The 72,089-nt window shown below is 47.9% G+C and overlaps 1 protein-coding gene, 1 long non-coding RNA gene and 1 pseudogene across 2 annotated transcripts; 1 reads left to right on the top strand and 2 right to left on the bottom strand.

Moving 5' to 3' along the window:
* Nucleotides 1-9,019, bottom strand: part of LOC149329757 (uncharacterized) — a 9,277-nt pseudogene extending 258 nt beyond the window's left edge.
* A 10,198-nt stretch (nt 9,020-19,217) lies between these two features.
* Nucleotides 19,218-46,191, top strand: LOC149329756 (uncharacterized). The gene is made up of 3 exons (XR_016285462.1): nt 19,218-19,468; nt 44,799-44,865; nt 46,038-46,191. It is a non-coding gene; the product is annotated as an uncharacterized LOC149329756 (long non-coding RNA).
* Nucleotides 46,192-55,189: 8,998 nt separating this feature from the next.
* On the bottom strand, nt 55,190-68,906 carry LOC149329755 (TNF receptor-associated factor 6-like). The gene is made up of 2 exons (XM_089559608.1): nt 68,577-68,906; nt 55,190-56,324 (listed from the first exon to the last, which is right to left on the bottom strand). Exons 1-2 carry the CDS (start codon nt 68,859-68,861, stop codon nt 55,212-55,214), a joined length of 1,398 nt encoding a protein of 465 aa, XP_089415734.1. The 5' UTR covers nt 68,862-68,906; the 3' UTR covers nt 55,190-55,211.
* Between the last annotated feature and the right edge of the window lie 3,183 nt (nt 68,907-72,089).

Below are 72,089 nucleotides of genomic sequence, written 5' to 3'. Positions count from 1 at the left end.
AACTCGCAATGTGAAGGCGGCTCCGACGGCCTCGTCAAACTCCGCGTCCCCCAACGAACCATGGAAGGCGTCAGAATTATTGGCGTAGCAGCTCTGCGCGGCTGCGTAGTAGCTGGCAGTGTCGTTCGACCAAGGCGATACACCTCGCATCCCGAGCAGTAGCGACATCACCTTTTGGGAGATGTGTAAAACCAAACATCGCGAGGTTAACGTAGCTGCCTGCAGATACGCCCGGGAAAACGACCGGAGGCACGCGGAACATATGCGGGACGACTACGGTGTTTGTCGTCGCATCTGCAAGCAGCAGTACCTCTACGGTCTACAGGTACTCATCATCATCAGCCATCATGGAGTCCTCATTAACGTCATCCGGGGCCTTCGTTCTTCTCAGCACTGTGGCCTTGTTTTATATCCAGTCGTTGCCGCTCATTTACAAACTCTGTTGGAACCGGCTGTTCTCCCGGTCTTCTTTGGAAAGGGTGCCATTGCTGAATGTCGTTATGCGCATCTCTTTTGCTTTGGTCAGCGCTGCGATTCGATCTTTCATGTTCATCCATTTCGAATATCTGACACCGGCTTCCTCAATCATCAGCTTCAAGGTAGAGAAGTAGCCACTGATTGCGTCGGCAGTGTCCGGTGAGACAGAAACTACTTTGGACAGAGCCGGAAGCCAGAGGCGTTTGAATGTGGTCATGGTGTCCTGGTGGCAAATCTACTGCACGACCTCTTCCTCCAGCTGCTTCGACTGGGTGCTGAGCATGAAGTCGAGCATAAGGAAATCGGCTGCCAGCAGTGCAAGAGTATACACGGTCCTCACTAGCGTTGTCTGGCGCAGAAGGACGGACTTGATGTCGCTGCGTGTAGCTTTGAAATCTCTCGCGAGGATGTGCGTGTGAGGGGGCAGCTGCACTTTCTCCTGGGCGTTCGCCCCTTGAATCCACTTGCCAGGCGGGAACTCTGTGCATTCGGCTGCAGATGTAGGCGCCTGTGAGGATCTGTGTGAAGATTGCAGGTCTTATTTTTAAATAAACACAAAAGTATAAACAATAAACGAGGCGGCTTTTAACGGAAAGGAAACCAATTACAATATGAGCGAGAAGAAAGGAAAGGAACAAGAGAACAACGCAACAATACACGGGAAAAACACACGGGGGAACAGAACAAAGTGCTTATGATAAATGCAGGACAAAGAGTCAAAGAGGAAAGTTCACACTACTTGTCTTATTTGAGCAACGAGCGGCGAGGACTGGCTGCGTGTCGGGTAGTCAAGGAGTCTCTTGGCGTTCCAAACGCCGATGCAAGGCTACCGCAGCGTCAGCGTTCGTGGGCTCCCGGCACGGTTTCCAGGTCTGGTATCCCGGAAAAGTCACGTAGGCGCCCGAAGCGGCCTATGTAGAGCAGCTGACGGATGGACGGAGAAGAGTAGCGCCTGGGCCTGGTGGTTGAGGCTCTCGACGATGGATGTCCAGGTCTGGTGGCCCGGACGTCTGCGGCTAAGGCCCAAGCCCGGAACTCGGGGAGCCAGCAGAACTCGTCCACGTCCGTCGCCCACCGCGCTCTTCTCTTCTCTGCCACGTAATCCTGTTCGACTTGCCCCGCGTTCCCCTCCGCACGCGCTCCTCGTGCTTTTTCTTCTTTTCCTCACGAACGCCGCTGGGTGGCGCTATCTCCTTACAGAAGGCCCCCTCTTCGGAAGTTTTTTCCAAGGGAAAGAACTCAACTTCAGGAGAGCGACACCAGACGCGTTCGACGATCGCAACACAGAACACCGCACCACAGCGCGCACACTACACACCACACACAATACGACGGTCGTCAATGTTCGAAGCGTTCACAGACCTTCGCACACACAGCACAGAGAGCACATGGAAAGTCAACGTAAAGCGTCCATAGAGGGCGAAGAAGCACGGAAAGCATAAAAAATAGATAGCCGACACTCAAACACAAACATGAACAAACAAAAACAATTCCAACAATAGGTATGGGCTACATTCTTCCGTATTCCATTGTTCACATCAAATCACATCACCGTCGCGAGAACTTTTTCGGCTAGTACTTCCGTTTTCCTTTGTGAAACCGTTTTCTCCAAACCGACCTCGGTTTCCACCATGATTTTACATGTTCCCGTCCTACGATGTTATACACTCTGTTCTCCCTTGCCTTCGACACAGTCTGCTGACACATATCACACGATCTGACATAACTCTTAATGTCAGCCTGTACACCGGGCCAGTAAAACTCACTGAGCACCCTAGCTATTGTTTGCCGTATTCCATGATGGCCGGATAATGCACTCTTATGTGCCAACTTAAGAACTTGCGTGCGTAAGCCCTTCGGTACCACCGCTTGCTCAACGACTTGGCCGGGACACACTTGGTATGTCCGGAAGAGAACACCGTCATCAGTATCAAAGGAGTGGGCAGTCTGTCCTTTGCCATGAAATATTTGCCCCAACTTCCTGCGACACACCTCTAAGGTCGGGTCTTCTTCCTGTTTGAGGCGAAACTCCGGCCGTGACAAGTGGAGTGTGTTCAGAGTGGGGCTTTTACTACTCTCTGAAACCTTTGCTGTCACCATAAGGGAAGGAACATCGACCGCACCCGTCATGGCAAGGGAAACTGCCTGATCAGTGAGAACTGGCGGGTCAACCGGGAATGGAGGTTTAGCCCCGGGGACATTGCCTATTATAATGTCGTACAAGGGTGTAGACAAGCAGCGCGCGATGGCCTTACCCGAGAAGTATGGAGAAGAAATCACCACCTCCGCTTCCGGAACTTCTACACGAGTCCCATTGGCCAAGAATAATGTAGCCTTTTTCCCTGTTAGTGCTGCTGGCGGTACAAGGGACTCACGCACAACAATGCCGGTGCTGCCCGTATCCCGTAAAACCGAACCAGGCTGGCCGAACACCTCGCCGTGCCCCACTGGCATAGCAACTTCCACCGGGTTGGAAGGACAGATCATCTCCCCCAACTGGCCCTCTACGCGCGTTACCTCTGCAGGGTTATCGGGATGTGAGTATCGAGGTGTCATGCAACAGGAGGACTCCTCACGGTCTCCTGGCCTCTTAGCTTTGCACGACTGGGCATCATGTCCTACCTCGCGGCACCAGGTGCAATACAATTGCTTCGGCTTCGTCCGACAATCCGACGCCTTGTGCCCAGTCTTGTCACAAAGAAAACACCGAAGGCGAGACTGTGGACCTGAAACCTCGTCCTTGGCTTTATTCACCGTATGCTCCCCCTGTTCTTTGAAGAACAACAAGTTATTTTGCCGCTGTGCTTCAAGAAAATGATCGGCAGCCTCCGCCAACTTGGCAACTGTCTTGCCCTCCCGCTCACGTAAGAAAAGGGCTAAACGAGAATGACAGTTGTTCAGAAATTGTTCGCTCACAACCATCTCGCGAACCACCTCAAAAGTGCGGCCTTCACCCCGCATCTCGACCCAACGGTCAAAGAAGCTAAACAACCTGGCAGCATATTGCGAGGCCGTTTCTCCATCCTGGGGCTTGCTCTGGCGAAACTTCTCTCGGTAACCTTCCGCGGTGAACCTAAACCTCTGAAGCAAGGCAAGCTTCGCTTTGTCATAATCCACGGAATCCTCAGGCGAGAGCCGACCGAAGACCCTAAGTGCTTCGCCGCCAAGGCACAAGCTCAACGCCGTTGCCCACTTTTCTTTTGGCCAACCCTGCCCCGTGGCCACATGCTCAAACCTCTTTAAGTAGGCATCGAGGTCATCCCGCGCTTCATTGAACTGTGGTATGAGGCTGTGCGGGTTAATGGAGCTGGTCGATGAGACGCTACGCTCTCCACGGTCACTCGGAAGATTTGCGCCACCCTCCATGAGCCTTATTTGTAGCTGCAAGTTCCGCGCCTCTAACTCCAAGCGTTCCTTCGCAGCCTCTCGCTCAGCCTCTACATTCCGTGCCTCTAATTCCAATTTCTGCTTCGTAGCTTCTCGCTCTAACTCCAATTTCTGCTTCGCAGCTTCACGCTCAGCGGCTCTCTCTTCCCGTGCCTTACGAAGCTAGTCCTCCACCCACGCTCGTAACTCCGCGCCGCACAAGCCCATGCGCTCGCCTAAAGCAACCAAATCTGAAGCGCTCATATTGTTCCTAAATTAACACAACAGGCAAATAAATAAAAACCGACCTCGTCCTGTCGTGGACGCCAAATTTGTGAGGATCTGTGTGAAGATTTCAGGTCTTATTTTTAAATAAACACAAAAGTATAAACAATAAACGAGGCGGCTTTTAACGGAAAGGAAACCAATTACAATATGAGCGAGAAGAAAGGAAAGGAACAAGAGAACAACGCAACAATACACGGGAAAAACACACGGGGGAACAGAACAAAGTGCTTATGATAAATGCAGGACAAAGAGTCAAAGAGGAAAGTTCACACTACTTGTCTTATTTGAGCAACGAGCGGCGAGGACTGGCTGCGTGTCGGGTAGTCAAGGAGTCTCTTGGCGTTCCAAACGCCGATGCAAGGCTACCGCAGCGTCAGCGTTCGTGGGCTCCCGGCACGGTTTCCAGGTCTGGTATCCCGGAAAAGTCACGTAGGCGCCCGAAGCGGCCTATGTAGAGCAGCTGACGGATGGACGGAGAAGAGTAGCGCCTGGGCCTGGTGGTTGAGGCTCTCGACGATGGATGTCCAGGTCTGGTGGCCCGGACGTCTGCGGCTAAGGCCCAAGCCCGGAACTCGGGGAGCCAGCAGAACTCGTCCACGTCCGTCGCCCACCGCGCTCTTCTCTTCTCTGCCACGTAATCCTGTTCGACTTGCCCCGCGTTCCCCTCCGCACGCGCTCCTCGTGCTTTTTCTTCTTTTCCTCACGAACGCCGCTGGGTGGCGCTATCTCCTTACAGCGCCAAAGGGGAGCGCTGCGTGCGCCGCAGCGTCTCGTTGAGCCCGATACCGTCACCAAGGGAGCGGCATTGTGCTGCGACGGCGTCGCTGATGCTTTCGTTTCCGATATCTTTAAGCACGGAGGTAAGGTAACTGTTACCTTGGTCGCCTTTATCCGTTTTAGGCAATCGCTGTTGAAAGGATCTCCATCTGTCTATTGCTAGGTGTGTCTTGTTGTCTTGAATTCCGGCGGTTACTATGAAAAGAGCGTTTAGCCGTTGCAGAAAGGAAAGCTGTACCAGCTTGAGGAATGTCTCTTCTGAAGACATCTTGAGCCATGATTCTAGCTTTGTGCCCGCCACCTGCGGAAAAATGGCATTTGAGTTTCAAGATTTCGTAAGATATTTCCTGCACATAATAAAAACAGCATTAGCCTGATTCCATGTCATTTCGAAAAAATATAAACACCAAAACTGCTTATTAAAGTCGGTTTGAATATGTGGCCTCAGAGCCGGCCTGAAATCAAGCTTTTTGCTGCTCCTCCTCTTACTCGATGTGCGGCCATCTTATTTTGCCGAGGTAGCGCGATCTAATTGCTGGAGAGTAATAAGGAGGCGCCCTTTGGGCCCACACATACAAGTACGTTCTCCCTGTATAGAATTTCTTCATGCTAGAGCCTCCAGCGTCCTTGAATCAGGGAACATTGGATTAAGTGCGCCGCACTTGTAACTATAGTGGGAGTGGGCGTGTCTTCTTGCATGAGGCTGAAAATGCCGCTATTTCACCAGTTAGAGGAAAAACGCCCCTTTCAAAGAAACTGGCGGTGCGCAAACAGGAAAGTTTATTTGAGATTTCGCATCTCGCGCATAGTGCAGAGATAATCTCCATTTTAGTGTGTCATACCGGGAAGGTGTGATGATTTTGAAAATCCGAAATAGTTAAAATACGCTCGTTACTAATTTCTTACTTCATAATCAAAAAATTTAAGAATGTATTAGTGATGGAGTACCTCAACGTTTAAGAGCCGCAGTATTCAGTGCGCCTTACATCTCAATGCTCAGGTGCATTTATACAAGGCACACTGAAGCAGAGTATTTCCTGAGAGAATTCGTAGGCTGCTGTAACTTTTTACGTTGCCGCTTGAAATCTTCTTTGGAAAATAATTGAACAGAGAAGAAATACTCTCTCGTGGCGTATTAGAACTAGATATAGTAGATTAGATATAGGCAAGCTATATTGCCCAGAGGTGATGAGAAAAAAGAGGCGCTGTCTGCACCGTAAGTGACCGGCAATACTGCTGACGCCTGAACAATCGGTAAGAGCAGCAGAAATGGTAGAGGAGCGAGGAAGAAAGGAGATTATGCATCTGACTGTTTTGAGCAGAGATGATCAGTCCGGAAGCTGCCTGGAACTCACTTTTTGCCTGTTTGTAAAATCTGCCCACAAAACCCCACCCTCCAGTGCACGATTTCAACCCTGCATGCAGTATGGCCTTCTCTTACCTCTAAGACCTTGTCGACTATTTCGCGGATGGTCCTTGACACGCCCAGATAAGTGACGCAGTTGTTGTAGTACCGGAACCCAGAGTCGGCGGGCTCCGCCAGCGCCTGCCTCGCCACCATCTCCCGGTGCCCCCTGTCGGTGTAGTTGAGCAGTACCTCCGCCATAAACGACGAGGCGAGAGGATCTGGGAGCGAGGCGCTCCCGATCCATCGGCCACAGACGTGCCGTAGAACTCGTGGCATGGCTTCACGCTTTTTTCCACGATGGAGTCCATGTAGTCCACCACCTGGATACCAGGGCCGAAACAACACGTCAAGGAAACCGCGCGTAATTCTCCTCGTGCACGACTGTGCACAAAGCACAATCTGCAAAATCTAGTACACGCAGCACTGGGTGTCTGCCCACGGCTCTGTTTAAGACTGAGCGGAAGGGGCACTTCTATAATCCCCCTGCAGAAAAAGTGTGTGAAGTACACCGACAACAAAGAAGGCTCATGGGAGTATTTCACAAAGATAGAACACCGGCCATCGTCACTGAATGAAAAATGTGTGTTTTGCTCTCTAATACTACGGTTTGAATAGTATGCAACGAAAATGGAAGCATAACCGACGACGCCGTCTTGCTTATAGCGCGACCACAAGACATGTTAGGTGCTTTGTTGAACAACCTGCGTTATGACTGGCAGGAGCAATGGAAAGTAGTCGTCGCCCCTACTGACCATAATTTTCACTGGCTGGGGGCCATTCCCAGAGATTTGTTTGATTATTATTAAATTTTTCTCGTAAATGCTTCTTTCAGTGCACCCGTAGCATTATCATCAGCCTTCGTTATGTCCACTCAACAGTTTTCTCAGAAAACTTGGCCTTTTAGGGTGCATTCAGCGCGAATACTTATTTTATTGTCAAATTCTCCCAGGTCTCTTCACATAGAAAAGGCAGGAAAAAAAGAGCCCTTTCCTGAGTGAAAGGATCGAGGTTGGCCTGCGCCAAGGACAGTGCTTTTCACAGCCCACAGAAATATGCGGGTGCATACCAAAAATAAGTGGGACCATAAGGGAAACATTTACCATTTTCAGACACAACCCACATCTTTTTGGGCGTTTAGATAATAAGTCTGCCAAGCTAGCTCGAGAAAACACCTAAAAGAAGCCTCTCATCGATTCATAGAAAGGGCGCGTACTTTAGTTTTCGGATAGCGTTCAAGGGCCCCTGTACGCTTTGAGAAGTGTGACATCTACGCGTGTTTTACCGTGTAAAGGGAAATGTTTTTCATTACTTCATAACAAAGCCGTGATTTTCTTAAAAAAATCATGTATCTATGATCTTTCCTGCGGTGACAGTTTAAATATTGAAGACCAACCCCCGCAACTGGGGTTTGTATACTCGGAATCTAAGATATAGTTTTATAATGATTTGATGCTAGAGACTGACTTGGACAACGCTAAATAGCAATAACTGAACGAATAAATTAGAACTCCCTGTTTAGTTTGCTTACTGGCCGGAAACTTATTATGGTACAGCTTCTCGGAAGCCTTCGGCGGAAGTAGGGCAGTTCACATTGAAAAACTTGTCTCAGCCGAGTCGTCTGAAGTATGGGTCCACTGCCCCGTTCTTTTTTTTTTCAGGTAAAGCGCGTGCCTGGACAACAATTATGAGTGCCTTTAGCGACATGCCTGTCGTTTTCTTTTTCGCTCTTTTTTTTTCAGAGAAACATCACCGCCAAGCCGAAAAGTATCGTCAGAACTGCGGTACCCGTGAAATCGCGCGGGCTCAGTAAAAATTAGTGTCTGAAGGAGAAGCATGAGCACGGCCATAAAAACTGTCAAACAGTTCGCCCCTACGCGGAGGAAGGCGGTATTATAAACCACCGCGAAATCTTTACAGCAGTCTCTTTGACAGCAATTCTTGTGAATTTAGGTGGCTGGCTCCCAATCCATTGTAGATTTCACTGTTATCCGCGAGCTAACCGTACATGAGTTACCGTTTACGGCCTAAAGCGCCGATGCAGTTCAAAATCAAGCGCTCATTTCCTTTTATTGCAACGTTACTTAGCTTGGCTATTGATGAGCTGTCGGAATGTTTACCGGTAAAATTTCGGGAAACGTTTTTTTCTGTGCTCTGGTTTACTCTATTAGCAACACCAGGAAAAACAAGCACAATGAAAGGAGCTAGTTGCAATCACTGTTTTTCAAAGCCTCCATAAGTGCGACTGAATGACTGACATCTTGCGTTCTGACTCCTGAGGCACTGCAAGACTTTCGATATGAACAAAGACACGCGACGAACGTGCAGAATCGGTCAAGCTCCGCGGCTCAGAAAGTACATGCCTCTCAGCGGCAAAAAGGCGCCGACGCGGGATAGAGAGACACGACAGCGTCGGCCTGTTTCTTGGACTAGGAACTATGACTTCAAGAAGCGAATGCCAAAGAGTAACACTGCGCTTGTTGAAGGCCTCTGGCATAAGCTGATGCAACTATGCTTCCCGCTGAACAATGTAATGCACGAGTTCTAATGAATCTGGTGTCTTCACGCGAACACTACTGTAAATGGAACCGCGAACGTTGTCAAGTATGCTTCCCGCTCAACAATGTAATGCACGAGTTCTAATGAATCTGGTGTCTTCACGCGAACACCATTGTAAATGGAACCGCGACTCCTTACCTCGCGACAGGCTGGCTTGTCGCAAGTCTTTTTCTTCGTGGACGAAGTTCTGGCCAGCACAACACCAAAATTGATGGCTCCGGTGATTAGGACGAACGCCGTCATTATGGTCTCCGGACTTGTGTGACGGGAGGAATGAGCTGCAGGTGGCACAGGGCCTGAAAATGAGGTAATGGCTTTTGTAAAGGACGTGGGGCTAGAATCGAAAGAGGTACATATAGGATATGAGGGAGGATGTACTGGAGGGCTTCGGAATAAATACAATAACTGGGGCTCTCTATGTGTGCCGACAATGCATAGTACAATGGTGGTTTTGTATTCCATCGTCTTCCAAATGCGGTCGCTGCAGACAGGATACGATCACCCGAACTGAGATCAGCAGCTGGACGCTAATGGCAATGAGTCAGCACAGCGGGATGACGAGGCAACATTTGTGGGACACTTATAAGCTGTGCTGCGGTTTATTGCACTTACGGTCACGATCAAATTTTTCGGAAATTGATCTCTTGGAAAGAAGGATTTTTTATCTCTGCCTCACGACACTCTCATGGGGAATTATCACTAGAAGAGGGAGCATGCACTTTCCTTCACATCTAGACACATATCAGGCGATTGCATTACATGACTGCACCTGTGAATAATTTTTTTTCTCGTAAACTCGCTTTCTGTATTCTTTCACTTCTGACAGCCCATACAATGACGACTGCTCTGGACACTAATTAGTGAATTTCGCTGCGAAATGGTGTTGTAGCGAGCGTGGGTCACGGAGCAAACTGTCAGGAGGCAGACTGTGCTGACAACAGCATGTCGCTAGTGCTTCTTCGGAGCTTCGAAGCGATTAATCAAGGCTGAATTGTGGGCCTTTTGGTATGACATGTCGAAGATGATTATTGATAGCCAAAACATGACGGGCACACAAGGAAGCATCTTGCAGGACAATACCTGTACTAATAAAATAAATTTTTAATGGGCACAGATCGCTGAAATAGCAGTCACGCATGCGCCCTGCCAGGACAGGTTATCTACGCCAAGTCATTGTGAAAATTAGTTTTTTTATATTAGTGCTAAAGAGGGGGAAACTGATACAAGCATCGAAATGTTTGGCTATTTGGAAGGCCTCAAAGGTTTCACGTGCCTTTCGCGTTTATCCATGGCCCAGAACAAAAACATCCGCAAAACTTGGGGAACATTTCGTACGGTATCTTCTAAAATGCAGTGCAGGATTGCGGCCACTACGGCGCCTATTTTTGTTCGGTGCTTGGTCAAGCGTTCATTCACACAGTCCATGGTCCACAATCAGTGAGCGATTTGTGTTCAATAAAACTTTCAGTTGTAAGTCCAGCACTAGTCCTGTGTTTTTCTCTCTTGTCTGCATGGCTCTTTTGGTTGGGAGAAATTCTCTTCGAACCACTTTCGATAGAGAGCAGTGCGACTAGATCTGAGATGGATTTTTTGGTTAGTCCCAGATGCTGAGAAAAGTTGAAAGTGTTATGAAGGGAAGAAATTCGCCGCAGGGGACCGGGAATCAAGGCCGGCGAATAACTTTACTCGAGCACAGAAAAGAAGGAGAAAACGGACAGTTGAAAACCTCTTGCTCAGCAACATAAACATGCAAAGTAGCAGTAACCAGTGTAAATGGACACAGCTTAAAGATCCGATTAAAAAAGAGTTAGTTTCTATGCTTTTGAAGAAACACAATTGGCAATTAGAAAAAATTACATTTGGGAAGCGTGAAACAGAAGTACTGGATAACGAACGCGCCGAGCAATGGAGGTACTTGTGAGATAAATTCCCAAATAGGCAACCGTATTTAAGGCTGTAAGGAATGTTCATGGACGCATTGCAGAGCTGCGAGGAAGAGCACGTGAACAGATAGATTATTCGCGGAAATGGATTGAATGAAATAACGAAGAGTTGGTAAGCTACATAAGTAAGTTCTTAGAAGCGCTAAAGAAAATTGACTGGCGACTACGATAGTCAGTAACGCGAAATTTAAGCGCGGCTCTCCGCAGGTCACCTGCCACCACTGGTAAGTGGCGTGTCCCACTGTAAGCCGCCCTCCCGGACCTTCCCGTGACAGCCACCTTCCGGTTGTGCATTCCTCCGCTCTCGCCAGATGGCTTGTGGTGACAGATGGCTTGGCGGTGGCATGTTATGCGGATGACGACGCCGATCACGACGTGGAAAGCAAGGACGGGTCCCGAAGAAATGAACGTTTAAGTTAGAAGCACATCAATCTGAAAGGGGATATGAATGGCTTCATTGAAAAGCTCTGTGGGTACTCTGACACTAACGGGGCATTGCTACTGGACTATGCGACCAACATAGCGACGTCCTAGTTAAGCGAGAAGAGAAATGTGACGTGAAACAACGCATGAATCTGAAAATCGACAATGCAGCATTGCCACCGAAGATGTTCATCAAACATTTACAGCAAATTAAAGTAGAGGGAAACCATAGGAACCAACACAAACTGATTTACCACTAATGGTGCAACGCAAGTCGGACAGTTTTTTGCGACCTGGTGACACAACCTTTTTGACCAAGTAGTAAGTGGCGGACATTGTAGAACGAGTCATAAAAAAATACCGAGAATCTCAATAAAATTGCTGGGCTTTCAGGAACTCATTGGCTTTATCAGCAAGTAAATAGGAAAGGTAAACAGATGAAATTGAACGGGGGAAAAACGCGAAGTTGGTGTAATGTTACATTGAAGAGGTAACTAAACTAAGAAGTCGGACGTCAAGGGACAACACAGTGACCGAAATGATCAGCTTGACAGGACGATTTCGACAGAAAGTGGTACATCTTCCGACAGCGCAGGCTGTATGCCCATGACCTCGTTGACGCGAACATCAGAGCGGCAAACGATAGTTGTATGAAGGAGGTAAGCAGAGAATTAGAAATGGCCGGAAGAGATTTGCGAACCATATAAATCGCTTTGATAGGAAGACAGCAAGCGCAGAACATTGTGTACAGGACAAAAAACAGCCTTCCAGTTCGGTTTCAGGTCGTGCAATACATCACTTGGGTAATTAGCGAGAAGGTTAAAGTAGCTACACTGGGATATTTTAAGCTAACAGATGTTGAAATTCTGATGCTGTCAGCCAAGAAGATTAACCCAAAGAACATTCCACTAAGGCGGGCCTCATATTCCGCTGTCATAAGCCAAACCAAAGTCAATCGATGAGTAGATCAGAGAACCTAGGACTTTGAAAAGGAATTAATAATAAGTATCAAAATAAGCGAATAAATGTTACTGAAATGATTGTTTAATCCTAACTTGTAGCAGTCATTTCAAGCGGACGAGCAGAAACTCTTATCACTCACCGATATGACCATCCGCTCTCTGCTTGGGCTGACCCGGTCGCTCAGGCTTCTGCCGCTGCTCTCAGAGCTCTGCGCCGTGTTGCTGCGCCTCTCCTTGCTGGTGCTCCTGCGGCGGCTGCTGCGGCTGACACAGCTCCTGTGCCTTCGGCGCCTTTCGTGATCGGCTCTCATCCTCATGCGCCAGCTGCGGCAGACTCTTCTGTTCGCTTTTCGTTTCCGTTTCTTTAGGTTCCTCATGACTTGCATGCGAGGCTGGAAACAAGGAAAAAAATTCAGGGGGGCACTTTGCTGACCTAAAGTGCGGTCAGGCAAAAGCCTTAAGCGCGATATTACTGCTTGTGTCAGTGATGTGTGGTTAAGAAGTTGAGCATCGCCTGTAAGAGTGGAACGTGAAAGCGTCTTGCAACGCTACCACGGAGTCCACATAACGACATCGCCCGTTCCGCTGTACGCCTTGGTTGTCGGTAAATTGGTTTTTGAGGTAAGGAAATGTATCTGTATCGCATATATCGGTGGACACCTGAGCCTCGCCGTAAGGGAAGGGAGGAAGATGGGAGTGAAAGAAAATACCGTATTGACTAGACGCCCTATTGTTCATTCCATACCATCGAGCTGGCATGGCGGATGAGCATTATTAAGTACAACTATACCCCACCCTCATTTTCTTCAGATAAGTACCGGTTGCTATGCACGTCTAATGCTAATTCTTTCTTCAGGGTTCGCTGCAATACATCACAAAAATAATCCCCTTCTCGACAGAGTAAAAAAAACGTGGTCTATTGTTTCGGACTTTCTGCAAATTAAACAATGAGATCCCCAGGGTAAAAATAATTTCTTTCCCTCTAAACTTTTTTCAGTCTCTAAGGTTCCGGTGCGGAGTTTAAAAAAGTTTTTGTTCCTGGCGGCACCTGCATTTTTTTAACCCTCTTTAAAACATCTCTGCCTGGGCCTCCAGTGTACAAAGCCCTGTACAAGGGCACTCGGAAACTATCGCACAAAGCACCGTTGAGTTTCTTCCGTTTCACAGTCGACATAAAATCATATAAAAATCGCGCGGAAAGGAATCTCACAATCGCTGCGATTTCCCGGTAAAAGCCACTGATCCTGAAGTAAACATCAGTAGTTGAGACTACGTGCTGCGGCAGCACGCACCGCAGCCCAACTTGGCATACGGTGCTCAAAAACGGGCCTCTTGTGTCTCGAAGAAACAAAAAAAAACGATGCTGAGAGGCCTCCACTGTTTGTGGCGCTCCAGAATGGCAGGCTAGCATTGTGACAAAGACGCAAGTCCTGCCCGAACGTACTTTCGGGAAAGCATGGACTGGTTTCTGGCCATCCAGAAAGCCGCGGCGGAGCCTCCCCATTGGCTCTCGAGACTAGAGCCGCTGGGCAATTTTCGTGAATTTTAATCTGACGAAGCCAGATTCATGCTGGCTGACTACGACAGTGTGGTGTGTATGTAGATAGCGTTTATTGCGTTTTGTTAATTGTTTGTTTTGTTTTGTGTTATGTGTGAAAGCCAGGTGGTAAAGAAAAAAAAAAGCTGGCATGGTGGAGTGGTTAGCGTGCTCTCGTCTCGCACTCCGCAGGCCCTGGTTCGAATCCCAAACTCGACCAATTTAATACTCGGTTTTATTTATTTGTTCTGGTCTGACTTGAAAAGCGTGACACCTCTGCTGGCAACCTTGTGCTGGCAACTTTCTTTCGACAATGATGAGGAATTAAAGGCTTTCGCCTCAATAAATAACCTGCACTAACTGATAGCATTTCTCCTCTCTCTGGGGTGTGGATATCCCTTGACACAAACAAGTGCAGGACGCTGGAACTATCCTGTCCCCTATGCTCGACACGGAACACTTCTAGTGAACTATAGTTGGCATGAAGGAAGAATCGGAATAGCGTGCCATCTGAAGTTAACACGTTTGTACACTTTCAAATATCATGTGTTATGGCAATAACTCAGAACTGTTTTAACTGCACTTAACGAGATCCACCTTTTTTTTTGGGCGCGCCACCACTGCTCTTCAGTAGTTGTATTACTATGCAACAATAGCAGTGTGTACACTTGAAAACAAACATATTTTTGAATAAATAATGCAGCAGTCTTCGCCGCGACTGCCCTCAACACTCTTTATTATGCTGGTTGCAAACCAATTTTGTACAGAGCACCTGCACATCCCGCCTTCCATGGAATGAATAGGAAGGTATGGGTCCGATGTTATCGACAGGGTTCGGGGATGACACTCAGGTCAATAGTCACTGAGGTTACAGTTGACAGCAGCAACCGTACAGCTTCTTGTTTTTTTGTGGAGTGTCTGCCACACCATTTTTCCCACATAATAAGGCCAACAAGCTGCAGCAAACAGTACTGTTCTCTTTCGGGTCCAAGATGGCTTTCTTGAGAAATGATATACACTAACTTTACCTACTGCTCTCAGTTACCCGGGAAACGAAGCAAGGGCCTTACCACGGCTCTTCTTCGACTTGTGTCGCTTCCCTGTGTATAAAAAAAAAGAAGCGCATATGAGTGGCCTTAAATTGAGAGCACCCGTTTTAGCAAAGGAGTAACTACACTGCAACAAAGTCCTGAATACAAAATAATGGGTAAACGAGGATAGGCTTACTATGCATGTCGTTTTGGTAAAGAAGATGACACATAAAATGGGCACTTGTCTTTACGCAAAGCTTGTCCGCCGTTCCGTGCTATGCGAAGTAGATTTAATATTTTCCAAAAAAGGTGTTGCGTGAAAAAAAAATGGCGTTCTTTTTCGGTTTGATTTGTAACAAGCGGTAAGCACTGAATTATTTGGCGGCTGTACTATACGTAGCATGCTTCTATCAAATAACAGTGATGCATTTACTCGGCTCAGCGCGTTAGTTGTCCATGGCTTTATTTCAGTGTTAGGCGCGAATGTGAAATGCACTCCATCGGCGGCATAACGTTGTGAATCTGCGGATAAATATATAAGGGTAAAAATGATCTTAAGTTTTGAGGTGATGAGTGTTAGGCAAGAAAAAAGAAATAATAAGCTTACTTTTGCTGTCGTCGACTGAAAAGACAAGGGTACATTGGATTAAAGCAAGTTGTTGCGATCAGGAGTTCGTCAAATGGAGTACCAATTAACATTGATTTTTTTCTTAGCTTATATGTCTTTATCTTGCTTATAAATGAGAATAAGGCCACTCCTGCCAACGCACAGGTTTTCTTCTTTTCGGTCCAAGCTTGGAAATGTACGCACACAACTGTACCTACACAAAACGCTTAGGTAGATATGTTCCTTCAAATTAAATAATGCATATTTAGTACAGAGCCAAGCAGAAGGAGGCTGCGTCTAGTCATTTCACATCGCGGAGAAGTCGTACAAAGTAAGGAAGCATTGGCAGATGAAGAGGGTACAGTTGTTTTGAACTTAAGTGCTCTATAAACGCGGTACACTGTATCAGTCTATGACAACTGAGGACAATCTTGTACTCGTCTTCCAGCATACTCAGTTTTAGATGCTAATAATAACCATAGCAAAAATTTCACTTTAGGAAATCATTACTTGGACACACCTGGCGTCCATATTTCACCTGGAGAGCAGCAGCGATTCTCCTACATGACCCTCGAGCTGGAAAACAAATAAAGTAGTGCCATTTCGATTCCTGTTCGTGTAACCTAACCAACCTTCTCAACTAACACCTGGCATGCATACTAATTCTTTCTAACTACTGCTATAACACAAGCTTCATCGGTTTAGAATAACATCCTCATCTTACCGCCCTTCCCTCGCTCATCAATAACATGGGCGCAGCAACCTTCCCTCAAGCGTACAAAGCGGTGGAATAAGCGATACCCCCGGCCCAAGTACACCTAAATAAATAATAAATGGGTTTTTGACAAAAAGGAAATGGCGCAGTATCTGTCTCACATATCTCGGTGGACACTTGAGCCGCGCCGTAAGAGAAATGAGGGTGGTGGGAGCGAAAGAAGCACGAGAGAAAGAGATGCTGCAGCGGAGGTCTGCGGAATAATTTCAACCACCTGGGGATCTTTAACGTGAACTGACATCGCACAGTACACGGGCCTCTAGAATCTCGCCTTCATCGAAATTCACCCGCCGCGGCCGGGATCGAACCCGCGTCTTTCGGGTCAGCAGCCGAGCACCGTAACCACTGAGCCACTGCGGTGGGGCGTACGGGGATATCATGGCGTTTAAGGCGAAAAGCACAACGAAGCGTCTCTTTTAGGATCGCTTTCGTTTCCTGTGGCTGAATCATGAGAAGTTCCGCTCAGTCTTGCCGAGGAGCAGCCGCTACGATTTCACTTCGCAATCGAACTATAAATATTACACACTTGCGAAATTTAGAAGCGCATATTCCAGCTTTCATTGCGCAAAAAGAATGGAGGCAAAAATAAAAATTAGCAGCTCGTATGAGTCAATCTACTCTGCTGCCAACCCGCAGCGGTGTTGTTCAGCTGCTAAGCACGAGGGCGCGGGATCGAATTCCTGCCACGGAGGCCGCATTTCAGTGTCCGAGGGACGCAAAAAAAAAAAAAACGCTCATGAGGCGCGCGATCACTGTGCGGAAAATAACTGCAGATGGATGAAACTAACCGCGAAGTCCTCTACTAGGGCTACTCTCTCTCTCTCATTCCCCCCTTTTACTACAATTCTTTCATACCAACTCGCCCAAATTACCGCATTCCCGAGCTTCATCGCTTCCATCACGGCGTGGTTTGGGTTTCCACCGCACATGACGCCGTTGCTGCGGCTTTCCTCACCTCATAGCCGACCCACCCCACCCACAACACCACTGCCAACTTATCAGAACCGAAAGTTAGATAATGAGCCAAGCAGCAGTCGCCTTTGTACGCCTTTGTGAACGTCACTATGTTCGTATACCGCCAAAAAAGCACGAAGTAGTCTGACAAGGATCGGGCCTCTTCTAACAGCTCAATAATAGGCTCTTCTGAATTTGGTGGCGTTGAAAGCCCAGAGCTCTCTGCTTGCCGCTATCCCAAGTTACCTTCAGTCTTTTCCTTATCAGAGACCCTCCCGTTATTGACGTTTTTTTTTCGTTTATTTATTTTATACTTACCTTTGACATTGTCGTAGCTCACCTTTATAGAACTTTATTTTACAGCGAGTTGCTTCCGTAGTGCAGGCGAGGCTCCCTCTTATAGTCATTATTTTTTGACGAGGCCACGTTTTTTATGTAGCATTTGCACTGTGTTCACGCGTTTTCATTCTTTTGGAACAGGCGAGCTTAAGCTCTAGTTAAGCACTGCTCGATGAACAAGGAATATGCGACAACATTTAGCGAGCTCTTAATATCGAGGCTTCACATACAGCTCCAGCTATCCGTAGAACGAAAAGCATGAGTAGGAAAAAAATAAAACGAGACAAAAAATGAAGAGGATGAAAGCCCTACTACGGATTCGCAGAAAAGTTGTCAGGTGAAAGCCATCTCGCATTTTCACGGAACGCAGCCAAAAAGTCTCAGATTGTAGCCCTTCTGCTGCACAAGGCGAAAAATTAGGCCCTTTTCCTCGCCCTGACTCTTTTGCGCAACGTGCCCGGCAGATGAGCCAGCCTTTATAAAAATGGACACAGATGAAGCTCTCCGCCTGTGTCTGCTTTATGTCATACTGTATTTTAATGTGTACCTATAGAACAGTCTAGAATGCTGCCGCAAATGTACCACAGCTCTTAAAGAATTTGTCCATGGGAAACGCGTCTCCAACATCCTGAGCTGGAGTTGTAACCAACAAGCGCTATACTTAACGTTATACACATTAGCTGCAGAGTAGAAGAAACCTGAGCTTGAGAAACTGAGAGCAGCATTATAATTTATCTTGAGTTGCAACCCGAAGAAGTGCTGGAAGTCGAGCATTCAAATTTTATTTTTATTTTCTAAGCTTGCAAAGCTGCTTACGAAGTCCGGACACACGAGCCGTGATGTAATACGCGGCTCATCTACGAACCGTTCTAAAGATGCATTGTCTTGGCACATTGTCAGCGAATGCGCATATTACGAGGTTAGAGCAGAGGGCTGCCCTAAGTGAGGGATCTCGCCGTGGTGATAGCAGTGCCCCCTCGCTACTTCACACTCCTTTTTCTCGCAGTTCACTCACGCTTTCTCACATCTCGGGCAGATCAGCGGTTCCCGCCTTGTGCGAAGGCTAAAGCGCGGGCAGTGTCGCGTACTGGGCTCACCCCACAACAAAGCCCGCGTGGTAGGCGGGCGCGGAATATGCAGACGTCCGAACTGGCCACGCGGGAGTGCGGCTGAGGGAATCAATCCTTGCCTCCCGGAAAGCTGCTTTGCTTGGCATGGCCCAAGGAGACGCCTCTCACATTAGCACTTCCCTGGGATTCTGACATCACGCGGCGAAACACGCGGCGAAACACGCGGCGAAACACGCCGCGCATCGGCGGCCCTAGGCGGCAAAGCAGTCGCTTCCTTAGCATGGCGCAAGGGGACGCCTCTCTCATTAGTGCTTCCGCGGGATCCTGACATCACGCGGCGGAAGACGCTGCGCGTCGGCGGCCATCGGCGGCGAAGCAGTCGTTTCCTTTGCATGGCGCAAGGAGACGCCTCTCTCATTAGTGCTTCCGCGGGATCCTGATATCTCGCGGCGGAAGACGCTGCGCGTCAGCGGCCATCGGCGGCGAAGCAGTCGTTTCCTTTGCATGGCGCAAGGAGACGCCTCTCTCATTAGTGCTTCCGCGCAGCGGAAGACGTCGTGCGTCGGCGGAAGGTGCCGCGCGTCAGCGGACCCTCGGTGGCAAAGGAGTTTTTTTACAGGAGTTGCGTGTGCAGTCACGGTGACGCGGTGGCATATAACCATCATCGACGCCCTGTCGTTCACCATTCTACGACCGTCGCTCGAAAGTCGCAGTTGCCACACCACCAATAGCCATGGCCAGCGAACACGAACCTGTGGCGAGGGGACTCGCCTGGACCGCACTGCTTGTCTTCTGCATGTGCTTCGCCGTGGGACTGTGCCTACCGCCTAATATTTCCAGCAGGGCATACAGTCCCTCACTAGAGCACATAAGGATGGTTCTGCGGGAGGCGTCCTGCAGTCTTCCGCAGCCCAGGACCATCTGCGTGCAAGACATCTATCCAAACGACCGAAAAGTGAGTGCCCTCCCGGACTAGTTCGCCTTGCGAGCCTGTCACTGCTTCATTTATTGCCAGTCGACTTCGCACACCGAAGAGGGTGAGGTGAAAGTTTATTGTTCGAATTTTATTCGCCGCATAGCTGCAGAAGAGGGCGTTTCATATATATTTCCGATATAAGCATAGGATGCGCAGAAATCGATACCACAGCAGCAGGGATTCAAATGCTGCAGAGTGGCCAGAAGTGACCGCATGCGCCGCCGCGTTCCTTTGCACATACATCCCTTCAGTGTACTCCGAGGGACACAAACACGTACGGTGGTCCTTGCGATTGGTGAATGGGCGTCACCAAGGCGCAACGTGAGTGGTTGAAAGGGAGCCTGTCAGCTGCGATATAAGTGGAAACACGTCTAAACACCTTCTCCCGCTGCTCATTGTTTCAGACTTTTGTTTGCTTTTGTGTTTTTTTGGTTATTTATTTGACCTGGCACCCGACTAGTGGGGTGTGAGGTTGAACAGTGTTATAAGCCCATCTAGCACACAAGGATAAAAACACATTGCGCATTGGTCCAGGTGATTGCAAGACACCTTCCGTGGTGGTTGTGAAGCGAGTTATTTTCTCCCTCCGGGTAGCTTGGCCACTAGAACAATACAGAGCCACGGGAATTACAAGTGCCACCGGGGACAGAAATGCTCGAACACATGATGCAAAACAGCTACAGCAGCACGTTGCGCAGTCTGTTGTTTCTATTCGCCTGTTCGCACAATCTCCCCTCGCTGTAAGGTCTGATATACAGTTAACGCACCCTGTCATAGGAAGGAACCTTTCAGCGGAAATGTACTGCATTTTGTGGGGTGAAGGTCGCCATTGTCATTTTTTTATTTTATTTTAAAGAAAGCACTTTTAGCTAGCTCCCATGTCGGCGCCAAAACATGGTTGGCGCATGACGGCTGGCATTATCTGACGCCGGCGCTTCCTGGCGGAACATCAGTTGCTTTTAAATCGGGAAGCTTGATAAAAACACTGGGGATATAGCGAGGATTTTTATAATTGCCTATGGCAGGCACGTGTGCCCATGTGTGCAAGAAGCAGGCTTTGTACATATACACACAAGGGGCCCGCTAGTGTTATTGCGTAATATATGCATTATTGCGACGCGACCCACGTCAGGTGGCCTGTTCTTGGGAAGAAATGTCTGATATAAAATAAGCACAGGTGCGGTGGCTTCCTGGTCCCATTGAGTGGAAATGTGGTGTTAAAGAAGTATTCAGAAAACATTAATAATAAAAGCGCGTAAGGATATCGATCGGGGGGAAAATGTTTAATTTCCTTCCGCACATTTGCTTATTTTAACTTATTGCGGGACAAGACGTCGTGATCCTCCTCTCTGGCGGCAAATATTACGTTTGAATTTTACGTTAAAGTTGAAATAATTGACCGTACTTGCAGCTGTCAAACACCTCAAGTTTTTCCTTCTTCTTTTTTATGAGGGATTGTAACTGGTCGACAAGCAAAAGGGTCTGGATAGTAGAGAATAGCTATTTTGTCGATAAATACATGTATTGTGAACTTCCGCAGCTATGTAATATATCAATTCAGAGTTCTTCGCAGCAGCGAAAAAGTAGGAATTAGTCTCAATTGCTAACTAAGATTTCAAATACAAAATGAAAAGGAATGTGACGGGTTTTCGCAGCGCGGATGCTAGTTTTCCCCTACCTCTTGCCCAATTTCATTGTCAGCGCCTATTTCCAGAAGCGGTCGGAGATTTTGAGTGCACTAATGTGTACTCCACTGCGGTGCCATTAGCGGCAGAGACGCGGGGGCCGCGCCGTGGGTCTTCAAAACACGGTCGCCATTACAGCTGAAACGTGCACATGTCACTGCACGAGAGTGCATGGCTTGCCTAACCACCGCCTCCGTTTGTGTGTGTGTGTGTGTGTGTGTGTGCGCGTGCGTGCGTGCGTGCGTGTGTGTGTGCGTGCGTGCGTGCGTGCGTGCGTGCGCGTGTGCGTGTGCGTGTGCGTGTGTGTGTGTGTGTGTGTGTGTGTGTGTGTGTGTGTGTGTGTGTGTGTGTGTGTGTGTGTGCGCGCGTGCGTGCGTGCGTGCGTGCGTGCGTGCGTGCGTGTGCGTGTGCGTGTGCGTGTGCGTGTGCGTGTGTGTGTGTGTGTGTGTGTGTTTCCGCAGCACTACATGCCGCCCTGCACCGTGGTGCACCGGTGTGCCCCGGACACGGGCTGCTGCTTCGCCAGGAACGAGCACTGTCAGCCCAAGTCCATCGCAAAGGTGGAACGCTGGTTCCGTGTGTATGAGATGGACGACAGCGGGGAGGTCCACAGACGGGAGGAGCAGCTGGCCTTCGACAACCACACCGAGTGCGAGTGCCGAGAGAAGTACGAGTAATTTCGGTGATGCAGTGCGCCGCCTAGAGATGGACAAGCGACCCCGCTCTGCACGCAAACACGCACCGCACCGAGATGCCGTCACGCCTGCTCCTGTCTCCATTCTGGCCGGACAGGGCCGGCCACGTGATGGCTTCTTCAGCTCACTCGGTGCGTGTGCCGTCGCGCCCACCTGCTTGTTGCTTTTTGACTGCGCTTCGTCCGTCATTGTTGCACGTTAGTTATTGCAACCATAAGCCAATCTCTCAGAATTACTTCCTCATATAGAAGCCGACACGCTCCTAGTCAGATGATGCGTTTTTTTATTTGCAAATAAACATTCATATATTTGCAACACATGTCTCTTTGCGTTAAACTACGAACAGCGCTAACACAGGATGGAACGAGGACACAACACAGGCGCTGACTAGCAACTGCAGTTTATTTGAGAAATGCATATATATATATATATATGCACCACAACTCCGAAATCAAGATAAACAGATTCAACTTGTTGCGCAAAAAGATGGCGAAGAAAAAGGGCACGTGCTCATTTCGAAAGAAGGAAAACCGGCAATGAAACGACACCAAAAAATACGGGTGTGGGGGGGGGGGGGGGGAATGAACTGGTGAAAACAAACAAGGACAACTCCAATGGGGGTAAAGGCACATCAGGGAGGCGGTTGGAGGCCATCAGGACTGCTGCCCAAGAAAGGCGACTTCTTGTGACAGTAATGTGATAGACGGCGCACTGACGCAACTGCTTTGGTTTATTGGCGTTTAACGTCCCAAAGCGACCACGTCCCAATGTCGACCACCTAAGGTTCTTTAACATGCACTGACATCGCGCAGTACGCAGGCACTGACGCAACTGTGATATTGCTTATAGATGGCAAAAGCTTCCCATATTTCTCGAGCATGCTGGCTGAAATATTTTTTGATCATCCGGGTTTTGTCAAGCAGAGGAGAGCATTTGCATTTAGTGCGGTGAATGACTAAGTTCGACCCCGTAGTGGCCTGAGAGAGAGAAAATAAACTTCAATGATATAGAGTAATTACGCGAGCGGTTCACCTAGGTCCGGGAAACCATTGGCGAATGCGGCCCTCCAGGCATCCCCGATCAGCTGGTGCTGAAGGGGGAGCTCTGTGTGAGCCAGCTTCGCCTCCCACTGCTCATATGCTCGCGCAACCTGTCATTAGTACATCATCCTGTGTATCCTACATAGTACCTGCCACAGGAACGCGGAATTTCATTCACAACGTTTTAGAGCGTAGCTCTTTGGCGCCCGTTTCTGCATTTCGCGGCGTCGCCGTCGCTGTCACCGGTGGCCATTGTAACGAGCAGTGCACACACTTTAAACTGCGAAAGCTACGGAGCGGAAGCTTGGAAAGGAGAAAGTAAAAGCGCAACCTCCTTCCCTCCTTAGCAACCGGTGGGCCAGTTGGGGGCGCAGCTGTGCATAGCAACCATGACGTCACACAACAGCAGTAGAACGAGAGAGCGCGCCGGTGGTGGTGGCAGCTACACCGCCGCTCCTTCGTCAGACGTCTCGTTGCAGTCGAGTGAGTGCGACGCATGGCTCCGAAGCGCCCCCAGTGATTCCGCGCCAAGCGGTTCGGGGAAGCGGCAGTGGGTTGACCACAAGGCTCTCGCTAAGCACACTTCAGAATTTCAAAAGTGTCTTCAGTATTTTGTTGAGGAAAGGAATTGCGCAGTATCTGTACCCCACAGGTGCGAAATTAATAATATTAATTAATAATTAATAGGCTTGGAAAGCAGAGGGTAAAATTTGTAAATTGGTTTTTGAGGAAAGGAAATGCGCACTATCTGTCGTACACATCTAGGTGGACACTTGAACGAGAGGAAGGCGCAGAACTGCCATCTTGGAACAGTGGACACCTCAGTCGTGCTTTAAGCTAGGTGGCTGTAGTTACAGATGTGCGCTGCATGCTTTGGGACTGACAACCTTGTGCCAGAAACGCTGCCACCTGCCAGGCTGGCAGGGCGGGTGGGGACTCTAATTTAGATATAAAGACACGCGAGAATTTCTTAGCACTTATGCGGGAGAACATCCCGTTCCTTTCGCTCGTAACGGCTCCCACAGCTTTGACAAACTCGTGAAATACTTGCACAGACCTGGCTTTTACGAACCAGGCATTGGCGCAGAAAGTCATGCACATATCCATCTATTTCGCTGTCCACAAAGCTTCCTTCATGACAACAGTAGTGGAGTGTTTCTTGAAGAAGAAATATCTGTGAAAACAAGTTGTCTGTAATTGTACATACATACGTGGCTGTACGTACATACATGGCATACGCTTCGTTAAAGAAAACTGTCTTATCTGAATCGACATTTCGATTGGAGGACCGATCATTTTCAAGTACGAAAAAGATTGGTCCTCCGATCAAAATGTCGAGTAAAGTAAAAATGTATGTTGCCTTCAACGAAGCGCATACATATTCGACCGCCGCGGCCATAACCACTGAGCAACCGCGGCGGCCATGTGTGCGTGCGTGCGTGCGTGCGCACGCGGACCCTTGTTGAGGCAACCCTTGTTGCACCCTTGTTGTTGAGGCACCCTTGTTGAGGCAACGGAACGCGGTCTATTTTATTTTTCGTCTCACCATTGGGGCTCTTCCACGTCCATTTCCAGCTTTCTCGTTTGCGAAAAAAGGTACTTATGATCCACAAATTATTTCTCTGCTAATTCTACTAATAACTTCCCTCCTGCTATTCCCAGAGCCTACGCCATAGTCGCCTGCTGCCTGGTCTCCAGTCTTCTCTTTCCCTACCTTGGCACTGAAGTTTACTGTGTTTTTAATTTGTTCATTGCGATTCCACGTCCTCATAATAGCGTTCTACGATCTAGTCATAACAGCCAGATGCAGGCGCGTAGGACTGTACCACTCTTATTAAGCCTGATTACGATAGCTACCACCCTCGCGTTAACTCTATAGAATTCATCTATGTTGCCGGCTCTATCCTGATTGATGAGAAATCCCACACCTATAGCTCTTCTCTGTCCACTGATCTACGATAGCGCCCCCATTAACGCTGTATACGCTACATCTGTCCTCCCAACCTCGCTAAGCCCTATAGCATCTCACTTAATACCCTCTAGTTCATCTAGCAGCACTGCTATACTATTGCTTCATTGCATGAGATTCTAGCGTTAAGCGGCTAGAGGGAGCAGCGCGAAAAGAGGACCAGGACAGGCGCCGAACTACCAGGAGTTTATTGAAAGCGACGACCAAGTTTTAAATACAAGCAAGGAACCCCATGGCACCAGGAAACCAATATTAGCGCACAAAGCACAGAAATCTTCGTACAAAAATATAATTGATCAATAGGCTATCAAACATCTGGCACGTCAAGAGCCAGAATTCAACAGTCGCAGACCAGGTGTGTCGAAACCAAGAGTAGAAAAACATGAAACAGTGAAAAGTGGCACAAAAGTAAAAGCACGAGCCAGAGCAGTGTAAAAAACGAAACCCAAAGTCCAAAGTAAAATTTAACCGGAACGTAAACAGATCATAAAGTGAAAAGGTATAAAGCCAGAAATGCCGAAAACTGGAATAACTGTAGAATATAGCTTATGCCACCGCTCTTTAGTCCGCAACTATATCGTAAACAGAGTTGGTTCTTACCTAATTTGCTGAGAGTGGTGGCAGCAGAGGCATGCCATTGATTTATCAATCGCGTCGTGCTTTCCTTTCCTTTGTCTTTTTATATTTCTATAATTGTTGTTATTGCCTCTACTTTCGCGCTAGTGCACAAATTAGGGTGTGTATACATTGTTTTCGCCGCGTAAAATGGTAGTTCATGTCTGGCGCTTGCTCTGCACAAGTCGTTCTTTGTTTTACATCAACACTGAAAACATTCCTCTAAAGGAATGTATTTCAAAAAAAGCTGGTGTCTGACAATTGTGTCCTCATAAATACTCTCTTATAGTCGCAAGGTGTTCATCATGAGCACACTTGACAAATTGACGCAAACCACAAAACATGGGCGCCAGCTTCCAACATAGCACGTTTCGGGCTCTTCAATTGAGGCCTAGATATGTCCGCGTGCGCATACTCTCCGGTATTAAAAAGATACACCCGGAATTGCAAAAATGAAAAAAGAAATCGTTATCAAGACATATGAAATGCATGAGTACGGAGCATGGAGCATTACGAACCAAATGCGCATACTGTGAATGAGGTAAACATCGTCATCGTCATCGTCATTTAATGGCCCTTAAAGACCCCTGGCGGGTTATTACATAAAAGGGGGGGGGGGGGGGGGGGGGGCGAACATCGAAGCAAGTAATGACATTATTAGGTCAAAAAAAATACATATACAAAAAAATACAGTAAAACAGTGAAAAAAATAACAGTTAAAAAAAGTATACAGTGAAGAAAAAGTATACAGTGAAACAATCGTTGCTTGGGGAAGAGAAAAAAAGAAAAGCACGTTTATAAATCAGGCAGACAGGTGCAGTAGTAGATCAAACAATCATAACATAAAAATAAAACGCAAAGGTAACAGTTACCCACATTGGGATTTCAAGTGCAATGACAGCATTTCGCGGAATTTAAGAGCATCTCGTTCAGTGACAATTAATTCGGGTAGTGAATTCCATTCATTAATGGCAAGAGGCAGAAATGACTTGTTAAATGCGTTTGAGGAGCCATGAAGTCTTGCTCATGGAGTTGAAAAGACGGCGTGATGTTCGGAGGCGAGGGAGCAGAAGGGAGTGTCGAAGTGAGGGAAAACAATAGTACAATTTATGGAATAATGATAAACGGGCAATTATACGCATATGCGCGAGAGGCTCGATGTCGGCAGATAATGATGATTCTCAAAACATTTAATACCGGACAGGCCGCCACGGTGGCTCAGTGGTTATGGCGCTCGGCTGCTGACCCGAACAAAGCGGGTTCGATCCCGGTCGTGGCGGTCGAATTTCAATGGAGGCGATAATCTAGAGGCCCGTGTACTGCGCGAGGTCATGCACGTTAAACAAACCCAGGTGGTCCAAATTTCCGGAGTCCTTCAATACGGGAATCCCTTGTAGCCTGAGTCGCTTTGGGACGTTAAACCCCAATAAACCAAACCAGTAAATGCCAGACAAACTCACATAGCCTACATTTTGAGTTTTCTTGTGACTATCTTCGAGAGGTGACGGCATTGGTTTCTTCAGAAAGGGTACGGAAGCTGTAATCCTGATGTATGGTAATGCATCACTTTTCGCACATGAGAAAAAAAGGGATGACAAACCACTTAAGGATTGATAATTTTCATGCTTATGCGGAATGGATGGGAGACGATGGATGCTAAGCGTTATTGAATATTTAGCGAAAAAAACAATCGCGTACTCACTTTACCGCTGCCATTTGGATTGTCTTTTATCTTTTGATGCTATGATTGATAAAGTTCCCCCTTTCCGCAAAGCCGCACCGTACTGCACTGCGCTCTTTTGTCATCGCACTGTTGGTTTCTTTCCTGTGCTCCTCTGTTGTCGTATTGCTTTTTTTTCCTAAGTACTCGCTTGTAGCGATGCGGTTTTCTTTTCCTTTCCGGCATGCTGTTGTTTCCTTGCCCAGTTTTTTTTTCACTGTTGTTTTGTCATTGGACCGTTGCTTCTTGTGGTGTTTGATTGTGCACTGTTTTGTCGTTCGTTGTTTTCCGTGACCCCCCGACACCTTCCAACAAGTAAGCGGCGGTATTACAATGTCAACGCCCTGCCCCCCCCCCCCCCCCCCCCCCCTGCGGGATAAAAACAAAGGCTGATGCTGGCAGAGGCCATCACCCTCAATAACTGCTGCCATCCTCTAGACGGCATCAATACAGAGAGCACAGCAGTCATGGCAAGCATGTCGTGACTGCTCTCTTATTCTTGTAAGCAACACATTGAAAGCATTCCAACGTCTTCGCGGTTAGTTGGCGACAGCTTCGTTGAGTATCGCAGATGTCGGCAAATGCTATGGTGCCGCGTGCTTACGAAAATATTAAACATGAAATGAGCCGAGGAGTAGAACTTGGAAGATGAATTTCATATACAGAAAGTGTGTTCATGGGCGCTATGCTGGAAGGCCCGAGTTTGCTGAAACTCGGAATCTTCCCGAGCTCTGGCGACGCCCTCAGGTGAGTGAACTAATGGTAGCAAGACAAAATCCCACCCTCGTCACGCCTCCAGCTTCATTGGGTTATCTGGATATATTCCATGCTTTATCATCACATCGGCGCCACCTCATGTGCTTCTTGGGCGGTCTACAAAGAACGGGTCACGTGAGCCAACCGCCGGTGCACTTTTCATTTGTGTGTCGCTCCACCAAGTGCATTGCGTGTGCAAATAGACAAACGAGGTTTGTTGAATTTTATAATGCACTTAGTACACCTTTGTAAGCATTTTATAGTGTGCAAGATTTGGATTTAAAGCGCTTTAGAGTGATTCATGCATACTTAAATTTTGCTTTGTACCGCTAGGGAGCGCTACCAACGCCCGTCATCAGCTGACCGCCAATGGCGACGAGGTACATGTGCAACGCGGTAGTCCGCAAAAAAAAAAAATAAATAAAGAGAGGTGCATCACTCCGCGCTGTTCTGTGGCCATGTGGTCTAACGCGTCGCTCCGGAGAGTCGACAGGCAATGGGAGCGCGTGGGTTCAAATCCCGCATGGGGAAACTTTTTTATCTCACTTTTTTTTTTCATCGCAAGTTGAATTTCGCGTGACTTGAATGAGAAAACTCGTTTTGTTCAGAATCGCTTGAATATTATGCCGTGTTCTGAAATGAACTGCATGCATCTGTTCATTTCATGCATACCGCGTTAATGTGAGCTGTCCGAAATTCGTTGTCAATGAGCTCGCACCGGATTTTGGTCAGCAGTGGCGGTTATCTTCCCGATTATGCAGCATTGTGACTATACTTTTTAGATGCAAGTGAGAGGTTTGTGCGAAAGATGACATTCATTCGTCGGATTTAATTAATTAGCACAGTGGTGAGTGCTCTGTAATGGCCCGATTAACAAGTGGCCATCTGTAACTTTCGATTTCGCCGTCGCCGAGGAGCCCACTTTTTTTTTGTGGGCCTCTCTTAAGGTACCTGGCATGTTATGAATTGTTCTGTGGAACCGGTTAGCGGCTGATCCAGTCTTCGCCAAACCAGTCTGGGACCGACTTTGGCACTGTGCTGTAGAGTAGCCCAAAGGACTTGGCGAGAACAATTATTTTTTACTGATTGCAATGTTCAATGCATACTGTGCCTTCCTCGTGAAATAGTTGGCCTTCAACATGTCAGGGCTGGACCTCGAAGGGGCCTTTAGGCCAATGTAGGTCCCGTGGACGCATCCCACGACGTCTGTGATGCCGTCGCGCAGAAGAAAACGCTCCTCAACATACGCACGCTAGTCCGCTGTCGTGGGCAAAGCGAGCCACCGCTTCTGCACAGCCGCGACGATAAGCGCGTCGGAGACGTCCCTCACACAGCGGCTCACAGTGCTTTATTGGGGTCCAATAAAGCGGTCTGCGCCGACGCTCCCCTGGAAGCTCCCGGTCGCGAAGAACCGGAGGGCGCAGAGGACTTGCTCTTCGACCGAAAGCGAATGAAGCCCGGTACGCACTCTCCGCAGGCGTGGGTCGTCGCCTCACTCTTTACACAACCATCGTACCGATTTTTTGGAGAGGCGAAAATGTCGCGGGAATTCGTCGTCGGTCAAGGCAGTAAACGGGTCCAGCCGGCCGTACTGACATTTGCCGTCAGAGGAAGCGATTACCCAGGCTGCTGCTGCCGCCATGACAGTCTCGAGATGAATTCGGGGCACTTCACCGTTCACGAGTTTAGCTCCGAGTTCACCTGTCAATCAACACCATTGGTCACGCCCCCGGCGTGCCGTACATAAATTATAGGCGTACGCGCTATGGGTGGGCCACTCCCAACATCCCTGCCGGCTACAGGTATGCTGCGCGGCTGTGCTGATTGCTGACAGACATCGACGATGTTGACCATCGAAATATAACAGGCAAAACGAACGTCATCGCTGATAAATCTAAGCACCTCTGCGAAGGACACGCAACGTGGCGAAAGCCGCCGATTTCTTCGCTCGCATACCAAGATTGCACAACACTATAGCCTGTTGCAACCACATAAGACACAGCACAACGCTGAAGGCGCGTCACACCTGCTTGCAAGGCGTCAAACACGGAGCACGACGACGAACCGGTGCTTGGAGCACGTCCTATATTTTGATATACGACACAATAAAATATATTATTGCAATAGCTGAAAAATAATAACTATTCAGCGTGTAGTAGTTGCCCAGTCTTTCCAGTCGAAGGCAGCGCTACCGGCGCTCAGCGCAGGAGCTCTCTCGTTTTCGACACGGTGGGCTGCCGCTCTAGTTCGTATGCAAGCCACGCTGCAAGCAATGGCCTCACTATCGCCTCTAGCGGCAGAAAGTGTCAAATCTTTGTCAATTTCCTAAAGCTATGCTTTTCAACAACGCTTCTTTGGATTCAGATTTTAAAATACATTTGGAAATGAACAAAATGTTCATAATATTATCTGTTGCCTTTTAACGTATTCGAGAGAAGAGAAAGGGTTGATACAAGAGTGCACCTAATGCGCACTGTTCGTCTTCGGAAATGGAGAGACAGATAGAGCCTGAAAGAGAAGACACGCCTTTGACGCGCCCAAAAAGGCGTGTCAAACAGCTAGCCGCGAGTGTGCAGATAGATAGCAGAGAAGTCACGATTTCGCGATTGCTGATATGGCGCTGATAAGTTCAGGTAGCGCTGCGGCCTGGTATTGCGCAGTGTATTGTGTTTGAAGTGTGAAACAGGCGCGCAGGGTGCGCTTGTATCGCCTTTACTTGGCTTTATCTCTACATTTTATTGTCCGCTGCCTGCGCACGTTCCGCGCTATCTTCGTTCACTGACTGCCGTCATCGCAAACTCGGATGAAACTCGGGCAAGCGCCAAACTCGGGCCTTCCGGCATAGCGCCCCATATCTTTTGTACCAAAAATAGAACACCTATTGAATCCTTTTGCACGGTGAATAACAATACAATACGTTCACAAGGTACAATAACGTCTGCTTGTTTCCATAGCGCGTACCTAGGCGCTTTGGAAGTAAGGGCACAGAGTATTGAATTTTATTCAAAGGAACATGACATGTTCATCCATAAAGTTAAAAAAATGTGGTCTTTTTATTCTGCGTAACATCACTTTTAGATTGTGGCTAATGGTTTTGGGTCCCTTTCAACAAGAAGCTCGATGAGCATAGAGAAAAAATTCAAAGCCGCGCAGCCAGATCAGTTGGCGACTGTATGGCAGGAAAGACAACAAAAGTTCCTTGATAGGTGAGCTCAACGAGAAACGGCTTGCCTTCCGCCGAGGAGATTTGGTGCTTCAACTCTTATGTACAATATTTCACGTAAAAACCAGAGACATGTTCTTATATCAAACAGCCTCACTTGTTTGCATGCCCGCAGGCCACAGTCTTAAAATTCAAAAATGTCAAGCAAAGACAGGCACTTGAGCGAAATCCTTTTTTGTCAAATCGAACTGAAAATGAAATTGAATGATTCACGCTCAAGACTGCTGAGTTAATGAAGTTGTATTTTTTTCTTTTTCTCCAGTAACTCACTCTCCCTTGCTTTGTAATGCTTTCGGAAGCTGCAGGTTAATGCCTGCAAAAAAAGAAAGCTTCTGGCTTGGCTGGAAACTTCTGATCCTTCAGAACCTCGTCGTAGTCGGCTTGGCGCTCCCTCCGGGCATTACTTGCTCGATGACCTTCACTGGGGCAGGGAGGGCGGTTGTACAGGCACTCGTCACGAATATGATTGGCGAGATGCGAAGCAGCCATCACAACATCACAGCCACGGCTCGCGTTCCAGCACGTAACCTGCGAAGGATTACAAGTAAGGGTTACCAAATAGTCACATACGTTAGCACTGTGGGATTCCTTAGGAATGGATTGCGATGAAAATAGGGACACCTTACGACTAACGTCTTTGTAACGTAACATGCATCACAAGAAACGGAAAAAGCAAGAATTGAGAACACGTTGTATAACCCTGTCACAGAGGCGCATTTAGAGACACTTTCAACGAGTGACATTCACCTAAAGTGTCGTTCCCGGAGTGTACACGACGAGATTTAGTAGCACTTGCTGCAGAACGCACTTACCCCGTATTGAGTTTGGCGAGCTCACTCCTGTGGTCTGGCTAGGCGAGCGTGTATTATCAACAGCAGTGCTTCGACATCAAAAACATTTGTTTTTCAGAATTAAGCGGTCTCAGATTCTCCATCTTTCTTGCTTTATTGTGCATTTTAATGAGAACTTGTTTTAAATCATTAGCAACTAAAAATCATCCACACACTTGAATTGCTGCTCTCACTTGGCCAAGTGACGACGACCACCCTTCTATATATGGCACCCGAAGATCTCCACAAAAACGCATTTGTGACCACTGACAACCTGCACGGATTTACCGTGATGCATTTCGGCCTCTGTAAAGCCCTCGCTACTTTCGAGATAAGAATAGAGACCATTATGCGCGGCCTGAAGTGGAAGTCCAGCGTCTGTTTTCTGGATGACGTCGTGATCTCTTCACCCGATTTTGAGACTCATCTCTCCCGTCTGAAGCACGTATGGCCCCGCCTTAATAACGCCAGCTTCGAGCTCAACTTTAAAGAAAAAAGGTGTCGATTTGCTGCTCATTGTCATCACCAGCTGCAGCAGCTTGACTACGCCCATTGCAGGGCAAAGGCCTCTCCCATGTCTCTTCAATTAACCCGGTCCTTTGCGGCCAGTGTATCCCTGCAAAATTCTTAATCTCATCCGCCCACCTAACTTTCTGCCGCCCCCTGCGTTCTCCTGGAATCCACTTTGTTGCCCTTAAAGGTGCACTGAAGAGGATTCTGAACTTTTCTTTTTGCCGCGGGAACTCGAACTACACGTTCCTAGCATTCTTAGAAACAGTGACTTATTGCCCTGTGTGGCCGAATTCCACAATTAAATCGAATTAACGTCCGGCTCCCGCGTTTATTTTTGAATTCTCCCTCGTACGGTGGGCGGAGTCGACCAACGCGTGGAGCACCTTTCACCCAGTCCCGTGGAGGCTTTTCTTTCGCTTTATTTTGTTTTTTAGGTTTCCATGAATAAACAGTTTCATTCGCAGATAATATAGCCGCAAAATTAGCCCGAAGAAATAAAAATACGCGCGGACTATTTGCTACTACGGACTACTACGTATTACTCCGCCGATGGCAGAGCGGTAAGCCGCCACGGGACTGGGTGAAAGGCGCTCCACGCGTTGGTCGACTCCGCCCACCGTACGAGGGAGAATTAAAAAAAAAAGGCGGGAGCCGGGCGTTAATTTGATTTAATTAGGGAAATCGGCCACACAAGGCAATAGATCGTAGTTTCTAAGAAAGCTCGGAACGTGTAGATGGAGTTCCTGCGGCAAAAAGACAAGTTCAGATTCCTCTTCAGTGCACCTTTAAGGACCAGCGGTTATCTTGCCTTCACATTACATGCCCTGTCAAGCCCACTTATTCCTCCTGATTTCGACTAGGATGTCATTGACCCGCGTGTGTTCCCTCACTCACTCCGCCCTATTCCGATCTCTTAACGTTACAGTAATCATTTTTCTTTTCATAGCTCGATGCGTCGTCCCTAACGTAAGCTGAACCTTCTTTGCTAGCCTCCACGTTTCTGCCCCGTAGGTGAGTACCGGTAATGTACAGCTGTTGTAGACTTATCTCTTGAGGGATATTGGCAAACTGCCATTCACGGTCTGAGAGAACCTGCCATATGCGCTCCACCCCATTCTTATTCTTCTATTTATTTCCCTCCCATGATCCGGATCTGCGGTCACTACATGCCCTAAACAAACATATTCTCTTACTACTTCCAGCACCTTGTCACCAATTGCGAGCTGCTGTTCTCTTCCTAGACTATTGAATATTATTTTGGTTTCCTGCATGTTAATTTTTAGCCCCACCGTTCCGCTCTGCCTGTCTAACTCGGTGATCTAGCTTTGCAGGTCATGTCGTGAGTAACGTAGCAAGGTAATGTAATCAGCGAGTAGCAGAATACTTAGGTATTCACCATGAATACCTAAGGCGGTGAATAGCATAGACGAGATCGTGTCGCCCAGCCTGGCACCTTTCCTTACTGGAATTTTATTGCTGACTTCATGGACAACTATGGAAGGTGTGCAAACGTTATAAACATCTTCTAATATTTTCACATAACACACTTCCACACCCTGATTCGGCAATGCCTGCATGACTGCTGAGGTTTCTACTTAGTGGAATTCGTTTTCGTTATCAATGAACACTATATATAGGGGCTGGTTATATTCTGCGCATTTCTCTATCACCTGATTGATAGCGTGAACATAGCCTATTATCGAGTATCCTTACGAAAGCCTACCTGATATTTGGCTGATTGAAGCCTAAGGTTGTCCTGACCCTATTAGCGATTACTTTAGCAAATACCTTGTAGCCAACAGACAATAAGCTGATCGGTCTGTAATTCTTCAAGTCCTTGACGTCTCTGTTGTATATGTGGTTTCGGTTCCGGTTTGGGGATCACCTGACGGCAGAGGCACCAGTGTCGCTATTTCTATATATATGACTGCATGTGGCAATAAAGCGGGATTGTTTGGTTGCTGGCAGTTCGTGTACTTGAGCGGCACCCGCCGCTACAGCAGTCTCCTTTCTTATAACTTAAGAAAATGTTAGCGCCTTTCCAAGCTCTAGGTAAGCTCGAGATCACAAGGCATTGCGTATATAGGGTGGCCAGTTTTCCGAGCACAATCCCTCCTACATCCTTCAACAAATCTGCTATCATCTGATCCTCACCAGCTGCTTTTCCCCTTTGCATTGCCCTTAAGGCTTTCTGTCGTGTCCGGTCGCTGTGTTGAATGCAGCGAAGACGCACACGGTACTTTAAGACTTCGTTTATTTAAAGCCGATGAGGGTGCGACCAGCGTCGACCGAGGCAGGAGCCGAACTGGTCGCCCGAAGAAAGGAGGGAGCGGAGAAGCGTCCACGGGAGGGAGTGGCTTCCCAAAACAGGAGGAGGATGCGGGGGCGCACCATGGGGGGGCATCTGGCGATAGCGTGCGACGAAGGGCAAGTGGTCGTTAGGAGGAGGATGCGAGTGGTCGTTAGGAGGAGGATGCGAGTGGTCGTTAGGAGGAGGATGCGGGGGCGCACACACACAAAAGCAATAAGGGGACACAACACTTCCTTCCCCCTTAGAAAGTTGCCTGGTATCGTGCAGGGGGTCGGCGCTCACGCGTGGAGGCGCGCTGGCTTTGTGCGCTCGGGGGAGAAACACTTGTAGGCTGGCTGTTGTTCGCTGTGTCTCCTAGGTCTGTCCTGGGCGAAGTCTCTTCTTCCGGGAAGAGGTGCCAGGCTATGTGGGAAGATGGTGCACGTGTTCTCTCCGCTGGCGGACAGCTCTCAGACGGCGTCGTAAATCTACGCAGCTGGTTGAGATGTCGGCGTGCTACTGTGCCATGTATGTTGACGAGCCAAGAGCGCAGGCCTATGCGTCTGACAATTGTAGCTTCCTCCCAGCGTGGCTTTTTCAGAAACTGTCGGGCGAGGACGCGCTGCCCCTCATTAAGCGTGCCGCAGCGCGGAATTGCTTTTTCTTCCCGGAACGTCTCTGCCTTTGGCTCGGGGAGGATGGCTGTGAGCTGGGTTCGCATTTCACGCTCGAACATCATTTTCGAGGGGGTCTCGCCTGTTGTGCTCTGAACCGTCGTGTGCTGCTTGAAGAGAAAGCGCGCAAGGCGGCGCTGCAGCGAGCCTGTCTGATCTCTTTCAAGGGCGCGTTTTAGCTCGGCTACGTAGCGCTCGGCTTGTCCGTTTGTCGCTGGGTGGTAGGGGGCCGATGTAACTGATGAGATCCCGTTGTCGCGATAAAACTTGAGGATCTCCGCAGACACAAACGGTGTTCCGTTGTCCGACACTACCTTGCGCGGCAGGCCGAACGTTGCAAATAGTGATCGGAGGTTGTCAATGACTGCTGCCGAAGTCGTCTGTCCCATTTGCCTTATCTCAAGCCACTTTGTGTAGGCATCTACGACCACAAGGAAAGTGCAGCCCTCAATTGGTCCTGCAAAATCAATGTGCAGTGTGTGCCATGGTGTGTCTGGCTTTTCCCATTCTGGGACAGGAGCTTTCGGCGGGGCGCTCCGGCTGCTCTGGCAAGGCTTGCATTCTCGCACCACTGTTTCGATGTCGTTGTCAATGCCAGGCCACCACATGTAGCTTCTGGCACACTTTTTCATTGCAACGATGCCCCGATGTCCGGCGTGGATGAGAGACATAGCTTGTGCGCGTAGTTCTCTCGGCATCACAACTCGGGACCCAAATATGATGCAGCCGCGATGGGTGCTCAACTCTGTAGCTCGCCTGCGGTAAGCGTCGAAGTTGTCCCCTTTGAGTTTATGCACGTTGCCTTGTTGAACAGCTGTGTAAACTAGCCGGAGAGCTGCGCACTTCTGCGTAGATGCTGCAACTGTGCCTGCTGTAAGCGGAGGTTCTGGCAGTGCTTCGAACATCAGAACGTCTCCTGGTGGAAATGGTTCGTCAACAGTTGCGTCTAGTGGCAGACGGCTTAGCGCATCGGCGTTTTGATGTTTACTCCCATTGCGGTAGACCAGAGCGAAGTCGTACGCTGAGAGTTTGATGCACCAACGTGTCATTCGCGGAGACAAAGTTGGTGGCATAGGCCTTTGTGGTCCCAGAATGCCCAATAGCGGTCGGTGATCGGTTATAAAGGTCACCTTCCGGCCGGCAATGTACTGGTGAAAATGTGTCGCCGCGTAGACGATGGCTAGCCCTTCTTTGTCAAGTTGCGCGTAGTTGCGTTCTGCTTGCGACAACGTACGTGAGGCGAAGGCGATGGGAGCTTCCCTTCCTTGCTCGTCAGTTTGCGATAGAACCGCGCCGACTCCGTACGGTGATGCGTCGCAAGCCAAAAGCAGAGGCTTCCTTTCGTCGTAGTGGCGGAGGACTGTACATCTTCGAATCAGGTCTTTCAGGGCATCGAATGACTGCTGATGGCGTGGCGACCATGTCCATGTCACATCTTTCCGAAGGAGTTGGTATAAGTCGTTGGCCACGGTAGCTCTTTGTTCCAAGAACCGGTCGTAGAACGTCAAGAGTCCGAGAAAAGCCTGTAGCTCCTGCTTGTTTGTTGGAGCTCGTGCTTCTGTGATCGCTCGCACTTTGTCCTCGGTAGGGTGAATGCCTTCCGCATCAATTCGGTGTCCCAGAAATTGCACCTCTGGCACCGCAAAACAGCACTTCGATTTGCTTATGCACAAATTAGCGTTTGCTAGCCTTTCGAGAACGAGCTCTAGGCGCACTGCATGCTCTTCAGTGGAAGTGCCACTGATGATGACATCATCAAGGTAGACACAAACTCCTGGGAGGCCCTGAAGCACTGTCTCCATGAATTTTTGAAATATGGCCGGGGCTGCAGCTACGCCAAAAGGCAGTCGCTTGACTTTGTACAAGCCTTTCAGTGTGTTAATTGCCAATAATTCAGCAGTTGACTCGCTCACCTTCAGCTGCTGATACGCCTGGGTGAGGTCCAATGTGCTGAAGACTCTTGCGCCACGTAGTACACTGAATACTTCTTCAGGTGTCGGTAGCGGGTAAGAGGACGCTTTAGTCGCAAGATTGACGGTGCTCCGGTAGTCTCCGCAGAGGCGTATGGTTCCGTTCTTCTTGCGAACTACGACAAGTGGTGTGGCCCATTCTGAATGCTGCGTCGGCTCGATGACACCTTGCTGCTCCAGTTTGTCCAACTCTTTTTCAACTGAATCTCGGAGAGCAAACGGCACCGGCCTGGCCTTCAGAAATTTGGGTTGCGCGTTGTCCAACAACTCCAGTGTGACCGGGGGCCCTTCGTTTCCTGGAATCTCTTCCGAGAATACTCTTTCGTATTTCTCTTGCAGTTGCTCAACCATGTTCTGGCTCGGCGTCTGGTGTATGCCGCATATCATCACGCCTAGTGGAGAAAACCAATTTCTCCCTAGAAGGCTTGATCCTGTGCCCTTCACAACAAGCAGAGGTAGCGTATGGGTCTGGCCGTTGTAGTTAACCTGCACGTTGGCAGAGCCCAATAGTGGCAGATTCTGTCCTGACCACGTTCGCAGGTGCGTGTCGTCTTGTTGCAGGGCGGGTGCGTCAGATGGCCATGAAGTTCGGAACGTGTCCTCACTGATCAGAGTACAGGCTGCGCCGGAGTCCACCTCGAACTTAATCAGCTGGTGATGTACGCTTACTTCTGTAAAAATCTTCGGTCGCGTGCCGAGATTCATGGTGTTCAGGTCGTACAACACAGATGGTGTTGCTGATGTTGTTCCATGGAGATCAGATAGCGGCGTATTCTCTGAGGCGTTGACGCTGTGATTAGGCTGGTAAGGTGACTTTATCTTGGCAAGTCTCCGTTTCGTAATGCATGCTCTTTCGATATGCCCTCGCTTGTGGCAAAAATTACACGTGGCTGACTGGAATCGACATCCCTGGGGGTTGTGTTGGTCGTCACACCGCCAGCAGCGTTGTGCCTTTTTGACCGATTTTACAACAACAGAAGGCTTGCGCACCTGGTTGCTTGTCTGGTGTACCGGCTCGGTGTTCCGGCGAATCCCTCTCTGCTGGTGACCGGCGCTCTCCGCTCGAACGGCGATGTCGTAAGCTTTGCTGAATGTGAGGTCCTTCTCAGCGAACAGGCGCTGCTGCAGTGACTCGTCACTCAGTCCGCACACAAATCTGTCGCGTAACATCACGTCCAAGGGAAGCATGGTGGTGTTAGCAGAAGAAGCTGCGTCTCCCTCCTGCCCGGTAGCTGTTGTCGACAGCGTTCCAAAATTGCAGTCGGCAGCGAGCTTCTTGAGCGCGGCTACGTAGGCGCTCACAGTTTCTCCTCCCAGTTGATCTCGTCGTTGGAAGCGAGCCCGGCGGTAGACCTCGGATGGCCTTGGGTCGTAGTGCTTTTGCAGCGCTTTTACGATGTCGTCGTAAGACACTGCCGCTGGTGTGCTTGGCTGAATAAGGGCGCAGACAGTATCGTAGGTCTGCTCCCCGCACAGCGTCAGCAGGTTGGCCCTCTTCAAGGCTGGGTCTGTGATGTTGTTAGCTTCAAAGTAGAACTGAAGGCGTCCAACCCACGATGACCACGATGAGCCGTTGAATTCTGGTATCTGATTGGGAAACCCTCGCGTAGCCATGGCTTGTCAATAGCGTTGCGTAGCGCGGGTCGAATCCACTTTCTCGTCGCCACTGTCGTGTCCGGTCGCTGTGTTGAATGCAGCGAAGACGCACACGGTACTTTAAGACTTCGTTTATTTAAAGCCGATGAGGGTGCGACCAGCGTCGACCGAGGCAGGAGCCGAACTGGTCGCCCGAAGAAAGGAGGGAGCGGAGAAGCGTCCACGGGAGGGAGTGGCTTCCCAAAACAGGAGGAGGATGCGGGGGCGCACCATGGGGGGGCATCTGGCGACAGCGTGCGACGAAGGGCAAGTGGTCGTTAGGAGGAGGATGCGAGTGGTCGTTAGGAGGAGGATGCGAGTGGTCGTTAGGAGGAGGATGCGGGGGCGCACACACACAAAAGCAATAAGGGGACACAACACTTTCTTTACTTCTTCCTTCCTTACTGGCGGGATGTCCATTGCTGTGCTCGACGGCCTCTCTCAGTAACGTTCTGATTACAATCGCTACTGTATATTTTTTGTAAAACTCTTCGGCTACTTTAACTATTGCCAATGACATTGCCCTCTTTGTCTCTTATCGCATACATCTGGTTTTTACCTAGCCTAGTGTTCTCTTGCTGCTCATTAACTAACAATTTTAGGCCATGTTTTGTCAAGACAGTGCCCGTCCCGATCCCGACAAACTTCGTGCTATGGCTGCCTTTCCGAAGCCTACTTCAATCAAGGAAATGCACAGCGTCCGTGTCCTCTGTACCTATCTTCGACGTTCTACTCGCAACTTTGCTGTTATTGTTGCCTCTTTAACTCAGTTGACGCCGCTTTTCGGCAGCAACAGATTTTCCGAGTTGGTACCCTGCACGTGACGACGCCTACAGCACCTCCCGCAGTCTCCTCTTTACACAACCCATCCTGCGCCACTTCCACTTGCGAGCACCAATCGAAGTACGCACGGATGCTATTTATACTGGCCTCGGTGCTGTGGTAGCTGTGTGCAAGTCTTGATTCGACGAATATTCATGACGTAAAAAATAGGGCGAAGGAAACATGGAAACGGACTGGGCGACGCCGACAAATGCTTGCCTGCGTCGTGCTGTCCGTCTTTCTTCTTTCTTTCGGCCTGTTTTTACCTTCACGAACTTTCTCCAATTCGCCCAACTTTCAGCTCTACTCAATTAAAGAAATAAGTAGTTTCTTCCGCCAGCCCCACCCTCACCAAAGCCGAGTGTAACCATTCCGTGACAGAAATGTAAGTGCCTAGCCTAAGCCCGTGGCAAGTTTCGCCCTTATCTCTGTGGCCGTCCTTAGACGTGGTCACGGACCAGCATTCCTTTCATTGGCTTTCTTTGTAAAAACATCTCCTCAGCTGCCTGGATGTATGGGCTCTCCGTTTGCAAGAATATAACCTAAGCGTCGTCTTTTCAGGTCGCGCCACAAGCATCAGGACGCTGATACATTGTCCCTCTCCCCCTACCGTCAGAGACAGCCAGCATCTCTGCGCTTGAAAACGCTGCGCCTTCGCTCACCACCATCGACATGCCTTCCGAGCAGCGCAAAGATCCATGGATCGTCTCTCTTCTCGATTTTGTCTCCAATCCATCAGCGGTTCTGGCACCCCGCGCCTTTCGCCGCCATACTTCACATTTTGTAATTACCGAAAACCTTCTTCATCAGCACAACTATAACGGTGATTGACGAAGATGGCTTTTTGTCATCCCACTACCCCTGCGGTCCCAAATGTGAAATACTCCCTCGCTGACCTGCTATGCAGGCACGCGGGAGCATTCAAGACGTACACTCTACGCATCTGCTGATATAACCTTAAATCTTCCTTACATCTGGATGAAAGTCTAGCTGCAGTTTTCTTCGTCTGGACGGAACTCTATTGCCAGATACAGTTTCTTCTAGGATGAACTATAGCCACGGCAGAAAAATAAATCGACAGTTTGCAACTAGAAAACACTCAAAGCCTGTACGAAGTAATCGATTCGACTCGTGAATTAACAACGGAACCGCTTCACCCGCCACCTACCAAGCACAAAAGGGCGTGAGCGCCGTTGAGAGCTCGCGATTCCTATGTCCAACATTCTTAGACAAAAAATTTCGAATACTGAGAAACTGTAGGATACTTATATTCATTTATTTATTATTTATTCGATACTGTCAATCCCATCAGGGATCGTAACAGGGAGGGCATTCAAAAGTACAGAGGCACACAAAAAAATAGCAATGGTAATTAATCAAAGTACATAAAAAATATGACACGAGATTATACATTAGAAGATACGTATAACAAATAAACCAGAACGAGGAGCATGTGACATGATTTTGGCGGACAATACTACCACAAGTGAAAACACAAACGGAAGGAATAACTTCGTAATGACATATATGAACTCAATAAATACTAAGATATAAGTAGTTGATTTTAAACACGTGTGCTAAAATAATTCAATGATGGATTACTAACAATGGATGTGTTCAAGGTGTTCCATTCGCGTATAGCACGAGGGAAGTATGAATATTTGAAAGTGTCAGTACGGAATGAAAACTCGTTTAGAGTGTGTATGTGTTTTACGCGTTTGTCGCGTTTGTGATTGTGATATGTATCTTAAAGTGCCGACTTTTAATTGATTGGGTACGAGTTGGTACATGGTTTTAAGGCGCGCTAGTTTTGCTCTGTTTTGAAGGGTTAGTAGTTTTGCGTGTTTGAGTAGTTCTATTGGTGAGTCTGTCAGTCTGTGTTTATTAAATATACATCTGACCGCCTTCCTCTGCACTGCTTCTATTTGTTTAGTAAGCTTGTTAGTGAAAGGAAACCAAACAACATTAGCATACTCTAGAATTGGTCTGACATATGTGTTATACGCAAGAAGCTTTGTTTCTGATGGTGCTAGTTTGAGGCGTCTGTTAATGAAAAATAACTGTTTTAAGGCGGTTGATGAGACATTGTTAACATGAGAATCCCATCTGAGAATACTTACATTATTATACTTACAATATAGAAATATTGTAAGTATAATGGTCCGTTCTTCCGATGTGTAGCAAAATCTTTCTTTTATGAAGTTTCCATCGCTCCTATCAAGCAGGTAAGACCGCCGTAGAAAACCAAATGGGGAACGCTCTAGACGATAGCACAAACCTTAATAACAAAAAAATGCAAGCCTGTAGACCGAAGATCTGCTGACATATTAATTCTTATAGTGAAGTCTTCCGGGGAATAGCACCGACAACGCACTTCCTCACCAGAACACGATTTGGCCACTTTGGTGTGGCACTTGGACGCAACCTTCTATGAACAACCCACGGTGGCCGTGGCTGGCGAAGGACAGGGTTAATTGGAGAGACATGGGAGAGGCATTTGCCCTGCAGTAGGCGTAGTCAGGCTGATGATGATGAACTCTTCCAAGATATGAAAAATTTCCGAGTGACCTGAGAAGCCATCGCGGTGATTAAATGATTATGGCTCTCGGCCGCTATCCCAAAAGACGCGGATTCGATTCTGGCCATGGCGGTCGAATTTTGATGGAGGCGAAATTCTAAGAGGCCCGTGTACTGTGTGATATCAGTGCACGTTGAACAACCCCAGGTGGTCGATATTTCCGGAGCCCTTCACTACAGTGTCCCTCACAGGCTGAGTCGTTTTGCGACGTTAAACGCCGATAAACTCATATAAAACTGCGTTCATAAACTCTTTCCTGTTCAAAATGCTCATCCAGAATTTTTCGGTATGACTTGCCCCGTATAAACGGTGACAATCATCATGAGCGACCAATTTGACAGTATAATTCAACGGTCTTGTTTCTGTCTAGCATTTATGTCAATCGTCTTTTTTTCTTCATATTTATTAATGAGACTGTTTGCGTTCCTGGTCACGCACGCCACTCGGCTTCTCTTTTATTTCGACGGTAATTGGCACTTGACGGATAAGTAGCTTCTCGAAGAAGCGCATAATACATCACGAACAGCACTTGTATGAATCCGCGAGTGGGGACACATGTTTACTTTTCATTTACGCAATTATCTTACTTATAAAACCTTCCTTGTCCATAAACATGAGGTATTTCCTATTACATTTCCTTGCTTTATCAGTTTACCCTCACTGAGTACAAAGTAAAACACTAAGTACTGCAAATCGGGTGACCTCGTTCCGCGCTCAGGTATGGCACTCGCTCTGCCACAAGCTTCATTTACATCGCAAGGCCCTTTAAAGAGAGTAATTGCGCCCTTTAAATACCAAGTCGGAAGGCGAAAAGATATTTGTTTTCTCGCAGTGAACAGTTCGCACGTATATAATACCTTCCCATGCTTCCAGCAGTGGTTTTCTGGGCACTCATCCATCCGCCCACCTCAATAGAAGAGGTTGCTAGAAAACTTTGGGCCCCTCCTGAAAAAAAAAAAAAACCTGGGATTGTTCTTCCACCGCATACAATAAGCCAAACTTTTGTAGTGAAAGTAAAGTTGGCAACAGCCACCACTCTTTCTTTTAACTCACCGCGGAGAGTAGCATAAGTCAGTCTACAAGAGTGCTATTCCAAAAAGCGCACGCGGAGCGCCTTTCATCCAATCGCGTGGCAGCTTGCTGCTCTGACGTTGGCGGAGAAATACACGGAGTGATCTTCAAAAAAAAGATCTGGCTGCGTTTAGCCCACGATGGTTCAGCTGGAGTGAACGATCGGGCGTATCACCGCTGCGGCAGCAACACAAAAACATAGTCCGCCTCTTCCTGGCTCGTTATTTCGCTGATGCGTATACTCTGAACAAATGCGTAGCGGTTTTATCACGCATTTGCTAAGTCGTATCCAAAATGAGTAATAAAGTTTTCTTTTGGAGGATTCACGGATTATAGTTGATGACGTTGTGCCTCACAAACACATATAGTCCAGGTGTCTTTTTATTTCCGCGGGCCTAATTTCTGGCTTTGTTCTCTGCGACTGAAATTATTTATTCACGAAAACACAAAACAACAATGTAAACGCAAAGACCAATGCTTCAGAACGCTGTTTAGTGCACGTTTAAGGTTGCCTAGGCACCACAAGGCAGAACAGCACAAGCTACACAGAGAAAAGAAAGTAGACGATACACACACAGCGCTGTCTACTGTCTTGTCCCTGTGTAGCTTGCGCTGTTCTGTCTTGTGATGAACCAACTAGCAATTGATGTGCTATTCATGTTCATGCCTAGGCATGTTAAGTTTTCATTTCTCACCGCTTCTGACTAATCATTCTTGATACAAGAGGGCGCCCTTCTTTGCGGCGGACATGATATAGAGAGCTTGAGGGCATTGTATTGGCCCTTCAATCCAGCCCTTAGTGTCCGCAAAGAGAACACGAAAGCGGGTGTGGCAGATTCACCATCATCATGAGTCTGACTACGCCCTCTGCAGGGCGAAAGCCTCTTCCATATGTCTCCAATAAACCCTGTCCTTTCGCAGCAGCGGGCACCATATCCCTGCAAACTTGTTAATCTCATCCGCCCACCTAACTTTCTGTCACGTAGACACGGTCGTATGCCTCTGATTTAGGGGGGGGGGCTTAATAAGTGTGTAAACCCACTATGCTATCGAACCCTTCAGGCAGACCTTATGTGTCTCCTCCAGTTTTTAAAGGAATGAAGAAGTGGTGAAATTTCACAAGCAGGTTTGTTACTTTTCTGTCGCAACAGCGTAAACGTAAGGGAAATGCAGCAGCTACCTTCTGATTTCCTCCATGCATTGCTTACCTTTGCTTTCAACAGGTCCTCAATTGGGAAGTCATTCCAGCCAACGTCCTGGTCTTCAAAGCGGCGTCCGTCACGTGGGCAGGTGTGTACGCCGTCCTGAGCACTCAACTCGTAACAAGCGTCGCACAGCGAGTGGTTGCAGGAAAGCCGAGCAGTCCTCATGCGCACCATTCCGCATGCGCTGCATACCTTGTATCCTGGAAGAGGCTCGACGAAGGCCAGGGGTCGATCACTGCCAAGAACCCTACTACCGTGTACCGCCTACTTCTCGGAGGCATCGTTGACTGCTTTCCGTTGCCTCACCAAAGGCTGCTCGAACAGCCATGCAGATGTAGCAGAGCGCCGCCCTTACCTTTCGTAACGCCCATCGTTATCAAGGCTACTATCGCTGTGGTCTTCGGCGTGTGCACTCTTGCTTGTCAGAATCAGCATATCCGAGGAATCTGGTGGGCAGTGCGCCGTAGCGCCACGCCTGTCATTCTTGAGGCTTTCACTTATGAGTAACAAACTATCGCCATTCGCATAAATAAAGATTGGCAGTGGTTTCGCTCTGGTTAAACCTGGTGGATTGCGAAAACAACGAGGAGAGAGCGAGAGAGAGGCGATGGAGACCGCGCGGCAGCGGCGGCCACCCCGGCACGCTAGCTATACGCCGCTACTGCGCATGCACAATTGGCAATCGTGGCGGCGGTACCACTGAATGCCCCGCGCAGCGATGGCGGCGGCACGCCTGCTGTCCGCCGTGTGACTTCACAGCTCCTCGCGCCTGCGCAGTATGGCCTTCCGTCAGCTCCGCGAAATGGCTCGGCGACTCGTGTAGTGTTGCTTTCGCAACAAAAGAAATAACAAAGGCTGTTACCTCACTTGTCGTTGCAGTTGCGGCAATATGTTCAAAACGCTATTCAAATTGCGCCTTCGTAAGAACAGGCTGGCGTCGTGTTTCGCTTTGTGTGGTACTCAAAAAGCAACAAACTTTACCTGAAGACAGAAATCGCCTGAACACATTGATAAGCATTTTTTTTTTCACTTCGTGTTGAGTTATGCTGTAGATTGATTTGGCATCAATTTCACCATGTGTAGACATGTGCCCGCGCAGCCATAGTCCCCTTGAAGATTCCTGCTTTAGGGGCGGCAGTAGACATAGGCATGTACCTCAGCAGGGCTATTCTGGCTCTCGCAGTGGATAACAATGTTATTTCCGTGTGACGACAGTAAGGCGGAAGGCGTCCCGAAATGCCGCCTTCTGTGTTACAGATCTGCGATAGCCAGAGTGAGGGCTGGAGACGGCTGATCATCAGACTATCCAGGATTTCCACCACCAGTCATCACCACTTGCCCGGCGTCCACGCCTCCCATTTCAGCCAAGTTTGAGCGTCATCGCAAGTGAAAGCACGTGACGTCGAGCAGCGGAGCCTTTAGACGCCTATAAAAGAAGTAACCAGAGGTGTTCCCGGTATTCTGCGTTTTGGCGACAGAATGGGCGGAACGTGTCCAAATAATGCTGTCTTCAGTATTACAGGTCTGTAGCCACATCATTTCTTGGACTCATTTGTGATTAATTTTATTCACATACTGTCCCTGCCCTTTGTCGCGAAAAATCTGTGCAGAAGATGGTGGCTGCTGTTTCGATTGTGGGTTGCCAATAGGTGACAATTCCTTTAACACATGCAAAGAATGTTCTCATTCTTACCACTCGGAAAACTGCGCCGGTATCTACGACAAAACTTTGAAATCAAAAGGTGAAGCAACTAGAAGGCAGCGGTGCTATCAGCTCTGCCTAGGAACCAAGCGAAAACAAACTGCTGATACTGTGAACATCGTTGCAATAGCCGAACTGCAAGCTGAAGTAAAAGGCATGAAAGAAGACGTCTTCAAAAAATGCATGCAGTTACTATCTCATAACTACGACACAGTGCTGGCCAGAATAACACAACAGGAAAACGACATAAAAGCAGTTCAAGCGCATCTGGAAAAAGTGGAAAACAACGAACCCAGTGAACAAATCAAAAGCATTAAGAAGGACATGGACGAACTGGAATAGCAAAAGAAAAAGCTGAATGTGTAGATTGATGATATAAAGCAGACAGAACAGGAAGATCTACTTAAAGTTAGCACATTTGCTGCATCCCTTGACCTTCCGGAACTAAAAGATAGTGAAGTCATTGTCATGAATCGTCGGCCCGTAAAAGGCAACGATACCCCACGTGTAATCGTTCGCTTCACTCAGCAATCTCTGAGGGAACGGTGGTTCGTAAAATTTAAACAGCCAAGGGAGCAGAATTCTTTAACCTACATTCAGGCAAGCCTCACCAATCAAGCTCGATCACTTCTGTGGGTGACGAAACAATGGACAAAGAAAACGATTTTAAATTTGTTTGCCACAGCAGTGTCAAAATTCTTGTAAGGCGTACAGAAGGCGCGTCGGCTATGCTTGTCAAAGGATCATTTACTGCTTTTGTGTAGGTTGCATCAAGCTTCGGTAAACGGCTTTTTTTCCTTCAATGTATACTATTCCTAGTGACTTAAGTAAGCACCTTTGAAAAAAAAATTATCGTGTATCAAGTTTCTTCACATAAACGCACAATCGCCTAAATCTAAGCAGGCACTACTTCAAGGACTTTTAGTCAGATCACCTTTCACTTGGATGTGATAATGCTATTGGATGTGATAATACTATTCCTAGTGACTTAAGTAAGCACCTTTGAAAAAAAAATTATCGTGTATCAAGTTTCTTCACATAAACGCACAATCGCCTAAATCTAAGCAGGCACTACTTCAAGGACTTTTAGTCAGATCACCTTTCACTTGGATGTGATAATGTTTAGCGAAACATCGTATACGGACGAAAATGTTTTTACTCTACCGGGCAATAACGTGGTGAATCTAAATTTACCCACACGGCGTGGCGGCCGCGTATCACTAGTGGTAAAAGAACACGCCGATATCATTGAAGCCATCACGCGTTCGGGTCAGCAGCCGAGCGCCATAACCACTGAGCCTTCGAGGCAGCCATGGGAAAAGATAAACACGCCGTTTGGAACCGGTAGATCCCAATCTCCAGCCACTGAACTACATATTGATGGAAAAAAAAATTACCGACGATTACGTTACTTCCTAATGCGAAATTTGAGCGCAGCAAATAAGCTGTTTCACCTTTTCGATAGATTGAGGCAAAGAAATCGAGCAACACATGTATGCGCTATCACAAATTTTTTTTTTTATTTTTCACACGTATTCCTTTAACAAAGACTCCACTAACAGTTCTTGACAGTCATGAAGGAAGCTTTGTGGTCAGAGAAATAGACTGATATATGTTCGACTTGGTACACCAATGCTTGATTCTCAAAGACGAGATCTATACAAGTGCCTCGCGAGGTTGTCACAGCCGTGGGACGCGTTACGAGCGAGAGGAACGGGATGTTCTCCCGCATAAGTGTTAGGAAATTGCTGTTCGTCTTTATGTCAACATTAAAGTCCCCCACTACTAACATCGGTGTGGATCGATGGACGGTTAATGCGAGTTGCAGGAAGTGCACGACGTCTTTCGTGAGTGCGGTAGGGGCGAAGTAGGCAGCTACTACCAGCAAGCCGTTGGGCAACTTTGCGGCGCACAGTTCGCCAACTCAATGTGACGTGCCAAACATTTCGACTGGTATTGCAGAGAGACCTGTGCGCAAGTAGATAGCGACTCCCGCCGCTCGGTTGTGGTCTCTGCGAGCACCACAGCAGTATAGGAAATCTATGATTTCGAGAGGCTCTTCGGGATCCATCCAGGTTTCAGCAAAGCAAAGTACAGAGGAATGGCGCAGAATGTGATCGTGGTGTACGTCCTTGGCATGTGCGGCAAGGGAGCGTACGTTAAGAATGTGCTTGTGAATGATGAATCAAGTGCTGCCAGCGAATGACGCGTCCATTGGCTGTCTGCGTGTGTTACTGATGTGTGGTTAACATGTTAAGCTTCGCCTGTAAGAGTGGAACGCGACAGCGTCTTGCAACGCTGCCAGGGAGTCCACAGAACGCCATCGCCAATTCGGCTGTACGCCTTGCTGGACGGTAAATTTATTTTTTGAGGAAAGGAAATGTATCTCTCTCTCTCTCGCATATCTGGGTGGACACCTGAACCTCGCCGTAAGGGAAAGGGGGAAGATGGGAGTGAACGAAGACGCCGTATTAGCTATACGCGCCTTTGTTCATTCCAAACCATTCAGCTGGCATTACGGAGTGGCTAGCGTGCTCGTATCGCACTCCGGAGACCCTGGTTCGATTCCCCAACTCGACCAATTTTGTTCTCGGTTTTATTGATTTATGCGGTCTAACTAGAAAGGTTAATTAGGCTATTTCATATTTATATTATTGCATTTCTATCCATCGTGTTCTGTCATTAACCTGTCAATTGTTGGAACTGTCTAGGATGTTCGACACAACGTATAAGAAACGAGCAACGTCTTCTCGCTTCGGCGAGAGCGGCTTCGGCCGCTTATCTGATTTTTTCAGTAGCGTCCGCTCCGGCGGACGCAGTTGTTGCTGCGACGCGCGTCTTTACTTGCCTTTTTCTCTTTCCTCTCCTCTATCTGCACGTTGGCAGCGGTGGTGGCTTGGCTAGAGCCAGTAGCAGGCCCGTGCAATTTCCTTTTCATCCTTCTCTCAGTCACAACAACAACAACTTACTGAGGGGGGAAGTGCGTGGTGGTGGAGGGAACGCGGCTTCGTACTTATCTGTTTTTTTTTTTTCAGCAGCGTCTCCTTCCGCGGACGCTGTTGTCGCTGCGGCGCGCGTCTTTTCTTTTCTTCTGACCTCTTCATTCTCCTCTATATTAATTAGGCTAATTGATTAATTAAGCAATTAACTAAACTCAGTCCAACTTAGTTGCAGCATCACTATACGATCCCTTTGATTGGTTGCATGGTTACTAGCCAAAGTACAATTGGCCCCATTTGAAATTCGCGCACTGTGACGTCACGAGCATTTCGACCAATTGAAAAGCGTGACATTGGGGGCGGAGCTGGTTACGAGGCCGACGCCGACGACGACGCGAAACCCAGGAACGGACGCCAAAGAGCTGCGCTCTAAAACAATAACTGGATAACTGGAAGAGTACTGGCAAATACAATCAATGATTACTTAGTTAATCTGCCTTTTTCAGCGGTCGTTGATGGCACTACACACAATGCGATGAAAAATTGTTAGCAATCGGTTTTCCTGAACTCTGTAACGGAAACAGATATTCAACTCGTAATTATGAAATTCAAAACAGTGCTACTTGTGATTTCTTTCATATTCAAGTTCGCCTAGTCAGATATGTAGCGGCCATGATTCGCTTTCCTTGCAGTCCGCAAAAGCCATATTTTTTAGAATTACTGAAAGTCTAACGTGTACAACGTGTGCCTTGTGCAAACACTTTTTGCGACATCGGAGGCTATCCATCAACCTGACGGATTGCGACACGCAGTCAGATAGGTGGCAACACATACATGTCACATAAGGTACATAACGCATTAATGGCAGAAAAGTTGTGCTCAATGATGAGCAACGCAGCGAAGCTTCAGGAAGATCGTTTTTGCGAGCAAGTGGTGAAAAAAAAAAATACGGGAAGAGCGTTTAGGCCTACAGTGGCGTCTCCACTGTACAGCGCACCCAGACATTCACAACGTTTAGGACACTTGGCGACCACGAAGTTTTAGCTGCGAGGAGGTTTTTTTTTTTTTTTGATACCTCAAAGGCTCCTGGTATGGGGCATTACATGAGGGATGGGCATGACAGTTAAACAACTATGGTCTTGATAGCGCTCTTAAAATGGATGGCGTTGATGTGATGCACGGCGTCCTATGGTAGATCATTCAAGTCCCGGGATGACGTGACGAAAAAAGATCGGGAATGAGCGGTAGTTCTTGCGGTGGGGGCGTAGACGGCCTTATGGTGGTTAATACGGCTTGAGAGGCGATAATCACTTGATATGACTGATTCTCCTAAAGATGAATGATAAAACATATGAAAGAGGCACAATCGAGAAATTTTTCGCCGCGTTTCAAGGCTGGGTAAGTTAGCTCTAGTTTTTAAGGCAGACACACTAGTGTAGTATGAATAGTCAGAATAAATGAAGCGGATAGCTCGATTTTGTATTTTTTCTAAGGTTAAAGAGATGTTAGACTGGTGAGGATCCCATATTGCCGAAGCATATTCTAGTTTTGGACGGACAAAAGTTATGTATGCAAATGATTTGGTTTTTCAAATCATTTGATTTGGTTTTGCAAATGATTTTGCAAATGACCAAACCATAAACCAACCAAACCAAATGATTTGATGGATGGGGTGGCAAAACGTAGGTTGCGCCTTATGAAACAAAGGGTACGATTAGGTTCGTTAGCGATGTTCGTGATATGAGATGACCATGTTAAGTTTTGCGTTACAGTAATACCCAAGTACTTACAGGAAGAGACGGACGATACTTCTGAACCGAAAAGAGTGTATTTAGAAGGAGTATGCATCTGCCGACGATGGAATTAGATTAAACATGTTTTGGAAATATTGAGAGACATTAACCAACTTTCGCACCAAATTTGGATTCGGTCAAGATCTTGTTGAAGAATGCCAGCGTCAGTACTGTTAGTGATTGGGCGGTAAATTACAGAATCGTCAGCAAATAAACGGATGGTAGAGGAAATACTGGAAGGAAGATCGTTAATATATACGAGGAAAAGCAAATGTCCTAGGACTGTACCTTGGGGAACACCTGAAATGACCGGGCTACGTGGAGAAGAATGATTGTTAGCATAGACAAATTGCCCTCTGTTAGTCAAAAAGTTAGAAAGCCAGTCTAATACTAACGAATTAAGATTTAGGCACGATAACTTTAGTAGCAGTCTTTTATGCGGTACTTTATCGAAAGCTTTTTCGAAATCAAGGAAGAGAGTGTCAATAGGAACGTTTAGGTCAAGGTTGGAGCTTAGGTCATTAATAAAGAGAGCCAATTGGGAGTCATATGAACGTCCTTTCAAAAAGCCATGCTGGTTAGTATGAAAGAATCTTACGGAGACAAGGAATTTGACTATGTGCGAATAAATAATATGTTCCATTAGTTTCGAACAGACGCTTGTGAGAGAAATGGGGCAGTAATTTTTGCATGAAACAGGTGAGCCCTTTTTGGGGACTGGTATGATCTTACCAACTTTCCAATCTTGTGGAAGGACACCTGTTGATATGGACTGCTGAAAGAGGTGGCACAATATTACACTTACAGTGATTTTAGTATCTTTAAGGATTTTAGAATTTATGCCGTCAACACCAGATGAAGAAGTAAGTTTCAATGATTCAATAAGTTTCATGATTCCATTAGCATCAATTGTAATCTGTGGCATAGCTGGGTGGCCGAGAGCTGTGAAATCCGGTAAGTCACCGTCAGGTTCTTTAGTAAAAACTGAAGAAAAAAAGTTATTAAGAGCGTGTCTAGATTCGTGTTCCGGGAAAAGATTGTTGTCGTCGTCATGTAACGTTAGAGGCTTCGAATGTGAGGGTTTATAGTTTTCCAGAACTTCCGGGGGTTGGCGTGCAACATGGAAGGTAGAACAGACGAGAAAAATGTACGTTTAGTCTTGCCTGTTAAAGATAAGTATGTTTTTTTTCTGCAGAATAATATCTTTCCCATGCAGATGCGGTGTCAAAGCGTTTTGCGGATCGAAAAAGTCTTTTCTTTTTCTTTCTGAGGCGTTTCAGCTCTTTGTTGAACCATGGTGACGATGGTTTTTCGGCGATGGTGATAGTAGGGACATGTTTATCTATAAGTTGATGCATTTTGTTTCAGAAAAGGGAGCAGTTATCTTCGATTGATCGTGCTGAAAAATCTCGCAGAAACCACATGCAGAAATCAGCTAGTTCAGAATTAATGGCTGCATAGTTGCCTTTGTCGTATAGAGTTAATGTTTTTTGTATTTTTTTGTGTGTGACAACTGGCAGGAGTACGTGGATTGAATTACGGAATGATCACTGAGTCCTGGTAAATGAAGAAGCGGCGGGATGTTATCAGGGTGAGAAGTTAATACGAGGTCGAGTATGTTCGAGGAATGATTTCTTTGTCTTGTCGGGTTTGATACGAGCTGCGAGAGACCAAAGGTTAGACACGTGTTGACAAAATCGCTTTCGATGTTATCTTTACATGTAGTGGTGGAAAGGTCGGACCAGTTTATTGCAGGAAAGTTAAAGTCGCCGAAAAGAACAATGGGAGTATGTTGGTGAGCCGCTGTTATCGCGCGAAGTGTTTCGTGAAAATTAGCAACAAAAGAATCAGTTAAATCAGGTGGACGATAGCAAACTCCGATGATTACGGGAGGAAATGAAGCGTGGCACTGAATGAACAATATTTCTAGAGGGGATGAAGTTTTAATTTCAGAACAACGAAGCGAATCATGGGTTCCTATTAGTACGCCTCCTTTGTGTTAACGCCTCCTTTGTGTTAATTTTGTGTTAACGTTGGTCGCTTGCTCCCCGTCCTATAGACACACGCAATAAAACAGGCGCATAATTATTTGTTTACTGACTACGCTCGATACATAACTGTGGCATCAAAACACACGTTCAACATACGTATTCCTGAAATGTGGTAGTACAGGCGCAGCACTGGCTAGCCCGTTAACTTTTCAGAGCGTTAGCTCTATTTTATCTTTCCTGAACTTCCTTACTAGTACCGTCCGCCGCTCAGACCACCTGCAACAGCAAGGTAGCCTTGGCAGCGTGCCAAGTGCGAGCAACGGCTTGGCCTGTTTAATATTTTGCGAGCGCGCCAGATGCGACAGCTCGTACGATGAACCCTCCGACGCTTTGTTTTCACACTATTAATAACGCTAAAACATTCGCATTACATACTCGTACATCGTTCAGGAAGTTTTTTCGCTGTGCGAAATCGCCGCGTTCTGTTACCTGAGGCTGCTTCTTGCACGTGCGACCCGTGAGCTGCCCAAACCCAGTTGCAGAGCTACGTTGACGTTACGTATAGCTCCGGCGTGCACCCAACACGTGTTACCTTGGTTCATCACAAACAACCAAGGTTGGGCGGTAGTGGTTCTCCGAGGCAGGAGACTGCTTACAAAGATTCACGCCAGTTATTTCGCATAATGGGAGTCATGTTTAAATCAACGCGGCTGGCAGCCTCGATCATTCTGCATGCCGTCGGTGGCTGCTTTTCCAGATACCTTATTCTATCATTGACTCAAGTTATCTCAGTTCTACAGCTACTCAGTTCTGCTCGTGTGACCAGCCGGACCGATTCTGTGAACATTACACCAATCAGGTATTTGCTTGATTGCCATATATTTTTTTTCCCACACACAGTTGAGATGTGGAATAAACTTGATGGTTCGTTCAGACAGCTACTACGTGAGCAGTTTGTGAAGCAAGTGCCTACTTATGTATTGTGACTTTCATTTCCATGTAACCACTCCTGGAATGTCTCATACCGAGACAGCAGTACCTGTAAATAAATAAATAAACTACCTTTTCGCCCGGCAACAGCTTACCTTTGCGTTAACAAGGTGCGCTTCTGTTACTCCTACGTCTGTTTTTGTGGATTCAACTCGTCGCTCATACATTTCCCTTCACATTGTTTGCTACTTCCATCTTTTTCCGTTTCGCAAATGCTTCGAAAATGAGTCTTTGTCCCCACCTTGAGCGACCAATAATTCTTTGTGCCGTGGCACTCTTTGGCAGCCGATGCCCTTGCGCCATCATCATCATCATCAGCCTGACTACGCCCATTGTCAGGGAAAGGCCTCTCCCATGTATCTCCTATTAACCCATAAAAATTCATTATAATCATTTTTTTAGCGTGGTGTCTGTTTTAGCCCCGGTACTACGCTCATAATTAGGAACCTTCGGGACGCTTCGCGCCTTTTATCGCATTTCTTCATCTGGTCTTGGCAATACAAACCTCTGTTGCTTATTGCTTGCCAAGAACTCCAGTCGCGCCATCGCCAGCTTCCTATCTATTGTATGATCAGGTTACCCTTCGGAGCCATCCTTTGGAGCAATGAGTGATACGCACACAATTTGATTCGCGATGTCAGTAAAAGGGCATTTCTCTGGGCATTCTGAGTCTTCCTTACTTGAGCTTTCTTCCAGCACTTTCCCGAAAGACTTGCATTGTTCTCACCAACCAAAAAAAGTGCCTTTCAGTCAAAACAAATACCTTTATTTGAGACCTTGCAGTCTCTGTCTCGACAAATGTTTGAAAAAATAGCATGTGATGTTTTCTCTTCGAAATCATAGATAAAGCAGTAACACGAACAGAAAAGTTTGCGAAAGGGAGCTCAACACGTCGTTCCACGCGGTGGTATGCGCAGCACTGATACAATGGCTGCTTCAAAATGCTTTTTTTTTTCTCACAGGAAACCGCTCTTTTCTTACTACTAATCTTAGAACCGCTCTTTTCATACTACTAATCATGGAACAATTTCCCATTTTATACGAAGTTGATCATCTTCCAAGTACCCGTCACTGATAAGATCGTTTAGGCTAAGCGGCTCATCGACAAACACAACAGGCTGGTTAGTCCATTTCGTTGGCTTTTGAAAGCTGCAAAGAGAACGTATAGTTCTTACTTCAGACACGCGTTCTCTGCCTTTATTCGGATGCATAACGCTGATCCTGATCTTGTGTTCGAATGGCCACTGAGCAAAGTCGTCCATGTCACCTTTCTGTATGCGCAACCGTGCATGCAATCTCAGGGATCCACTTTCGTTCCTGAGTTCAACGCCAGGTGATACGCAGTAGCCACGCAAATATACCTTCTCACTCTCAAAGTAAGCCAAGCCTTTCGATGTGGCGTTTGACTGAAGTGAGCTCACATTGTTTACAGAAAACATGCATCTCATTAGACCTAGTTTCTCAAGTCTCAAGATATTGGCGATGCCGTCCAGTGCCTTTTCGCTGTTTTCTTCTGTGCCAACGTACAATCCTACTACTGCTCGTTCAATTCGGGCTGTGCTGCCTCTAGTTTCACTAGCAACTTTCGCTACTTCATGCTTCACAGTCTTCTCTAAGTTGTTTAAGCTTCTAGAAAGATCCAGAGCATCTACACTTGCAGTAAAAAACTGTTTGAGGTTTTCATTAGAAGCGCTGATCTCGCAAATGGTTTGGGCCAAAACGTCAGGGTGTTGGCCAGCTCCGGGTCCCGTTTGCTCTCTCGACGTTTCTTTCAAAGTGTTAATGGCGTGATACATTTCATCCAGTCTCTCACCGTGTGCTTTTATATCTCCAGCAACACGGTCCACGCATTCTTTGACCTCACGAGCCTGTACTGCAAACTCTTCTCGAAATTGAGTAAAGAAAGCACGCTCGTCGTATACGGTTTCTTCTCGGCAATCGGATGCGGCAGGCTTGAGCGTATTGCAGACACCTGATTTCAGATGCGCGATCATCTCGCCGAAAAGAACGCAGGCGGAGCACTTGGGACAGCAGATGGCGTGATGCTCGCATTCACGCTGGAAATGCTCGGCGATCCCCGAAACAGCCGTCACGTACTGGCATCCGCGTTCTTGGTTCCAGCACTTCACCTGCAAAATGAAACAAACGCATTGTTTACTGAGTACCCGTAATTATGACTGTAGAAGCAGCTCTAATTGTAGACTTTCAGTGCATAACCTTTGGTTTGTTGGAGTTTAACGTCCTAAAGCAACTGAGGCCATGAGGGACACCGTAGTGAAGGGCTCCGGAAATTTCGACCACCAGGTGTTCTTTAACGCGCGCTGACATCGCACAGGACACGGGCCTCTAGAATTTCGCCTTCATCGAAATTCAGCCGCTGCGGCCGGAATCGAACCCGCATCTTTTTGCCTGCCGTGGTGGCTCAGTGGTTATGGTGCTCGGCTACTGACCGGAAAGACGCGGGTTCGATCCCGGCCGCGGTGGTTGAATTTCTTTAGAGGAGAAATTCTAGAGGCTCGTGTACTGTGCGATGTCAGTGCACGTTAAAGAACCGCAGGTGGTCGAAATTTCCGGAGCCCTTCACTACGGCGTCTCATAGCCTGACTCGCTTTGGGACGTTAAAACCCCATAAACCAAACCAAACGAACCCGCGTCTTTCGGGTCAGAAGCCGAGCGCCGTAGCCACTGATCCACCGCGGCGGAGCAATGCATAACTTTTAAGGTGGCAATTTATCATAAGAATATATAACAACAATATCTTATAAGAATGTATAAGAAATTTGTATGAGATATAGCAGGAATGAGCTAAATAGACCAGGAGCAGGATTTCTGAGCAATGAGGTTTTGAACACCCAATCTGGTGTTTTTAATAAATTGAACTTCACCACTTTGTAACAAGCGACTTGAAATAAATGTCCACAGCGGGAATGGAACATTTTCTGAACGTTCGAAAACCGACAGCGGGAATAGATTTTTTAAATGTTGGCTAATGTAGTATTCTAATTTCAATGGACGTGGCGCTCTTTGTTCGCCGACTCAGACATTAGCGGAAAAAAATGAAAATGTCATAATCTGGAAAATTCAGTTGACGTTTTCGTCAAAAATGATGCCTAGAGTCGTGCGAACCCGAAAAAAGAAGCAGTTCGATTCCCTCCCGTTGTATATTTCGCCTCATGAATGCATAGTTACTATGCACGGCAGAAAAATAAAACAATCCAGGATAGAAGGAGAGGTGCACAGAAATAGGAGATTAAAGCAGCACCGAGGCATAAAATGGAATAAATTTATATAATAACAGTCTGAGCCAAGGCACGGGATATGCGAAAAAGGTTTGTGGTGTTGCTTAGTTTATGATCGTTAACGTCCCAAAGCAGATCAGGCTATGAGGGACGTTGCAGTGAAGGGCTCCAGAAATTTTCACCACTTGGGTTCTTTAACGTGCACTGACACCGCACAGTACATGGGCCTCTGGAATTTCGCCTCCATCGAAATACGACTGCCGCAGCCGGGATCGAACCCACATCTTTCGGGTCATCAGCCGAGCACCATAATCACCGAGCTGCAGCTGTGGTTAGAAATGGATAAGAAATTGATTTGCTTCTGTCAGGAACGTGGTAAATTCAATATTTCTTTTATGAGAGCGAATGTAGAGAGGTCTTTGTCATAGGAGAAGGCGTGCATCAAAAAAGCGCGCCGTTAAACCTATCTAGTCGCATCAAATAACTGCGAGAAATACAAGCGGACAAAAATATTGTATGACGACGCGGCTACGCCACATCATTTTTCTGTCACTATAGATCTTTCAAAAAGCCCGTCAAAGTAAGAAACGTCCAGTGATTCGTGCGTTCCCTTCCCAGTTTCTCTCGAATACAGTTTTTTGTAAATTCAATATTCGCAGAGCCAACTGCGCTGAAGCAAGTTGTTTCATAGCGTAATAATAGAGCAAAGTGAACTGCACGCAAAGGTTTAATTATGGCTTCTTACCTCTGTTCATATTGCCACGTATCATTGTAGTGTTTGTTCGTTCACGCTCAAGGCTTCAGGAAAGGGCTGTTATCATTTTTGTTCGTGACGCGAGAAGCAACCAGTCTAATCTCGATTGATCGCAGCCATGAAAGGCTGCATCTAGGTTTTTCCACATTACTGTAGATGATCTTGTCCTGCTATCCTGCTATCTGGAAGTTTCCTTGCCGGCTTTAAATTGAGCGATGCCGCGAGAAGCGGACATTCGTAGTTAGACGATTGACGAGCACGCTTGTTGCTTACGCCGCCACCGAGTGATTCAGTTCTTTTGCGGGCGGAAGTCAGCCCAAATAAAGAGCTTCGTTTGCAAGCCTTTCTGGTGTCTTCCTGACCGCTGGACTGCCGCCACTACAACGTGGCATCTGGTGGAGGTGCTGGGTAGCCTTCCAGGTACCGGACAACCCCTGCAAGTCGTGACGCCAGCCCTTTGAGTTATTCGCCGGAAGACCTGACTGCAGTCTACCACGCAGCCTCTGGAGCCTCCAGCCATGACTTACACCGCAGCAGTGCGCCGTCCTGTACCTCGACGACGGGACCCAAGCCCCTATCGCCCTTAGCCAGCTGCGCTGGAGCGCCGCCCTCTCAGCCCAACTCGCCCGTCCTACGAGCGTCGTACACGGCCGAGGAAATGCGTCGAGTGGAGAACACCCGACCAACGTCGTCCACAATGCTTCCACTGCGGAGACGCCGGTCACATTCTCCAGTACTGCCCATACAGGAGAATGGGCATCCGAGGCTTCCCTTACGACGTCCCACGACCCCGACACGGCCAGCGACCAGCCGAAATCGAGGATTTTTTGCGTCGGGAAGGATGCTCATCGCCGAGCCGCCTATCGCGTTCTCCGTCGCCATCGTCACCGCGCTAAGTATCTCCTAGCCGAGGCTACGCAGTGCGTGGACGCTTCCCCAGCCCCCGAAGGTTAAACTGAATAAAGCAGCCACTGGAGGTGAGGTTGCTTCTGAGCGCAAGAACTAAGATCCTCCATCGACGAAAACAGAATACCATGACCCCTACGACGACGACGAACCCTACGACAACGACGACCCCTACGACAACGACGACCCCTAAGACAACGACGATCTCTATGACGACGACGACTACTACGACGACATATACGACGGCAAAAAGTGCGACAACACCGACGACAACACCGACGACGACACGGCCAGACTTGAAGATTTTACCGCTGCCCTTAGACCTTATTAGGAACGCTAAAGGACTCTGAGTTCTCGAAGCATTCTCCGTGTTTAATTTGATTTTAAAGCATCGAGACGATGCTTCTTTGGAAGGGGGGTAATGCCACGTATCATTGTAGTGTTCGTTCGTTCACGCTCAAGGCTGCAGGAAAGGGCTGTTATCATTTTTGTTCGTGACGCGAGAAGCGACCAGTCTAATCTCGATTGATCGCAGCCATGGAGGGCTGCATCTAGGTTTTTCCAGATTACTGTAGATGATCTTGTCCTGCTATCTAGAAGTTTCCTTGCTGGCTTTAAATTGAGCGATGCCGCGAGCAGCGAACATTCGTAGTTCGACGATTGACGAGCACGCTTGTTGCTTACGCCGCCACCGAGTGATTCAGTTCTTTTGCGGGCGAAAGTCAGCCCGAATAAAGAGCTTCGTTTGCAAGCCTTTTTGCTGTCTTCCTGACCGCTGGACTGGCGTCACTAGAACGTGACTGAACTTAAACAAGAGTTTAAGTTCAGGCACTTCTCTAAAATTTACCATTATATTAGCGTGGACAATGAACCCGGATGATTTCCCCCTAAATGCGTACTTCTTAAATTCCCCTGCCAGCAGTTGCAGGGTGAAAACACTTGTAGACTGAGTAACGAGGATCATGCTATGAATTACACCATTTGGAGCGGAATGATACATACTGGCTCATAAAAACTGTAAATTTAGTGGTTTAACGTCCCGATGAAGCATCTGGGCTAAGGGTGTTGCCGTGGAGTTGGACTCCGAAATAATTTAGGCCAGCGGGGGTTCTTACCCCATTTGTACATCGCAAAACATACGGGCGCTTTCATATTTTATCTGAATCGGCATATGGCTTGCGCGGCTGGGATCTTCCCTTCCTTCCACTGCGCAAATCACTACAGTCAACAAGAAGCGCGGAATCAAGAAGAACCGGTAACCGTGTTTACGGAGGGGGGAAATAGAGCCGCCTATTGTACGAAAACGCGGCTGCAGCCTCGCAGGACATCGTCGCAGTGGAAGCGGCGTTCTGGCGCTCTACGTTACTTTCAACGCGATAGCGTAAGAGCTGACGTTCGATGAATGCCCAGTAGGGGCCAACGAGATTCCCCATTGGTCGACCCCGCCGCTGAGGTGGCACCGTGGTTATGGTGCTCGGCTGCTGGCCCAAAAGACGTGGGTTCGATCCCGGCCGCGGCGGTAGCTTTCAAAGGAGACGAAATGCTAAAGGCCCGGGTGTTATGCGTTGTCAGTGCAAGTTAAAGAACCCCAGGTGGTCGAAGTTTTCAGGAGCCCTCCAGTACAGCGTCCTTCATAGCCTCAGTTGCTCTGGGACGTTAAACCCTATAAACCATAAACCCATTGCTCGACCCTGGCACAGCTTTATTTGCCTATCTGTCGGCAGTGCCGTGACTTCAGAACCACGTGACCTCACGCGGCTAACACAAACACCCCATAACGATCACAAAGGTACATCAGTCGTGAGGACACTATACAATTCCTAATTGGTCTACAGGAACGTGAAGTTCTGCCACCAACATTACATTGTGCGTCAGGAGAAAAAGCAATTGCGCTGCAATAAACGGTCAAGTTCTGACTGTAATCGCTGGCCCTTGCATGCGAGCTGGGAGCGCTAACCCTTGGCCATTCAAGAAGGTTCGTTCAGTGTGATAGCTGACGGTCTTTATTGGACCACCTCTTGCCACATAGCAGCTCTATCGCAGTAAACATATAAAGTTACTTAAGCGTCCCTAGAACTTGCAATCCCAGCTGCGTGGGAAAAAGGAACGCGGAACTCAAAGAACTTTCCAGTGCAGACACCCACTTAACCTGTCTTAATGTCGGCGACATGCGGTAGTCAGAGTTAGGAGCGCGTGGAGTTCGCTGCAGGGCAAAGAGATGGAGCGTGAGATTCTCCCCCCTACCCACCCCCCTTGCGCCCCCCATAAAGCACTGAGGGTTTTATCCCCCCTCCGCCTTACTAGTAAGCCTACAAGCATCGCGGTACATGTAAGGCGGTACATGTAGGCTCCCTACCCCCTCCCCCTCCCACCCACACGTTATCGCAATCAATTCTCATCTGGATTACCAATGCAGTCTGAATTTTTTCGGTCCGCTGAGTATTACTTGGATTGCCAACGATAAGCCTCAGCCATAATCAGCTGAAACTGCACCGCCTAGCCAGGCACACAAAGTACTATGTTGATCAAATGTTTAGGGGAATCCCCCAAGGTGGAGTAGATTTGTAATAAGGGAGTAATTACTCATTGGCATCCACCCGAGCGCAGCCATACGGCTACAAAGAAAAAATATACAGCTTTCTCAGAAACTTCGCAGTTAAAGAAAAATTCGTCCTGGTCCGGGGATCGAACCCAGGACCAGGGTTCGATCCCCGGACCAGGACGAATTTTCTTTAACTGCGAAGTTTCTGAGAAAGCTGTATAGCTCTCCTTTGTAGCCGTATGGCCGCGCTCGGGTGGATGCCAATGAGTAATTACTCACTTATTACACAAAGTACAATAAAAGGCAAAGTTATTAAATACATCAGTACTAGCGTTTTCTTTACGGAAACAAAAGCTAGTTGCATGCAGCGCGGTTGTGAGCTCGACAAGGAAGCAAATGCAGCGCAGATCCTTAATCTATCTATTTGAACGTGCGCTATGGAAGCCCTCAAACAAAAAGTGTGACCCAGATGTCTATTTTTTGCGGGAAGCGCTTGACATCGTCCACGCAGCTACACTCCATAGTTGTATCCAGTGGGAAACGGGAAATAGTGTGGTAGTAATACTGCACTCTTGACAGGTCAAAAAGTGGTTTTTTGTTGAAGTTTTATGCGGGTTTAACGTCCCAAAAAGACTCAGGCTATGAGGGATGCCTTAGTTACGGGGTTCTGAAATTTCGCGTGCACTGCCATCGCACAGTATACAGAGCGGTTTACAGTGTGCATGCGCAGTAAGAAAGGGCGAGCCCTGCGCCTAACGTACAAAATGAATCAAAATAAGGTGGCGCAATCCTACATCACATAAAAGCAGTCAAGAATGCATCGCCGCGCAGTCTAAGATAGCTTTACTTGTGCCAAGATATGTCTTTGCGCATGCACGTCCTTTGATGTTCCCAGGTGTGTGTCTTTTTCAGTGTTTCTGGAGGTCAAGCGGGTCATTCTCACTGAGGTCATTCTCACTTGTTCTCACTGCGGTCATTAGATATAACGTTCAGTCAATGACTGCGACATTGCAACTAGCGTGGAAACACAAGGACAGCGACACAAGAAACCGACGGGACAGCACGCTAGACTTCAACTGACGTTTTAATGCACACATAACAGATTTTTACACTTCTATTCGGCGCATGCTCAGGAGACTGTACCCCCGCCCCCTTCTCTTTATCAGGTTGTCAAGCAAACAGTAAAGATTTAAACCAAATTGACGCGCAAGTTTTTCGACAGATAGATTAACTCTTTTCACGTGAGGGCTACTGAGGGTGTGCTCACGCACTTGTCCCCTGCCTTATCAATGCAAAATGCTTCAAATTTCTCCCTATCACCCTGCCTATGAAGGCGCCTCAGCACTCTCGTGTGGCTAAAGAGTGGAACGCATTTTTCTTCATTTCCGCCTGTTGTTTTGACTTTGCATTTGCGGCAATGTGCGGCCAAATGGCCCCCCGCCATCAGAGCTGCGACTGTAGTCCGGTGTTTTCGTAGCCTTTCGTTCAGGCACTGGCCTGTTTGGCCAATATAACATTTACCACAGGTCAGTGGGATAAGATACACCACACCGATGGTGCAGTTCACAAACCGCCTGGCGTGTTTTGTTGCGCAGGTTTTTGCCTGGTAAGCATTGTTGACCATTCGGCACATCCTAGACAGCTTTTGTGGGGCAGTCAAAACGACAGGGATGCCGCACTTTCCCGCGGCCTTTTTGAGGCGATGGGACAAGTTGTGCATGTAGGGCACAGGCACCGGACGTCCCCCCGGGCCGTCATTGCTGCAGCCTGCTGTCTTGCGTCCCTGTCGTCCTTGACCTCAGCATTAGCTTTAGTAGTAGCTCAATATGCTGGACATACTTCCCTCGTTCAAAAAAGCCTGTTCTTAGCTATAATTCGGCCCATTCGAGAACCGTAAAGAGAGGGATAGCACTGAACTGCCTAAGAGCCGCTCTTCAGAAGTCTTGTGAGCACAAAGTGAACGTGAGTGTTGAGCAGCAAGCGCTCCGTCTGCGTAGCGCTGGCTTCCCTGACAGCATACTGGCGTCTGTCGCTGAGAGCCTTATTAAAGAGCTCCGACAGGGACGCAAGACAGCAGGCTGCTGCAATGACGGCCCGGGGGAACGTCCGGTGCCTGTGCCCTACATGCACAACTTGTCCCATCGCCTCAAAAAGGCCGCGGGAAAGTGCGGCATCCCTGTCGTTTTGACTGCCCCACAAAAGCTGTCTAGGATGTGCCGAATGGTCAACAATGCTTACCAGGCAAAAACCTGCGCAACAAAACACGCCAGGCGGTTTGTGAACTCCACCATCGGTGTGGTGTATCTTATCCCACTGACCTGTGGTAAATGTTATATTGGCCAAACAGGCCAGTGCCTGAACGAAAGGCTACGAAAACACCGGACTACAGTCGCAGCTCTGATGGCGGGGGGCCATTTCGCCGCACATTGCCGCAAATGCAAAGTCAAAACAACAGGCGGAAATGAAGAAAAATGCGTTCCACTCTTTAGCCACACGAGAGTGCTGAGGCGCCTTCATAGGCAGGGTGATAGGGCGAAATTTGAAGCATTTTGCATTGATAAGGCAGGGGACAAGTGCGTGAGCACACCCTCAGTAGCCCTCACGAGAAAAGAGTTAATCTATCTGTCGAAAAACTTGCGCGTCAATTTGGTTTAAATCTTTACTGTTTGCTTGACAACCTGCTTCGTGATAAAGAGAAGGGGGCGGGGGTACAGTCTCCTGAGCATGCGCCGTATAGAAGTGTAAAAATCTGTCATGTGTGCATTAAAACGTCAGTTGAAGTCTAGCGTGCTGTCCCGTCGGTTCCTTGTGTCGCTGTCCTTGTGTTTCCACGCTAGTTGCAATGTCGCAGTCAGTAACGAATTCACACCAACTAGCCCAACTGTCTTCCATGATCATACAACGTTCAGTCGTGACACTTTTTACTGCGTAACTGCACAGGTCGTCCGCAGACAAACCGGCGCATACTGAGCAGGAAACGCACTCTCCCGCGCAGGAACTTGTTTGTGTGGCGAAAATTCTAGATATCTTCATTAAGAGAATTAGTCGAGGGCGCCGAACTCACTACCCAATGCCACCTTGCCTCCGCAACATTTCGCCAAATGAGACCAGTTTTGTTGACATAAAAGCTATAAATTAACCATGAGTTTCTTTTTATATATTGTAGCTTATGCTCATTGTGACGGACTGTATGCCTGGTCTTTTCAACGAAGCGTCATCTAAAATGTGCCCATTGTCTTAATCATCTAAAGATTATTCTGTAGAGGAGGTCCTCTTTTAGACACAAAACATTGGACTTCCTTCTGTATATCGATCTGTATTCGTGAACTGAATGACTAATAAAATCCTTGTCCTGATTCTCATTATGACTGCTAACCTTGCTTTCAGTCCTTTTTTCAACTTCCTTGATTGTACTGTGGACAGCACAAGGCATCATTTTTGTTTAACACGCGAGACACGCCATAATTTTCATTATCGCCAGAAGTGGCCGATTTACTCATGAGGAAACATGATCACGAGCAACACCTTCGATAAGGCATCGACAATCTATAGGACCATTTGGGCACAAAGAAAGAACATGTTTATCCTGTCAATGCTCTATTCTATTCGTCTGATCACTCTAAATGGTCGATCGGAAGCTCTTTTAATGCACGAAAGCAGCAAACAGTTTATCGCCTAGGCAGGTAAAACAGGTTTTCCACCTAATCACTGCAAAGCGATCAGCGCATGCTTCAGCGACCGTCGAGGGCCGCCGAACATGATAGTTGAAAAAGAGGGTCGATATACAGAAGGAAGCCTGTTCAGCAAAATCGGAAAAAGACGAGGCTGCCAGCATGAGAAGAAGAGAATGCGCACAGCAAGTTCTCGACACAGAAGTGCAGAGTAAAATGGCGCTGCGATGTCGTTTTTCCCTTGTTCTTTGTTTGCAAGTTCTAGCGCGCACGGCTTTCTTTTGCAGCCGGTCACTTTTTTACAAGTATCACCTGAGTGTCGACTTCCTGGAGTTGCTGCGCCAGAATTCGAAGAACAGAAAAATACATGCGTGCGCAAGGGCATCCTACAATTGCTGCTGTTAAACTGAGCGTCTCCTGCTAAGCTGTTCAGATTACTGCGAAAAAACTTCTCCCCACCAAACGCTTTTATGCATCAGAGCGCCATGAAGCTGCGGCCCATCGTTTTTAACCGTGTCATATAGTACCGGTGGTACTTGAAAAAAGCACATTTGCGACAAACAGTTTAGCCTGCGTAAGAAATCGGTTGCAATCGTCACTTGTGGAAAACTAATTGTACAGGACCCTTAATATCGGCGAAGAAATTTAGTTTAAACAAACTCCCTCGAGACGGTACCCACTAAACAGAAAGCAGTGAAAAAGGGACTGAAGTTGTCCTCTAGAGCACACCCAGTCACAAAAGTGAGTGCGCTACATGACAGCTTATTCTATTTTCACTTCCATACAGGAGTATTCGTGTTTAGAGTGTACAGGTGCCCCAAAAGTAATACGGAGCACGCGAGCGGTGACAGAAATGGAAAAAACTGCATGCCAACGCGCTCTATCAGCAAATACGCGCCAAAAAGCGCAGGGGCGTCGGCACATCCGGCTGACCCATCTCGATAACTTAATGCTCGCGTTATCGCCTCAACGAGTGAAGCTGCGCTGCTACCATCCCTGCCCGCCAGGTGCGCTTTCAATACCTCATGGTTTGTTGTTCGTCCGGGCCGTGCAGAAATGTCTGCCATCGGACCCGTACGCTTTATTCTTCGGCAGGAACTGCAGTATCTTCGTCTGCGGAGCAGCCGAAGTTTGTGCGACTCATGACAGCGAGTTTGCGCGCTGACGAGTATAAGTACTCGAGCAACGTTTTCGCAAATGCGGGTGAAAACTTTGCTTCGCTCTAGGGAACGCATGACAAAAAAAAAACAATAGCTTGCATGTGCTGTCTTTGATAAAAATAGGTGCTCAACGGCATAGCAAGTGGACTAATAATCCGGGTTGCCCTTCGAGAGCAACCCGGATACGTCGACTCATTATACGAGCTCCTTCCTCGGCGCATGGTCGATGTCATTAACGTGAGCGGGAGCTTCAACCGTCATTAAACTTTGAGTTTGTATGAAAAGTGCCTTTGAAAGTTGTTTTTTTTTTAATCGCTTCCACCCTGTTGCCCTCTTCTTCTTGCATGTTTGCAAAATATAGCCGATAGGGGACGACTAAATGATATACAAGCTCGTTTTTTTGTTTGTCTTTATTTCCTCCATTGTAAGAAAGCAAATTTGTGCCAACGGAAGTGATCCTTAATTAGTTCAGTTGCTATAATATTGAGCCCCTTATAATGGAAACAACGAAGGCACCACATGAATGTTATTCTTTTTTTCATGCACTTCTTTGAACCAAGAAAAAGTTCATCACACTTGCCAAACCGTAGGACGAAGCATCTGTATTCTGTAGCTCGCGTAGAAACTCGACGAACACATCATGAACTTGTTCATCACGATAAAGGAGCGCAAACTTCATGACGAACGCAGAAAGGAAAGACGGAAGACTCGTCATCCCTTTCTACGTCCTTCGTCACATTTGCTCTGTTTTCATTGTCACAAACTCGCCTCGAAGCGAAGAGCGAACCACAGTGGTCTCGCAGGCTGAAAATGGTGGCATTCCTGAAAAAGCAAAAAGTGCAGCCTGCCGAACGCCACTTTCTACAGGGCGCGGACAAGCGAGAAACCCTTGCATGAAGTATTGAAAGTGCCCCTGGCGAGCACTGATGGTAGCAGTGCAACTTCGCTTGTGGCGGCGATAACGCGAGCATCAAGTTATCGAGATGGGTCAGCCGGATGTGCCGACACCCCTTCGCTCTTTGCCGCGCATCTGCTGATAGAGCACGCTGGCATGCAGTTTTTTCCATTCCGGCCACCGCTCGCGTGCTCCGTATTACTTTTGGGGCACCTGTACACGCACAAGCAGCCGGGCCCAGCGTCGTGTTTGGATCGTGACGTGTTTGCACCGATCCAGAGCCTCATACACTCCGCAAATAGAACACAAAACCAAGGGTTTCCCCATGCACTGAAATCAGGGAGGGGTGTCTATATTCCAAGGGCGGGGGCAGGGAGGCGGGGGGTGGGGGGTAGACGTAGAAGGACGATGATCGCGGATAAGTGGTAGCCACTTTTAACTTTTTTTTAATTAGCAACGTTTACGGTTGCAATACCGATGACAATGACGAGCAAAGATGACAAAAATTATTCGTTTTAGGGGTGTCTTCATCAAGCACTACGTACAGCCGCCCACAGACTTAACACGAAAGAGGGAAAGCGTGGCCTAGACTGCCGTCAGCCCCACGAAGCGATAGTCATTTTTGCGAGACAATGCTCTCGGTATGTTTGCGGTGGCTTACGATAGCTGGTGCGCCGCTCGCTTTGACTGCCTTTTCGCTTGTGCCTGATCTCCGCGTGGACAGCGCGCTCGTCACGGGGACGTTTCAGAGCTTTTTGCTCGCCGATGCGGCCTCCAAGGCCCCGGCAACGCTCTTTGCAGTTTTCTTATCGCGGCAGCCAGGAACTGCCCGCAAAGCTGCCGCGGTTCGCACCTTCTATCGTCAGATACCGCAAACATTCCGAGAGAGTTATCTCGCACCCGATGACTATCGCTTCATGGCGCTGACGGCAGTCCAGGCCACGCATTCCGTCTTTCGTGTCAGGTCTGTGGGCGGCTGTACGGCAGTTGGTCGTAATGTGAGCCCGTTGCGTACGCAAAGTTTTAGTTTGAGGACGCACAATTAAAACCGTCGTATAAACTCCCATGGGCTGCAATTCAAGAAAGCAGCAGTTTCCGTCGTGCCGTATTACGACGCTGACTGCGCTTACATCCTATGCTGTTTCTCAAGGAAGTATCGGGGCAAAATTACTGCAAAATACTTCACAGCGGCGCTTCATTGTGTTTTCGCTTACCTCTCGTTTCAGCAGTTCTTCGTCAGAAAAGTCCCTCCATTCGACTTCGTCATCCTGGCACTCGTAGCTGTCCAGCGCACAGGTGTGGAGGCCATCCTGAGCGCACTGCTCGTAGCAACAATCGCACAGCGTATGTCCGCATGGAAGCAATGCCGTCGTCCGCCGGACCAGTCCGCAGGCGCTGCATATTCGGTTCAGTGGCAGGGCCTTCAAAAAGCACAGGGGCCTCCAGTCAAGCTCTGCAGAGAACCCGACCAGCGTGTATTGCACACATCTAGTCGCCATTGCGCACCACGTAGTGTCTGGCCGGCCTACACTTAGAACACAAGCAACTGCATTTCACGCCCCCTCAAACCGCGCTCATATCTTTCGTTCAGTGGTCATCAAGGCGACAATCGCTAAGTTATCTGGTGCCTCTTGGGCGTCCACTGCTGAGGTGAGCGGGGCGTAAGGCGTCAATACTCGCGCAGCAGCTATTTGCCAGTTTCTTTATTTTTTATTTTCAGAACGAGAAAAGCGGGTAATGAACGTCATTTTTTCCCACTGTTTCCAGGATGACGTCTTCAATCGTGGGCTGAATGAAGAACTTGAGTTTTCTGCTCGTATTAGCACCAAAATGTATTGTGCCCCAATTTTCCACTATATTATGAAGCTCGCCGGAGATATAGGGGATAGCAGAGTCCCATTGAATTATCGTGTTGTTTTGCAGTATATATGATGTCTTTTATAACCGTTTAAAAAACTTTAAATAGAACGCGCTGATAGTATCATGAATGCTGCCTTCATGCACGGTATATTCGGCTCGGCGGACACAATATAACGACCGAGAACTAAATGTCAGTTCATTAATTACACAAATTTCGTTAATTATTTTTAACTCCACTTTACGCTGCATATTGCAATCGCAATTTCGGAGACTTTAATGGTTCAAAGCAAATACAATTTGCAGCATGTCTCTAAGTGCAACGGGAATTGAAATATTCGAGATTGAATTTTCAGCCTTTTGGGACCCGATTCGGGAACTGAACGCTCAGAGTGCGCCGGAAATCCCGCCCACGATACTACGTAAGAGAGAGACGGAATGATGACGACAACCGACGGGCCAAGGCTGTAGCTGCGACTGCGGCAGGCAAGCGCTCGAGTAGAGCGCATAGTGACTTCCTTTGTGAGCAGCACGCGCTCTTTTTTCGCCTTTGGCATTGAACCTAATTAGAGGGACGTTTCCTGCCGACAGCGGCTTCGAGAAAGTAGCACGGTGATAACGCGCAAAATTTCCTTTTCCGTTCTGGCTCGGCCAAGAAAGGAAGTGCAAGTTGTTTGCTGGTACTTTATTTTTCATCCAAAGCAATTTCAAAGGACGTGAACTGATAACTGTTGCCCCGTCAAATCTCCGCGGCTAGGTTTCAAGCATCAGTAATGCTCGAAGTGCTTGCCTTGCCTTCAACCGCCACGCATGCCATGAATCTTTCCTTTATGGACTGCAGCACTCGTTTCACAATCTGTGGGGTATATTCGCGCATGCCTTGATGATTCTTTCTTTAAAATCTGCCACGTCTTCGGGTTCAGTGGCGCAGACTTCGTTCTTGACGTAACCCCAAAGAAATAAATCTAATGAAGTCAGGTCGGGTGACCCCAGGGGCCAGAATATGATTCACCCCGCCCTACCCACTGACCGGGGAATTTGCTGGCGAGCCAATCCCTTGCACGCGACGAGAAGCGCGCAGGCGCCCCGTCGTGCTGAAACCACGAGCCGTGGACTTCACTTAACGGGATCTCGGACATGAAATAGCTGACAGCACAACTTAGTATGCTCGCTGTGTATGACTTTGCGGTTAGATTTTCTTCTAGAAAGTACGGCCCCACTACTCGATTTGAGTAGATGCCACACCAGACATTCACTGACCACCTGACTTGGTAATGTTGTTCCCGGAGCCAGTGCGGGTTCTGATCACACGAGTAGTGGACGTTGTGTACTTGGCTTCCCCATTACGGCAAAAGTGGGCCTCGTCCGTCCACAGAACTTCCTAATAAAGTCTGAGTCTTCGTCACAGTTGATCAACGCCAGTTGCTGAATTCGTACCGTTTTTTTTTATAATTCTCTTCACTGAGATCCTGATGCAGCGATACGTGGCAAGGATAAAAACTATGCTTCTTGAGCGCTCTCCAGGTTGAATAGTGGTAGGATCCAACGGCCTCGACGATTTCACGGATTCTGGCTTCAGAGTATGCACGAACGTAGGCGCGAATATTTATCTGTAATTCTTCCCTCAGGATAACTCATTTGCCTTCCTTGAATGAAGCACGGATCCTGTGGTCCGGAACAGTTTGTGCATTCTAGCAAACATCGTATGAGACGGAACCGGGCCGCCAAGACTCTCGGAGGCGCAGAGTCGTGAGGCGAGGCGGAACGTTGCCATTCGTTTTCACGTAGGCGACAACCATCTGCCCCTTGTCGGTCAAAAGTATCGCGGTTGCAGCTGCCCTGTCATTCCAACGCGCATTCAGAGTTCATGGATTGTATTACGAGTTTTTGTCTCAATTTTGAGACTCTGACGTCAAAATGACGACACCGCGAGACGTTGACCGCGGAATCAACCAATTAGCAACGAGGTTGTGGTGGCTAATAGTAGGGTTCCACCCAGGAAGCATTTAGTTGCGCAATAAGGGACCGTATGCTAACATTTTGCTGTAAACACGCCATTAACAAAATGAACATTGTTTTATTTTCCAAACAAACTATGTTTCAAACCTAACTACATGAAGCAAAACAAGAAGCGTTCTCCGCTTTGCAATTATGTTTGCTCTTCAGTCACTTTCCCTACCGCGAGGGTGCGCTGATGCTGGAAAAGCGTCGGTAGCGTCGGCTAGGTGGCGTGAGCTGCCGCCTGATTCAAAGGATTCAGCCTTATCCCTCCACGCACATATTCAGCCATCGTAAACATGGCAGCCAGAAAAAAAAATCAGCTGATTCGACGGCTGTCCTTTTTCTTTACACATTACATAGAATCGAGGTACTGTGCAGACGTCTTAAGTGCGCGGAAAAATCTATTTAAAGGCAGTGATTGCTACGGGTCTGCCGAGATCAATTTGCAAGGAGCGCTTAGCTCAAAAACTGGCGAAGGCAGCTTTAAGGCAAGTTCACACTGGCGAGTTGCAAACGTCGCGCGAGAATTCTAGGCTACCGATTTTGGTCAATTAGTTACGGTTTGCGAAGCACATGTGAAGCGAGGAGGGGGCGTAACAAATCGATTTAAGCCTGTCGCGCGACGTCCGCGACTTGCCAGTGTGAACTCACCCAGCCTGCTGTTGATGGCAAATGTGCTCCAAGGGCGATGCGTGATTCTATTTATTTTTGTTCAGAAAACAAACGGCGACCATGAATAATCACACTGCAGCAACTGCCAAGATACGGAAGCAGACCGGTGCAGCTGCTGGTAGCTGGCAATCTCACTGCGGGAATAAAGAGCCGGCACGCCCGGTCACTGCGGCAACAATCGCTCTTCCGCCTCGTAA

The sequence above is a fragment of the Amblyomma mixtum genome, chromosome 9 (genome assembly GCF_055824585.1).
Source record: "Amblyomma mixtum isolate Tamu chromosome 9, ASM5582458v1, whole genome shotgun sequence".
Classification (NCBI taxonomy): Eukaryota; Metazoa; Arthropoda; class Arachnida; order Ixodida; family Ixodidae; genus Amblyomma; species Amblyomma mixtum.
This window is presented reverse-complemented; position numbering and strand designations above follow the sequence as displayed.

Excerpts from the sequence above, each read along its gene's own strand:
- LOC149329755 (XM_089559608.1), bottom strand. The coding sequence starts at position 68,861 with ATGGCGACTAGATGTGTGCAATACACGCTGGTCGGGTTCTCTGCAGAG. Across the intron at positions 56,325-68,576 it reads AAGAACTGCTGAAACGAGAG|GTGAAGTGCTGGAACCAAGA; the intron begins GTAAGCGAAAAC and ends TTCATTTTGCAG.